The sequence below is a fragment of the Ursus americanus genome, chromosome 10 (assembly GCF_024610735.1).
Source record: "Ursus americanus isolate L20-20 chromosome 10, mUrsAme1.1.p, whole genome shotgun sequence".
Taxonomy (NCBI): domain Eukaryota; kingdom Metazoa; phylum Chordata; class Mammalia; order Carnivora; family Ursidae; genus Ursus; species Ursus americanus.
Window position 1 is genome coordinate 46,678,537 of NC_142136.1, and position 72,089 is coordinate 46,750,625.

At 33.9% G+C, this 72,089-nt stretch overlaps 1 non-coding gene across 1 annotated transcript; it reads right to left on the minus strand.

Moving 5' to 3' along the window:
• Nucleotides 1–19,954: 19,954 nt before the first annotated feature.
• LOC123801177 (U6 spliceosomal RNA) lies at nucleotides 19,955–20,061 on the minus strand. Its single transcript, XR_006782136.1, has one exon. It is a non-coding gene; the product is annotated as a U6 spliceosomal RNA (small nuclear RNA).
• Between the last annotated feature and the right edge of the window lie 52,028 nt (nucleotides 20,062–72,089).

Genomic DNA, 72,089 nt, shown 5'->3' on the forward strand with positions numbered 1-72,089 from the left:
TCACCAACAGGATGGGGGTTCTATTGGCATCTACAGGTGGAGGCTAGGGGTGCCAAATCATCTTCATTGTACAAAAAAACCACCCTCCTCCCCTCCATCAGCCAAAATCACCATGACAACAACAAAGTTTCATCTGGTTCAAAATGTCAATAGTATTAAGATCAGGAAACCCTGTCCTAGGCTAAACACTACTAAGGTCCTGCCAACCAAATTTTAAAGATATCTGAAGAAATCACACTATTTCCAAGTAAATTAACTATGCCCCACAATATCAAAGGTATTTGTAAAAAATTCAAAAATAGCCAGTATCCAACAAGGTAAAATCCATAATATATTGCATACAATTAAAGAAATTATCAGCATATAAAGCAGAAAAACCACTTGATTTTGAAAATGAAGTGAACAAATAATTCAAACCAACCCACAACTGACAAACACATTAGAATTACCAGCAAGAATTCAAGCAATCACTAAAACTGTGTTCATACATTCCAGGAATTAATAGAGACACGGAAGTTACAAAAAAAACAGCCATACTGATTTCTAGAAATTGAAACTATATGAAAAATGTACTGAATGAAAAAAATAAATTAGACCTTGCAGAAGAAAAGATCAAAGAAATTTCAATAGGAAGTATGCAAAATAGAACACAAAGAGAAAAAAAGAGGAATTAAAAAATGAATAGAACCTCAATGATGTGTAGCACATCTTCAAGTAGTCCTATTTACATTGAAGTGGTATTCCCAAAGGAGGAGAAAAAAAAAATATATATATATATGTTTGTATATATATGTATTTATGTATACACATGTATGTATTTATATTTATAGATGTTATAAATAAAATTATATAAATATATAGAATATATAAAACATAAAAAATATTTTAGTAATGGCTGAACATTTTTCAGATTCATAGAAAACTATAAACCCTGAGATCGAAGGAGGTCAAAAAATCCCAAGCCCAGAAACTATGAATAAAACTACCCCCAAGCACATCAATCAAATTGTTTAGAAACAAGTGATGAAGAGAAAATCTTTAAAGTAACCAGAAAAAAAATATATTATATATGGAGAAACAAAGATAGATAAAGATGACAGCACCTTTTTCATGGGAAACTATGCACATGAGAAAATAGCAATGTGATAACTTAGTGCTAAGAAAATGGTGAACCTAAAATTCTATATACAATGAAATATCTTTCAAAAATAAGGATCAAATACTTTTCCAGACATATGAAAGCTGATTTTATCACCAATAGTCTGTTTCCACAGCAAAATCCTATGAGTGATTTTTCAGATCTGACCATAGGCAATTATCTGGTGGGCTTATTGTAGAAAACTGTCCTATCCACATAAGATTCATATTGAATTTAAAAAGTTAACTCAAAATGAATCATAGATCTAAATGTAACACAACTATATGACTTCTAGGGAACGTACAGCATAAAATCTATGTAATCTTTAATTATATCAAAAAATTCTCAGATACAATACCAAAAGCCTAGTTTACAAAGGCAAAATACTGATGCACTGGTCATTGTCAAATTTAAAGCTGTTTCTTCTTCTTCTATTTTTTTTTTTTGAAATATTTGCGAGAGAGAGAGAGAGCGCATGCATGTGCACGAGTTGGGGGGAGGGACAGAGGGAGAGAGAAAATCGCCAGCAGATTCCCCACTAACCATGGAGCATGACATGGGCCTTGATCCCACAACCCCAAGATCATGACCTGAGCCAAAATCAAGAGCTGGTTGCCCAACTGACTGAGCCACCCAGGCACACCTAAATCTTCTGTTCTTTGAAATTATGAAGGTATTTCTTCTTACATCTTAAAAACAATAACAAAAATATTTTCTTTCTCTATATATGCACACACACTTGTATGTATCTATGTATGTATTATTATATATTGTTGTTGTTGTATATTTTCTTTTCAGAATTTACTTCAGATAACTTTGACCTTCCTGCTTTACCCAAGATTGGCTGCAATGGACATTTGCTGTTGCTGTCCTGCATTTCTGCTTGCCAACACACATTCAGGATTACATGTATTTGTCAGTTTCACAAAGCTGGAGTTTGCTGGTTATTTTTTTTTTTTCTATTTCTCATTGTTTGGGTTATTTTAAGGGGAGAAGGAGGAAATGCCCAATTTCCCAGCTATTTTGAGACAGGAGATTTCAAAAAAGACCTTAAAATTTAAGAGCAATAGGCTTAAGAGAGAGAAACTTAAGGCACAGAATAGTTAAGTTCAGGGATGCACAAGAGAGGAAAAGAGTATTGAAGGGATATAGGATAGAGAATTGAAAGACATTAATTTCAGACTTAAAAAAACTATGTTTTTTTAATAGCAAGAATATACATTTTCATATTTCAAATAACCTTATAAATATTTTGGTATTTCATGATCTTCTACACATTTATAAAATATATCCCTCCCTCTCTAAACTTTCAACCATTTACCTTGTTCAAAAGTTTTAGAAACTCATTTTTTTCTAGCTTCAGTTTTTCCCTCTTGAATACATCTTCTACACTTGCAGTCAGAAATTAAAGTGTAATTTTGACTTTTTGGTCCTCTCTAAAAACACTTCAGTAATCCCTCATTGTTTATAGAATCCTTCAAGTTATAATATGCAATTCAAAACATCCACTAAACTATCTTTCTTAAGATCTCCTTCTAATGTTGTCTCACACTTACCTATCCATACAGCACAATACTTGATGATCCTGGCGCATAACACGTTAATCTTTAATTATGCATTTCTTTCTGCCTAGAATCCCCTCAAATATTTTTGTCCCTTTACTTATCCTTCATAACTAATTTCAGGTTTCACTTTTCTTTGAAGATATTGTCTAAATGCTTTTTCTTTTTATTACTGCATACTAAGGATGTCTCAAGATTAGTAAGGTACTGATCAAAGTATCCATCAATATTTACATCTTAATAGACACTACATTTTCTGAATTGGGAAAATGTATTTATATGCTTTTGATCTAAACTGTTATAATATTATTGGCAAGAAACTTTGTTAACTGATTGGACCTGTAGAAATAAGGTATCAGGCCATACTGAATAGAAGACAAATTTAATACCAGAAAAGCACAATTTTATCATATTATGTTGTGCAAATAGAATAGATTAAGTGTGATTCAAAAGGCACATTTGGGGAAACATGTAAATGTGATGATTGTTACTGGAAATTTATATTTTTGTGACAGCAAAAGTAAGATAAGCCGAGATTAGTGCTGTCCTTCCACTAACTGAAACACTGATACTTTCAAGTTATGATACATTCAAATGGGGAAGGATGATGCTGGCATATCATTAATTTGGTTAATACCATAAAAGCAGTTTCTTTGTGCTTTTCCAAATAACAAGATAAGGAGAGGCTTGGGTTTAACTGTTATTAACTAAAAAATGTATAATCAACCTGCAATTCTAGAAAAAGATTAATATAGGAGACATTTTTATATCAGTCAGAGAGGAGTTCTATTCACAATAAAACTGTATGCTTGCAACTGTACATCTTTCTTCTGTTATACTTGGTGCTCATCATTAAATGGAAGGAAACCCAAGGATTGCTCAACTGATTGCTTTCTTTGATGAGTAGCTTTAAAAAAAGAGATGGCTAAGGAACCAAGCTTACTCTAGAGTTGACACCAAAAATGAGCCAATGAAACCATATTTAGGTTAAATAAAACAAAAGCCTCAACACAGACATATAATTTTGATAACAAAAGATAGCATTTTATTTAACTTTCTGTTTATGATCCATGAAGAGCTATAGATGTTAATAACAGAATTTTTGCATTAAAGGAATGTTTTAAGCATTAAATTATGATAGAAATATCGGCTTAATGATAACTCAGTAACCATAAATCATCACTGACAATGAGTTAGAAGATAATAAATTCCTAATAAAGTATAATGAACGAGCTTATTTTTATCTTTTTTTTTTTCTATTAAGAGATGGAATAGTTTACTAGAAGCTATATTGAGATTGGAATGATAGCTGGTTTCATAGCTGGAGTGATTCCTGGGTCTGGCATTTACTTTAATAAATGGAGGTTTTAGGGCAAGTTCATTAACTTTTCCAAAATCCCATTTTCACTATTGTGCACTATGAATAATAATGTCTACCATAATTTTCCCAAGGTTTATATATGTGTTATACATTTATATAGAATATAAAGTGTTTTATTGTTTCTGTAGTATTTACACAGTCATTGTGGTTCAATATTAAAGGCAAATACTTTAAATCCGTAATAGCTGAATTATTAGATAAACATACACATGAAAAAAAATCAAGAATGTGCAACTGAAGATTAAGTACTTAAACTTATATAAACTTATTAAAGTTAGGGTAAAAGAACACAGATAAATTATCATGGCTCATCAGCACATGTCTTGCTATATAACTCAAAATATAACTCAACTATTGACCTTTGGTCAGAAGCCTATAATTCTCACACTTCATTCTGAAGTGGAATTTATAAATGTCAATAAACAATTTTTATTATTAGTCCTATTGTTTAAATTTAGGCTAGGTCATGGTGATCACAAGTTGTTGCCATCTGGCAGCTGTGTGATGGCCTGTGTGAAGTAAGTTTTTCATCAGATTCAAGTTCTAAGTGGACAGAAGGTCACAGTGAAAAATGACCATGACGTTTGAAACTAATTGATGTCCTTTCTGGGAGGCTCAGCTGAGAAACTAAGGACTGAATGGATGCTGAGACAGAACAGTCTAGCCACCCAGAAGAAGAAACTGGCTATATATAAGGACGCTATTTAGGTACGTAACTGCAGAAAAGTAAGAAAGGCAGCTTCAGTGAGTAAGGTTTGTTTGATATACATACAAATATACCACATGCTCACTTCTACTACTGTTATAGTGGTGAGCAGTAATAATTTGAGAAATAACAATTGTATTCCATCTTTCTAAATGGGATATATTAATATAATTAAAATAAGTTAATCATAATCTGTTTTGTCAAATTGTATTTGGACTTTAGCATTACAAGTTCTTTAAATACTAAATTGTTGTAATTAAACTTTCATTTTCTTCTCAGCCTCTTAGTATCCTTGTAAATAAAGAGCTAGTTCTGTTGTCAACACTGAGTTCTTAGTTACCTTAGAAGAATATCTTCTGCAGTTCCCTACAGACACTAAATCAAATTCAGTACATAAGTCTTCTGTCATCACAATTCTGTCTATAACCATTTATTCCAAAAAATATCTTTTAGTCTGTTTTTCTATTTAGCATTAAGGGATTTTTAAGATAACACTAGAAGCTGTTTACATATAACAAATTATTATGGAACCAAATTTCATATGATGTTTCTGAATAGTAATATTTCTAGACTCCTCAGGAGAACCATTAGACTTAGAAAACTAATTATGACTACTATAACATATAACATTTCTCTAACTTAAAGAAAATTATATTTTTAAAATGATACATTTAGATTTCTTATAACTAAAACAAACAATGTAGGCATACTTACTGATTTATTTTAAATCTTCCATATATTACTCTATACATTGTTTCTTAAAGGGGGATCTCCTTACAAAAATTGCTCTTGATGAAATAATGGATTATGATACATCTTTCATATGTTAACCCAGTCTAGTCATGTGAAAAAAAAATCATACAAATCCCAATTGAGGGACATTCTAAAAATACCTATACCTGAAAAATACCTCAAAACTCTCAAGGTCATCAAAAACAAGGAATGTCAAAGAAACTGCCAAGCCAAGAGGATCCTAAGAAGGCATGAATAATAAATATACTGTGTTATCCTCAATGGGATCTTAAAAGAGATAAAGACATTAGGGAAAAACTAAGAATCTAATGCATCAAATTTAATAAAAATTATCTTTTTTTTTTTTTTTTTGCTAGTTGTGACAAATGTATCAGGCCAACGTAAGATGTTAAAAATAAGAGAAACTGGATGTGGATATACAGGGACTCTATTATCTTTACAATAACTATGTAATTCTAAAGCTGCTCTATTAAAAAATACTAAAAATAAATCTACAAAATCTTCTAAATAAAAAATTTAAAAATATCAAAATATGTGTATGATGTTATTGTTAAAGTTACCAACATATAGATGGAGAATATGATTACTAAAGAAGTAATATATTTAAAATTTTATCTAACAAAATATATTTCTAATGGATTACAGTGGTTTATGTACACATCCATTTTAGAGGAAAAAAACAAGTGAAAAGAGATATGTATCTAACCTCTGAAATACAGAACATAACTAAGAATTAATTTGATTGTTCTATTACACTAATAATTTTTCCAGGTTTCTATCATCGCATTATCCACATTTACTTTATGTTATATACATGTATATTGCTTCTAATAATATATGTTTCAACATCTGAGAAGGGTGTATTTTACAACTTTGTATTCCAGCATCTAACATAATGCATGGTTTGTTAGTCAAACAATATTTATTGAAATAATGACCAAATGAATAAATAAGGACAGATTTTATAAGCGTATAGCAATAGAAATAATATCAAAACATGATCAGATAGGACTACAGAATAATTTAAGTTGTCAGGAAGCAAACACATTTGATTGAAAATGTCAAAAATATTTTTTATTATGGCTACTGCCTTGCAAAAATCATATAAGATGGTTTTTTAAATTAATACAATAAATCAAACCAACATAATTTTTAAAAAAGGAAATTGAGATCAAGAAAAAATGTATTCATGGGGCGCCTGGGTGGCACAGCGGTTAAGCATCTGCCTTCGGCTCAGGGCGTGATCCTGGCGTTACGGGATCAAGCCCCACATCAGGATCCCCCGCTATGAGCCTGCTTCTTCCTCTCCCACTCCCCCTGCTTGTGTTCCCTCTCTCTCTGGCTGTCTCTATCTCTGTCAAATAAATAAATAAAATCTTTAAAAAAAAAGAAAAAGAAAAAATGTATTCAAAAAAAGTAACATGGGTGTGTGCATCAAATTAGCAGATAAAAATATGATATTTAAATGTTTTTATATCTTCCAAAAATCATCTGCAAATATATGTTCAAGATTTTTATTAGGTGATTCAATTCAGAGACATAGTATTTTAAAAGTTTGAAATCAATTATGTAAAGACAACATTTGCTAAGAATACATTACATACAATGCAAAAAACAGTGAAAAACATTCTTATGAGTACTGATAGAGCAAGATCTATGTCATGTATTAAATATATCTTTACATGTATCCTTGTAAATAACACAATGGCAACTTTCACAAGATAATTTTTATGCTGTTTTAACATGTAGGCATAGGACATTGCTTCAAAGTGCAATTCAGCCAAAGTAAGCAAACCAGAAGTCAATAGGAATTAGAGCAAGGATTTACTTTACATGACTTGGATGAATCTAGCAATAGAATTTACAGTATCAGGAAAAATGGTTGGATTTAATGTTTTAGGTATTCTATAAATACTAGTCATCTCAGCAGTGCTTTTGAAAGGCATTGGGAGATAGTTACTGACAATCTATATAAAATACAACTACTCTATGTTGCTATTTCATGAATAATCAGGTACTTTAACCATTAGCTGATATGAAACCACATAAGCTGATATTCTCTTATAAAAATTAAGGAGTCTAAAAGACACATTCAATTAGAAAAAGATAAATACTGTGAAGATTAAAATTTTCTCCAAAAATGTATTATGGGTTTACTTTAAAATTAAGACATGTGGAATGCTAATAACCTTGATTTCTATGTCATAGATCAAAGAGAAATGAATTTATCCTGGAAATATAATAAAACAGGTGAATAAAACAATGAACTCAGACATTAAAAATTCTCACTAAAGTGTCCACAAAACATCAGCCTATAATCAATGTAATTTCCACTATAATCTTTAAAATAAGAGAATTTGAAAATTATTCATCTAGGTAAGTAAATACGTTGTTTTTTCTATATGATATTATTAACCTTAACCTTGTTATATGTTGGACATCTGTGAAAAATTATTACATTGATTTTAGAATAGCATAGACTCTTTTGTGGATGCTGTTAAAGAAGAATGGGGTAGTCAAGCAAGACAATTTATGAAAAGAATATCATTTATATATATATATATAACTATTTCCTTATGGAAGATCATATGATCAGTTCATCCTAAAGTGGCAGCAAGTTTTCAGGAATTAAAGAATAGGAACTACAATTTATTAGTTTTAATTTCCCAGAAATTAGTCTGATTTAAAAAAAAATTACTACCAACTCTGATCCTTGCAATCAGATCCTGTCTCTTTTACTGGGACACCTACGACTCAATCTGTAACTTGGCACACTTGAATTATCGAAGGAGAATACACACACACAATCAATTAAAGAAAGCACAAATGAGGATAGTATTGTCTTCTTGTGGTATGCATTATAAAACTGTTCTTATAGCTTTGTCGTTACTATTGTGTATTTATCTGTGCTTCCTACTGGAAGGGGTTCTATAAGACATGAGACTATTTCTCATTACATTTCTTCTAGGCACTTGGCACAAAATCTGACAATTTTAAGCCCTCAATAAATGTTTCCTAAATTCAAAACAAATCCTTCTGTCCTGTGAATTTCATTTCATGAATATACTTATAATCTGTTTGCCCCTCTCTACCCCAATTACTACAGTCTCCACTGTGACTCTGCCTCTTCTGGTCTTACTTCTTTTCAATCTCTTCTCTGTTTTGCAACCAGAGTGATTTTCTAACCGGCATCTTTTATCTTCCAATCCTATAGGTAAGAATCTTCAGTGGCTCACTAACGCTCTTGGGATAAAGTTAATTTTTTTTCAATCACAATCTACAATTTTTCATCTAGCCACCTAGCTAACGTTACCAGTTTAATCTTATACCTACTATTGCACCTCTGTACTCCAGACATATCAAACCACTTTCATGTTCTTGAACATCTCATTCATTCCATTTATTTACTTCTAAAGATTGTGCTATCTTTTCTGTCTGAAACACCCTCCCCTTAAACTATACCTGGCTAACACCAGTCCATTCTTCATGTCTTCATGTCTAGATATCTGTAAGATAAAAGAGTAGGTACGAACACAATAAAACTTTATAAAAAGGAAAGCAGGGACTTCCAGTTTCCAGTTCCACCTGAGGACTGCTTGGAAGTCATCAATATCTCTCCTAATAACATGTGAAAAGCTGAAGAGACTGAAAATCCAACTCTTTTGGGATCTGTAAGAGGAGGGGAAGAGACAGGGAAAACTGCCTCCCCAAGACTGGAGAGATAGGTGAATAGAGAGAATCACAGATTCGGATGTGCTTCTTCTTCTATTTTCTCAAAGAACTGTGTAACATTTCCTAAAAGTTAGAATTCATCAATGAAGTAATAGTGTGGAGATTTCTTTAAAGTTTTCAGAAGGTGGCCAAAAGGTACAGCCTTCCAGCTGGATTTAGTTTCCAAAAGTCTTGATTTATAATTTATTTGTTAAGTTATTTTTATGATTTTGTTCCTGTGAAATACATTGAGAGTTATGTCCCAGCCTGTGACTTATCTAAGCAAATGACTTACCTAAACAAACATCCCATGGGTACCTGAAAGAATATGTAGACTTCATTTGTTGCAGATTTTATTCTATAGTTATTAGATCAATTCACATGTCACACAGGTTTTCTGTATCTGTTTTTTTCCCCTAATTGTTCTTTTTCTGAGAAAGGGATGGTAAACTTTTAGTATATTTTTGGATTTGTCTATCCCTTTAGTTCTATGAGCTTTATCATGTATACTGAAACTTTACTAATAGGCAAATACATATTTATAATTGCAATGTCTTTATGAAGAATCAATTTCACCAATTTTAATTGTCATTTCATATCTCTGGTAATACTCTATCTTGAAGTCTACTTGGCCAAACATTAATATGCTTTTTTATGTTTAATTTGGTCATGGTATATGTTTTGCCACCTTCTTACTTTCAACTAGTCTCCCTATATTTACAGTGCATTTATGATTGATAGGACACAGCTGGGCTTATAAAAAAAAAATTCCAGGATAACAATCTCTTCCTTGTAATCAGTGTTTAGTCTATTTACCTGTAATGTAATGGTCAATGAAGTTGGTTTTAAGTCTTTCATTTTACTGTTTTTCACTTGTCCTGTTCTTTCCTGACTTCTGCTGAGATGATCAAAATTTTACTACTCCATGCCATCTCTTCTATTAGCTTTATGATTATATATCTTTGTACATAAATTTCATTGCTGTAGATAGCATAATATATATCCTTAATGCAGTCTACCTTGAATTAACACTATTTCACATATAAGAAATCACATTATAATGTCATTTATTCACCTTCCCATTTCCTACTTGCTTTATTATTTCTACATTATTTTAATCCAGGAAAATTTATTCCTGTGGCAGAAGTCAGAAGGAAGGGGAATAAAAGCAGTATGGTCTCATATTAATGACATACCTTTAGGAAAGTGGCTATATCTGCTGAATAGGTGATATGATCAAAGAAAAGAACCATAGGCTTTGTATTTAGTAACAGCTTATTTATGTAGCATTGTGGTATCTTTAAAATTATTTTAAATATCAAATATGTTAAAGGAATAATGTCAGAAAAAGTGAGTTATATCTACTTTTACTGATATAGGAAAAATGCCCATGTATATTAAGTACTAGAACACTGCAACAAATATGTATTTCATGCTTGAATATGCATAGAAAGAGACTGGAAATACATACCAAACTATTAACTGCAATTATTGTTAATAGAATTTTAAGAAACTCTTATTTTTAAAATAACATATTTCTCTATTTTTTTTGGATTTCCTACCATTGAATTAATAAAAATACGATTTAAAAATTAGAGTAAAATCAAAGACAAACAAGGGTGCCTGGGTGGCGCAGTTAGTTAAGCAACCTACTCTTGGTTTCAGTTCAGGTCATGATCTCAGGATCCTAGAATCCAGCCCCACGTCGGGCTCTGTGCTCAGCACAAGTCTGCTTGTCCCTCTTGCTCTACTTCTCCCATCGCTCGCACTCTCTCTTTCACTCTGTCTCTCTCTCAAGGAAAAAATAAAAATCTTTAAAAAAAAATCAAAGATAAGCAGAAAACAATAAGAAAGTAGAGAAAAGAGAATGACAAAAATAAAACCAAATCACTATTACAAATATATTTTAGAATATTGAGTTTTTTAGTGTGTTTATAGTCTAAATATCTAGAGCCAGTAAAGATAAAGGTTTTCAAGGATAGAAGAAACATTTCATATCGTCTGTAGTGTTTGTCCAGAAGATGTCAGTAAGGAATGATTTCCAGTTCACTGACCAATTCTGATTTTGTCCAACCCATCACTTCTGTGACTAGAAGTAGAAGACATCAGAATGTTATTTTATTTGGAAATTAGATTGTGGAGAGAAAGAAAAATTAGGGAATTCTTACTTAATGGCTTCTACTTAGTAAATGAAAAGTCTAGTTTATTTACAGAGGCTGAAGTTAATTTGATAGAGGACTTAATGAAATAGATAAGGATCTGGAATAATTAATAAGGAGAAAAAGAAAAGTAAAATAGCAATCAGCAATGAGTCAATTATGAGTCTGGCATTCCACTTTTAAATGACCTAATTTTTCTGGTGCATTCTCTGGGCCCATAGAAGGCACTATTATTCCATATTCAGATTTTCGTTTCAACCTTTTCACATCCTTCTGTGTTTTCTTTCTTCTACCTGTTCTGGTCCCTACCTTCTCTTCCTGGACATTCTGTGTTAATATTTCCCAATATGAACCTCCTACTAAGAGCGTTTTAAGAAAAAAAGGTAAAATTGAAATACTACGGCCAATAAGTAATAGCAAGCTACATGTCTATTTCCCCAAGGATTATAATTCACACGTATTGTGGCCAATAGAATATATATTGCCTGCTCACTTGCTTACTCTTTTAATGTTGTTAGAGAGCAGAGGGGGTCTTGCCCTTTGAACCTGCCTCAAATTAGATAAAAGTATTGTTACTGGCTGTTACCAAGGCTTATCCCTGTCAAGGAATGTAGTAAAATTCCTTCTAACATCTCTTCTGTTAAAAACAGTTGCTCCAAGTGTATCTGAAACATACTTAAGTCTCCCAGAATAGGCTGGAGGAAGAATTGTTAAGAGGTGAAAAAAATAAAAATAAATCCCATCAGCTTAAATAATTGTTAGTATTTTATTAACAATAATATTCTAGGCAGAATAAGTATGATATATGTCCATTAATAATTCTCCATATCCTAGCATCCTGACTACTATGAGACAAAAGTCGTCCTAGCCCAACTATGTTAGTCTTCTCTGATTTTGATAAGATTCTAAAATACCATCCTCCTCTTTGTTTTACCTATGCACCTTACTAATTTCAAACCAATCCTCTCAATTAAGAACATAGAGCTGAACTAATTTTTCTAATTTTGACCTCATTGCTTCCACTGGGATGCAAATTCTATTTTTCACCTCTTGGTGGAAGTTGGCCAGTGATTTAACAGTGGGAAATTAAGCTATCGTGGACTATAGTCTTAGCCCTTGAGCTAATAAGTGGGGCAAAACCAGGTGAGGTCTCAGGGCATGTTCAATTGTTTATAAAGGAGAAAGCACACAAAAAGGGAGATCCTTCTATGATTATCTTTTCTAAATGCTTTACCACCTGACCTTGTATATTCATTTATTCATTAATGCCACTAATATTTAATGAATAACTGCCATGCAGCTTTCTAAGCAATGAATAAGACATGCAAAGTCCTGATTTCATGAGTATGAGACGGGCAATATATAAGTAAGCAAATATACAATATCAGGTAGTAAAAACTTACGGATTATAACAAACTATATATACTTTGTTATATATTGCTTTAAAATATCAGTTCAGTCTAGATTTAAAAAGTCTCATGACAATATATTAAGATTAAATCTTTAAAAACGCAAGACTTTTAGACAATTTGATCAGCCAGATCAATTGAATCTAGGAACGCCATTATATCCACTCAGAGCCAGGCTCCTTATTTTTGCATTCCTAAACTCAATCCCAAGGAAAATGATCAGTTATAGATTTGGATAATCAGTTTTAGATAGCAGCTTAGAACAAATCTTGTCATTCTATTTGATAACCCCCCCCAATTATAATGATGATAGGGATGCTTCTTGAAATTAAATTATATTACATTTAATTTGTTTTTAGCCACATTAGCTTGGTTTTCTCCTTTAACACAGGTTATATATGAATGTTCTACTGATGATCAGTCTATATTAGAATGGTCATTTCCCTTAATTTGACCCAATAAATTATCTTATGCAGCTAAAAAATAATTTAGAAATCACATCATGCTCTTATCTAATATGTTCATTGTCAACTAATAATCTCTACATATACTTAAGTAACTTTAACTTTCTAGGGTTCTTTTGTTTATTTTCCACATGAGATATTGCAGTTAGTTTTTCCAATCCCATGAAAAATACAGAATACAAAGGATTACATAAACTTTTAAAAATTTATTTCTAGTTTTAGACCCAGATTTCAAAATACTGAGATGCCTTTTATGCTTGAAACTGTTATACTGAATATTATCTATTTTTGCACTTTTGTTAAATGATCAATATCCCAATATATTGAGAAACATTAGTGATGACAAATTTCACAGACAGTATCCTGAACTCCTTCATCAGAAGTCATCCTGAATTATATCATTAATAAATTATTGATTCATATCAACCTGGAAGTTATCACTTGGTATCCTGAACACATACATAGCTGCTAATTAGTATGAGTAATGGTATTAGTCACAGTATGTGTATGGTGGGATGAACTTTACTATAACAAATCCTAGAGAGACTATCTAAAGAAGTGCCAATTAACCAAGTCCCAAAAAGCTAGGAGGAACCACTCCTGCTCTATTATAGTGGTCTGTGGATTTGTGATGGCAGCTGAGTACCAGGGACTCTGAGAGGAGCTTCGGGATAGTGTGGCAGGTATAGAATATCAGTAGTTTATATTTCCAAGCATTTGGAAGTATAGAACTTTGCTAAATAATATAGAAAATGTTGAAAATCTTTGGCCACACATTCCCTTCCCTGATAATGAGCTGAACACATGTTGACCCCTGCCCATTATCACCTATTCTCTGCCTGCTCTTTTGCATGTACCCATTCCCCGTCCCCCGCCAACCTCTCTCTATAAAACTGTTGGTGTCCATTCTATGGGCAGAGAGGTCAGTTGTTAAGGCTTGAGCCTGCCACCTCCCCCAGCTCCTGCCACCCAAAATAAATTTCTCCCTTTCTCTTTTCCAAACGCTCCTCTCTTCAGTTATTGGCTTCTCTTGCAATGAGTTTATCCAAGTTTGTTCAGCAATTCTGTTGGCAAACCGAGCCAGGAGTTTTGCTTTCAATTTGTCCAGTCCCCTCAGGATTCCTCAGGACAGAACGGTTGGCCTCCACAGTGCCAGGGCTTACCTCTTCATTTCCTGACTTAGCAGGTATGCCAGGATCATTTGGAAACTCTGTGTGTGTGTGTGTGTGTGTGTGTGTGTGTGTGTGTGTATGAGCTACCCCAATCTTTTCAGTCTGTGGTTTTAAAACATTCTAAAATGTATTATTATATCTTTCTATATAAATGCAGAGTAAACAGATATACAGTAAACAAATATAAATTTTCAATTTTGATGATTTCTCACCTTCAACCCTTTCTCCATTCTGCTTAGAATTTCTAAACATACATGTTCTCATCCACCTGCAGTTATAGACATTTATCACTGAAATTAAAACTATATTCCAAAGAAACTAAGAGTCATTCGATTTTACCTAGTATTTAATACAACAGTTACTCTATCAGAAACTGGACTACAGACTGGGAATACAATGATGAATGAAGTATGTCCATGAAGAAGTTCACAATTAAGCAGAGAAAGGTGAAGCAAATTGATATGAGACTTTAGTGGTCCAGGGAGAAAAACTCTGAAACTTATAATCTTGAGTAAATCTTTGATAGCCACATTAAAATGTTTTTCTTTCTACCTTCTTTGTATTATATCATGCAGAAAAATAGGGTCCATTTAGTATGAATTTCCACTTCCTAAACTTCATTATTTTATAAGATTGTTAGAAATTTGTATATACAATGGCATATTAAAATCATGATCCTAACAGCAAAGAATTAAATCCAACATAATGTATTGAATATTTTCAAAATTTTTTTGTAATAAAACATAGTAAACAACTAGATTCATCAAGCAATAACAAATTAATCAAATAAATTGTATTGTGATTCAATGTTAAAGTGAAAGGAAAATTTTCATAGCACGAGCATAATAAGTACAATACACCATCATGTTCTAAGTATAAAATTAGGAAATGCCAAATTCTTTTTTTTTTTTTAAAGATTTTATTTATTTATTTGACAGAGATAGAGACAACCAGCGAGAGAGGGAACACAAGCAGGGGGAGTGGGAGAGGAAGAAGCAGGCTCATAGCAGAGGAGCCTGACGTGGGGCTTGATCCCACAACGCCGGGATCACGCCCTGAGCCGAAGGCAGACGCTTAACCGCTGTGCCACCCAGGCGCCCCAGGAAATGCCAAATTCTGACTTCATTTTAGAGAAACCAACTTATAATAGAGGAAAATAAAGAATAAATTGAAACAAAAGTATATTTAAAAATTCCAACTCATTGTTTCAATTCAAATCCACTGAATATGATTATTCTTGCTACCTTTTTTTAACTTATTAATGCCAAGACATAGGTGTTGACAACAAATGTCATTATATTCACACAAGTTCAAAATCTGCATACATTTCTTGAATTCCATTTACTTTATAACTATATAGTATAAAGAGAAGAATTGATGATAGGTCTTTTTAAACTTAAATTTTTTAAAAACTTAAACCTTTTCTATTTGAAAAATCTTTGTTTTCCCTCTGCCACCCCCAAAATACAACTCTTTACATATTTTTCTGTGTAGTTATTCTTTGAAATAATTAGTTTTCTGTCTAATACGTGGCTGATAACATGTCATAATGTAGCTTGTCAAGTGCCAAATGCCTCTCCAAGTCATCCAAGCATTAGAAGGAAATTAAATCATTCATCTAGATACAATTTTGCATAAGTCAAGTTCAAGAACTCACAGAATAAATTTACAGTGTTAATGAAGACCATGTATAAAGGCAATACTAGTGGTATTTTTGTTATTCTAACATTAATAGAGATCAGCTATGTTAAGTTAGAACAAGTATTTAATAAGGGGGAGAAAGAATCTTGTATAAATACAAGATTTCAGCTTTTGTCATATACTTATATCCTTCATTATTCTGTCATTATTGTTATTATTAACCATTGCTTTTTCCTCACTTTAGTATTTTTTGGAGAAGCTTTAGTTTCACAGCAAAATTGAGAAGTACAGAGAGCATCTTTTCACATGTCTGTTAGCCAACCAAATATCTTCTTTGAAAAAATGTCTATTCATGTCTTCTGCCCATTTCTTAACTGGATTATTTGTTTTTTGGGGTGTTGAGTTGGATAAGTTCTTTATAGATTTCGGATGCTAACCCTTTATCAGATATGCCATTTGCAAATATCTTCTCCCATTCCAAAGGCTGCCTTTTAGTTTTAGTGATTGTTTCCTTTGCTGTGCAGAAGTTTTTTGTCTTGATGAAGTCGCAATAGTTCATTTTTGCTTTAGTTTCCCTTGCCTCTGGAGATGTGTCTAGTAAGAAGTTGCTACTGCCGATGTGAAATCAGGAAAATACAAATCAAAACTATAATGTGATATCACCTCACACCAGTCAGAATGGCTAAAATTAAAAACACAGGAAATAGATGTTGGCAAGGATTCAAAGAGGAGCCCTCTTATGCTGTTGGTGGGAATGCAAACTGGTGCAGCCACTCTGAAAAACAGCATGGAGTTTCCTCGAAAAGTTAAAAATAGAACTGCCCTAACACCCCACAACTATACTACTAGGTATTTACCCAAAGGATACAAAAATACTGATTTGAAGGGGTACATGCACCCAGTGTTTATAGCAGCATTATCAACAATAGCCAAACTACAGAAGAGCTCAAATATCCATCAACTGATGAATAGATAAAAAGGAGGTGGTAGTGTATACAATGTTGGAATGGAATTATATAATGGAATTATATAATGGAATATTACTCAACCATCAAAAAGAATGAAATCTTGCCATTTGCAACAACATGAATGGAGCTAGAGAGTATTATGCTAAGTGAAATAAGTCAGAGAAAGACCAATACCATATGATTTTACTCATATGTGGAACTTAAACAAAACAGATGAACATGGGGGGAACAAAGGAGAGAGGGGCAAACCATAAAACAGACTCTTAACAATAGAGAACAACGGAGGGTTGCTGGAGGGGAGGTGGTGAGGGATGGGCTAGGTGGGTGATGGGTATTAAGGAGGGCACTTGTTTTGATGAGCTCTGGGTATTATATGTGATGAATCTCTAAATTCTACTCCTGAAACTAAAATTACTCTGTATGCTAACTGAAATTTAAATTAAAACTTGAAACAAATAAACCAACAAAGAAATTACAGAGAGTTCCCATATACCACCCCCCCCATACACATAGACGAACAAACTCCCCTACTATAAATATTTGTACCACTCTGGTATTGGATGTTGCTCTGGAGGAGCCTGTATGTGGGGACAGAGGTAAATAGGAACTTGATTTTGATGCAGTTTTTTTTTTTAATACACAAACAGGCAATCTCTTATCTGCAACAACTCCTATATGGATGTAGAAAGCATTAATAGAAAGTTTAAAAATAATTTTTGTGTCACATGCAGTTTTTTAATGTCAAAGTATAAAATTAACAATGCTTACACTGCATGTAATTTTTGTTCAAAAATGTATAATAACTGCATCTTTCCAAAAAATAATTTTCATTGTTATTCTTCTCAATACTTTTGAAAATCTGAAAAACTAATAGGAAAACAATCTTCAATTATTACATTAAATATAAATATTTAAGATGACTTATTTTCTTCATAAATGAATATCCATTCATCCTTGAAGTTACCCAGGCATCTTGATCACATTGAAAAGAACTCATACCTTATATTATAATTTAAAATGTAATTAAATTGGTTTTTCCAAAAGGGGTAGATATCCTTCCTCTAATAAACATTTTAAGTTAAATTTTATGCGATAGTTTGTGACTTAGAGGTAAAATATGCTTTCCTTGACCTATAGGATTTTGACCTATAAAGCAGACATATGAAATATCCAATAAGTTTTGCTCTGTGTAGTAACATCTTTCACAACAGAACAAACAGATTCAAGTATACTTTATCTTCTTGAAGTTTCATAGTTTAGTATTTAGGTAATCCAAAGGATTTATCTACTATCTATTCTTTAATTTAGCAGCCAAAGTTATTACAATTTTCATATAATTTATACATCAAAACTCAATGCTTCAAATAGAATATTTCCCCTGAGTTTAGCACTGATAACACTTGTCTCTGTCAAAAAGCCATTCCTGCTCAATTCTTTCATTTTACTTTTGACTTGAAGGCTTATCCACATTTGGCTTGGTATAAGGTAGTTAGCAGAAACATATTTGAACATTTTATTAAGACAAACACAATATGTTGTGTAAATGTTCATGTGAAAGAAATGTCTATCCCTGTAAGTGCTCAGAAGTAATATGTGATTATCACAACCTGACTGACTTCAGCTTTGTGTCGAGAAAGCTTGTGTAGGCAGCTAATTTTTTCTGAAAAGCACTGAATTTCAATATTAATATGATGGTATAGAAATCAACATCACATAATTTTATTGGCTTTTATCATGTTCATGATTTGATGACAGTTCAAAGTCATACTTAAAGACTTTATTGTGCAAATATCTAATATACTTATTAAGATATTAAATATGACCAAAATTTCCAAATATTTTACATTTTTATTGATATTCTTTTTCTCATTCAACAAATACCCAGTGAGCACCTGCTGTGTTGCCTATGCTTTTCTAATTATTGGGGATTCAACAAAGACCAAAAGGAGGGAAAGCCCATGAATTCAGAAAGTTTGTTGTTTAGAGTAAGGCTCTGCAAAATAAGCATCCACACAAAAAAGAATATAGCATGTTAGATGGTGAAACATAAGAAAACAAGATAAATCAGGGAAGTGACAAGTAGTCATGAGCAAATGGGATGTTTTGTGGTCCCCCATACCTCCCCCACCCCCCGCCCAGTGGTTGAAGGGTCATGGTCATTTCTGTTAGGGGTGTTGAGATTAGATCACATGAGAAAGAGGTGATATTTGAGTAAAGACCTGAACAGATGGGTGAACAGGTTGTGAATATCTGGGATAAATTTCTTAGTACAAGAAACTGAAGCTTTCATTCATAAGGCCCTGAAATATGAACACGCATGCCTGCATATTTAGGAAAAATGCAAAAAAAGGCCAATTTTGTGCTGTCTGGGAGATTACTGGGAAATTACATCTAAGAAACAACTGGTTGGATAGAAGAGGACAAAATAGGTCACTGTACATAGTTTGTCTTTTACTATGAGTGAAATGGAGCACACGACATGGGTTTGACAGAGGAGTTACATGATGTGACTTAAGTTACTAAGATTGCTTTGCCGATGTGCTGAAAATTGGTATGTAGTGGGAAGGCAAAAGTAAACACAAGATGGAAGGTTAAGAAGATATTTCAAGAACTCTGGAAAGAAATGATGGTGGCTCAGACAGGCATAGTATGGGTTTGCTCAATGGCTAAGGAAAAAAAAAAAACAATTTCTGTGTGTAAGTTAAGCAATATTCTAGAAGGAAATCTATATGCATAATATTTTATACTAATATATACACATATGTAAGAACTAAAATAACACATGGTCCTATAAATAATTGCAACTTTTACTTTTTGAATAAATCTTCTGACAGAATAGTGTCTTTTTTCACTTAGGGGTGGTTGTATTGTTTTTTGTCGTTGTTTGTTTTTAAATATGGAATGCTTCACCAATTTGCATGTCATCCTTGTATAGGGGTCATGCTAATCTTCTCTGTATCATTCTAATTTTAGTTTATGTACTGCTGAAGGGAGCACAGTGGTGGTTATATTGTTAAAATTACAAACAGTCTTGTTCTGTTCTCTGGGCCATTCCTATTCCATACTTTGGGCTGTAATAATTCATACAAAATCTCATTTCTAATCAGAAGTTTAAGATGAGAGAAAATATGTGTGTGTGTAGTATTTAACCAAGACCCATATAATTCAGTTTCTGCTTATGTAATTATTAAAAGTCAAATACAAAAGAATTTTCATCAGTTTTACTCACAAGACAGCTTTGTCTCTGCCAATATCCTATCCAGACCAGTTTTTTTTAAAAAAGAAACAAACCATTCTACCTATCGCTTTACCAAAAAACACACTTTTTACACATTTTACATAGACTTTTGGAAAAGGATGTATAATTTACATTACTTTAGAAGAGGGCAACCCCCCTCCCCACCCCCCAAATCACCATGGTCTTCCTCTTAATAAAATGTTAAATGGCAAGTTGGCTGTTTGACACCACTACTCCAAACCAATTCTGGTAAAATTGTTTCTCATGATACACCCCCTATGTTGTTCCAGGTGAGACTTGGTCAAGAAAGGAAAGCAGTAAGATTTGGAAGATGCAAAGGAAGCAAAGATCATTACTCTTGGTACATTGAGGTATACAGGCATGGTGATAAATAGGGGCAACTATAATGTGTTTCCTCTTATTTTAGAGCTAAACAACAACAGCACAGAACTGCTACTTAGAGCTGTTAAGAGTGACAGTTCCCTTAGAAGCAGCTGTTTTCACAGAGAAGCAGTTTTTAAAAGTGGCTGCTTAAAGCTTTCTAAAAGGTTCTAGATCTTCACAAGCTCCACTCTCATGGTTATTTCAGCTTCCAGATATGCAAGGATTCTAAGACTTTCCTACAATTTCCAATTTGTCTCTCACTTCTGATTCTTCAGACAGCTACAGTGACCTTTACTCCAACTCTCTGGCTATCCCCCACCCGCCCCACCCCATTTCCAGAGGTACACTTTCCAACTCCTCCTACATTTCAGGAAACTCCAATTTCTACACTCAATTTCTTGCTCTGAGAATACTTCTACTGAGTGATATATGCAATGACATATCCCTTTGATGTCATCAACGGATGTGAGAAGTTTTTTTTAACCATTTCATACTCCATATGATGTAGACTATAGAAGTTTATGTAGAACTGACAATAGACATTGGAGATGTCATTTATTGACTGGCATATATAATAATACTAATTGGTAACATTTTTTGAGTTGTAACTATGGATGAGGCGAAGAGTAGAAACTCAACACAAGCCGTTATAGTGGATGCAGTCAATATTCTCACTCCAAATGAAGAAATCGAGGTATAAAGATGGTAAGGTCAAAGAGATGTTGCAAAATAGGAATTCAAATAGAATTATTCTAAAACTGAGCTATGTTATAGATATATATGGTAAGCTATTTCACAAAAACAACCACATGTAACCTAGTGAGACATAACATCTGGTAGCTTTGAATCCTTCCTTCACTATTTGTAGCTGAACAACTAGGAGCTATCATCTCCTGGCTTAATATCATCTGTTTGGGTTGGCAAAGATTTGGAATATAACAAAAAACCTGTGCTCCATAGAGGACATATTTATTTTAAAAGTCAAGACTACTCATATTTCTCAGACTCTGCCTAGAAAATGAGCTGAAATGAAAAATAGTCCTGTCATATATAGAGAATCATCAATCTTAAGGTGGGTGCACATTTCCCTTTCCCAATAGAATGAAGCTGAAAGACATAGGTGAAAAGGGAAACCAAGTAAGTTCATCCTTTTCCTGGGTTATTAACCAAAAGTCATAGATTTCCCTTGAAAATGAGCTCACCTTTCCCAGTAGATTCTCCCATTCTTGTGTCCAGATCATTGCTTAAAGTGATAAACTGTAGGATTTAGTGACTCTGAAAGAGCTATAAACTTCTGAATATGCCCAATTTGTAGAATGAAATTATCACTGCCAGTAAGAGAATCTGTCTCATTTACTAAATCATATAAATATAAAATCACTAATTATTGGCACTCAAATAAAATGGTCTGTCATATTTATTGGTTAATTACAGATTAAATGAGAAATTACCATCATCAAGCATTTCTATACTTATTAAGGAAGTGTCATTGTGCTAATTCCACAAAGTATGATATTTATAGGTCTATAGATAAATATAGCAGGATTATAACTACATAATATAACCTGTATTTATGTATAACCTATAAAAGAATACTTTTATAGTTGAAAATTGAAGATGTGATGAAGTCATTTTGATAGATTCATTTGATAATTAGCCTACAGAGATAGAAAAAGACATATGAATAATGACTTAGACAATTAATTTCCTTTCTTCTTCAGGAAATAAAATATAGTATTAATATGTATCTATTTAAGTCATTTTCCAATACAATCATCTGCTGATAAAATAAACCCAGATTAAATAGATAATATGAGCATACTTTTAAAATAAATTATGAATAATGGTACCTATGCAAAAAAATTTTTTTAAATACATTTAAGATGAAGTTACTTATTATATCCTACCATGACCATATATTTCATCCCATACATGTATTAGCCCTGTGCTATATTTTCTCTGTACTACACCTAAGTCTTTGAGTGATACCTGGGCTAACCCCTTGGTCATGCAGGCCAGTTCTAGGTCAAATTAATGGTCTGGAACTGCAACAAAGTCCTTACTTCCACTTGAAAATCATTTCGCTTTTCCTTCATCTACCTGCTCTCCCAATTTACGTATTAGTTACTCAAAACCTTTGCCATTCTCCTCACACTATCCAGCCAGCCCTCTTTATTACCATGCCATTAGACGACCATATCTCCTTGCCATCAAGTGTAAACTATTTCCAAGTGCTTATCCTTTCAACATATTTCTGTATACATTCTTACTGTCATAATCTCTTTAGTCTCAGAAGTGCTGGCTCCTCCTTCTAAGACAAGAAGCCCATCTTCCTGACTTCTAATGCCTATCTCTGGCCATCGTACCAAAAACGACTTGAATAATTATCATTTCCCTCTCTCTTCAACTTCTCTTTGTCTGGCAACTCTTTTCTATTACCTTATAAGCATATAGAAATGTCTTCCAATCCATAAAGTTTCCCCATGGTTTGGTTCTCATTTTCCCTATGCTCTTTCATTGCTGCTCTCACTATGCTTACCTATTTCAAAAAGAAATGCACCAGGAGAAAATATTTTCAAAGAAAATCATACATACACAAAATTTAAAAAAATAGTATATATGTTTATAGTAAGAATAAGGAAAAAAATTAATGTAATTGAAGAAAACAAGTACAAACTATGATTCAAAAAATCATTCCTGAGGCGCCTGGTGTCTCAGTTGATTAAGCGTCTGAATCTTGATTTTAGGTCAGGTCATGATCTCAGGGTTGTGAGATTGAGCTCCATGTCAGGCTCCATACTCGGTGGAGTGTATTTGAACTTCTCTCTCTCCTTTTCCCCCTTTCCCACCCCCCTGACACCACACTCATACATGGATGCTCTTTCTCTCTCTCAAATAAATAAATCTTAAAGAAAGAAAGGGGGTTTGGGGGGGAATGAGGGAGGGAGGGAAAGAAAGAAAGAAAGAAAGAAAGGAAAGGAAAGGAAAGGAAAGGAAAGGAAAGGGAAGGAAGGAAGGAAGGAAGGAAGGAAGGAAGAAAGAGGAAAGAAAGAAAGAAAGAAAGAAAGAAAGAAAGAAAGAAAGAAAGAAAGAAAGAAAGAAAGAAAGATCATTGCTGAAATAAGAGAGTCCTGGAAAATACATATTGAAAGATCATTCTATTATTGGAGAAAATTGACCCAGAAAGCCAACAATGAGACATGATGGTAAAATCAGTGAATTTTAAAGGGAAAGTAAATTTTCTTTGTCCTCCAGGCAAAAATATCAAGTCAAATACCTGATAGAGATAGTCAAACACTTGATAGAAGAGAAAATCAAATCATTGTCATAATTTTTGACAGCATCCTTTCATGCCAGAAGATAATAGCGTAACTTTTAAAAGACATTCAAAGAAAGGAAAGGTAAGCCAAAGATTTTATATTTATCCACAATATAAAAGCTGCAGACAAACTTTTATGAAGACACTTGAATCTTCTAAAGATTCTAGATGTCAGGGAATAATGAGCTCTTCTGAAAAGATTAAAGTGAAATTTGTTTTAAATAATCAGAAAGACTGAAGATATATCAACATAAACCTGCAAGTGAAAAGAAATATATCTTTACTTACAGAAATAGCAAAAAAATTCTTGCATGGTGTTTGAAATAGACTTGCCTCTAGGGATATTCTCAGGTATATAAATAAATGATAGACACTAAGATATTTACCATTACCGTTACCTTCTCCAAAAACAAAACAAATATCATAGTTAGGAAAAAGTATAAATCTTTTATTCAAAAAGGTACAACTTCAATTAATTGAGTCTTTATTTTAAAATCTCAGGTAGTCCATGCTCATTCTTCATTCAACTATCCACTTTAAATTTTTTATGTCCAGAAAATTTTAAACTATCACAAATTTGTAAGGCAAACTTTAATACTTTCTTCTAACAAAATATCATCAAATAAAATATAGGATTTGATATTCTCTCTCTAGCCAACAGATCTGGTGAAGGGTGACAAAATATATTGAGATGTTAAAAATTCTGCATATTTCTGTTCTCCTCCTTCATTGTTCCTGGATTGCTTCAATTTTAATCAGCAACCATAATGTTTATGTCAACAAAAGCTAGTACTTTACTTCTTAATAGTTAACCTATTAAAGGTAATTGTAGGCTACTTAATAATTATAAATTCTATCACACCAAATAAACAAAAAGTTGTTTTTTGTTTTTGTTTTTTTAAAAGATTTTATTTATTTGAGAGAGAGAGTGATAGAACATGAGCAGTGTGGAAGGGCAGAGGAGGGGTAAAAGCAGACTCCTAGGCAGGGAGCTCCACACAGGGTTTGATCCTAGGGCCCTGGGATCAGGACCTAAACCAAAGGGCAGATACTTAACTGACTAAGCCATCCAGTGCCCCCACAAAAAGGTATTTTTAACAATTATTTTCCTCCTTAGAATCTTTCTTTGAAATTTTTTATTTCAAATTGTAGTTTAGGATAATGATTCTTAACAGGTTATTATTTAAAAAATATAGTTCCATGAAATATGATCAACTGAATATTTTAGTTTTATAGACTCTACATACACACGAATGAGCACATGTAAAAACTTTTTAAATCTTAGTAATGCCTATGCCCCAGTTAATTGTATTTCGCCAGTTATCAGTTTTCTGGTTTGGGTACTCTACTATAATTAGGTAAGATACTACCTTTGGTGGAAGGTTGGTAAAGGCTATACATGGTATTATTTTTATATATATCTGTACTATTTTTGCAACTTCTTATGAGTCTATAATTATTTCAAACTTAGAAGTTAAAAAGTAAAAAAAAAAGTTTAAAACTAAAATTATTTATTATAGCTTATAAGTTACAACAGAAAACATTTTTTTAAAAAATTTAATGTTCCTTTTAAAGGCATATTGATTCACTCCTTTTTTGTGTCCATCCATTAAAAAAAAAAAATCAGATCAAGGAAAAAAAAATTCTTGGAGTGGGGCGGTATTTTCATTCAAATTCATTCATATCGAATTTATTCCCCTTTTCAGGTTAAGTACTTGGCACCAGCAAGACTAGCAGTTTGAAACTTTTTTGCAGCAGGTACAGGTGAACTTGGGGTAGCTGCTCACTTTGACCCTGGAGACTCTGCAGACCAGAGAAAAGTCCCCTTTTAACCTGCAGACCCATCCTATGATCTGCAGGCAAGACTTGAGGATCCGCAGAGGGAGGCCATCTGCAGAAGTACACAACCTCATTTCTCTCTTGCCCCTTGTGTTTGTCTTAATTTTAAAGTGTCAAAGAATGGGAGGACAGGTGATCTTATTTTGCTTGAGTGATCCTGAGTCATTACTTTCCATGTCCGGGAAGAAAACTTGGGCGCAGTGAGTAGTGTGACAGGCTCTTAGGAAACGGTTATGGGCTCAGCACCCTTGTGGCGCCATCTTGTGTGATGTCCTGTGCAAACACATGTGCTTCTTAGGTGGAGCACCTTTGGCAGAAAACTGCCACTCTCATACATGGTTAGGATTAGTCAGGCAGTGAGGTAAGAACAGTGCCTTGCATGTGGTTACATACAGGGGAAGAGGGTACTTTTCCAATATTGGCAGCTGTGTGGGACTCTAGCCAGCCCTGCTTTAGTGTGTCCACCCACACCCACCTACCCTACTCATTTTTTAAAGAATTCTCCAGTGAAAATAGAAATAAAAATTTTATCTCCAATTTTAATAATATTACACAAAACAATATCCTATAAAAAGATGAAATTGAAATTTTACCAGAATTCCATGTGTCTTGTCCCATATAATTAAGACAGTTTTGTTTGCTTATCTAAATGTAAGAAAAATGTAGTGTATATAATAAAATGAGTGAAGTAATTGAATTCTTAATACATAGGGAAATTTCAAGTATTTAACTTTTCTGTCCTATTTTTTTTATTATTTAAGTTTATACTGCATGTCAGACATAGTTTTACTATTTTTTCCCACTGATCCAATAACTAAACTAAAACAGTTTTCAAAAGAGTAGACATGCCAGTTCAGTTTAACCGTCGTACCTGTGGGCTCATGAAATGCATCCAGGTGGCAAAAAAAGGTGCTTCCAAACTGCAATTTGTTTTAAAGCTAGTCTTGATTTTACCTTCAATTTAAGAAAAACACCTTACATTTTATAACAAAGTTGTAAATAAAACTGAAATATTTTATATTTTATTTTCTTTGTGCTTAAACATATTCACCATCTTCTAAAGAGTGATCTATTGAGAGAGAAATCAATCTTATAATATTTTCTAATCTCTGATGATGCAATAGTTTTTGATTCTCTCAGTAGCAGTATTATTCATGAACTCTTTGAATAGATCGTTTCCTTAAGTAGATTTATAATTATTATTGATAAGATGTGTATAGAAACAAAAAAGTATTTTTATTATATAATTTTAATGTCCATTTCAGTCTCTCAGTTTAATTTCCACTAAGATTTCATGTGTTGTTAGTATAATACTTTGTCTTACAAAGTGATCAATGTCTTCTGTTTCTATTAACAATTAACCTTTCAATTCAACTAGTTACATAAGATTCAATGTTACGGTACTCAATTTTATGATATGATCCCTATACTTTTAATATTGACTGAATAATGCAATGTAAATCTCTGATTTATAATATAATAAAGAATGCAATGTAAATCTCTGCACAAGTAATATACACAAGTCACTGCATGTTGATGGGGAAAAGTGTAAACTTCTAATAACTTCTAATTTCTTATGAGTGATAGGAGTTAAGCATTTATACTTCAATCACATAACCTTTATGTTTTCTCATTTAGAAAAAGTAGAGCTAGTAGCACCTGTCCTGTCTAGCTCACAAAGATTATGTAAGGATCAAATGCAATAACATCAGAAACAAATTTGAAAAACCTTCTATTTTAATTAAATTCATGCGGCAGAGTCTGGTAGAGTATGTGAGAATTAAGAAAAAGCAAATCATAAAAGAACAACCAATTGCTGTGTAACTGAACATCTTCTAGATGCAAACCACTGAAGTATGCATGTTAGAAGATGCAAATATTAGATCAATTCGTTTCTGAAAAGGCTACACTGTAGAATGAATAATACAGTTAGAACTGTTTCCCTAAATGCCTTCATTACAAAGTCTTCTTTAATTATTCTCTCTCCAGTGATGTGATTGCTATTTACATGGTTTACTGACAAATGTATATTTTTATAATATTTAAATATGCAAATATAAATAGGTTAGAACTCTGCTTATATTTCCAATCCTCAGTCTCATTCCAAAGCTTTCAATTTTTAACAAGTGAATTTACAGTTATTTATCCCTTCTATTTTCACCTCCTAACTCAAACTCTATTTGAAGCATCCTTAATTTTTCTAATTTTAAAATACCAAGCATGGAACCTAAAACTGCTGCAAAAAAATAGTCTTAACATAAAAATATCAGATACTAAGTTGTCAATAAAGGTTATATTAGCTCATCAGAACTACCAATAAGCAGGCATAATTTCTACTGATAGTTTGCTCTAAATGCTTCCATGCACTTTTATATTTGTGCCTACTGCAAATATTTTTTACATTAATCAAAATCTTATTTCTAACTTGTTTTTGTGACTATATGCATTGTGCATTTTGTGACTACATACAGATGCAAAATTAAGACATGAAATTACTTTTATTCTTACCATCCTGACCTATTTTTTTTAAGACCTTATTTTTAAGTAATCTCTACACCCAACGGGAGGCTCAAACTCACAACCCTGAGATCAAGAGTAGCATGCTCTTCTGACTGAGCCAACCAGCCACCCCCGACTTAGTTTTTAATGTTTGAAAATAGAGATTAAAATTTATACCATATTTACATTAAAAATATTGTTTCCTAGCCTACTTTTAATCATAAAATTGTTATCTACTCCATGCAATATATATGATCTCCCAATAAGATCAGAATAACCACATACTAGCCTATAGTGTAAGTGTGCCATGTTTAATCCAACCAAATACCAAATTAACCAAGTAAAAAACTTATAGCTAATAAACATTTGCAAAACTTATTTCGCCTCAATAGTAATAAAATGTACGATTAGTACTTAAAATGCTAATATGCTTCGCAACCTTGATGAAAATATGCAATTTTTAATTTTTAAGTGAGTCAGTGTCTCCCTTATTTATGTCCTTTGTTTTTTTGTTGAACAGTATAATACTGTATGTTTAATTTGATTTCTCTAACTTCCTGAAAATTTAGAAGATCAGCTTCAAAACAACAATCAATGGTAATGTGTGATAAACTATACAGTGACAATGATCTGCTGTGTTTCTCAGTCTACAAAGTGCTTTAATATACACTATGCTATTTCATCACTCATGCCTTGCTGAGAATTATTGTTATCCTATAAACTGATATAATGTTTAGAAAGATTGTATGGTTTTCATTTAGTAATACATGGTACTCTGGGATCATAGTAGAAAAACCAACAACAACCTACTGTCCTCTAAAATCTATTATTTACCTCTATAGTAACACATAGTTCGCCCAAGGGGAAAACAAATATACACATTAAATAAAATGACCTTATTAAGGAAGTGTAAGGGCAGTGTGTCATATGGGGTAAAATAATAAAATAACTGTAAAACATAAAAATATTATGTATTAAAGCCATAAAAAAGTCTGTTTAATATCACCTGAGCAGGAACAACAAAAAAATTTTTGACCGATATTTTAAAGACATAAGAATTTGGAGAATTGCAGGGAGACACGGTTCTTAAGACGGGATTAACAAAAAGAATTTGGACTAATTCAAAAAGATATATGTATTTATAATAGCCAAGATATGGAAGCAGCCTTAAGCATCTACTGCTAGATGAATGGATAAAGAAGATGTGGGGTGTGGGTGTGTGTATGTACATATGTGTATGTATGTATATACACATACACATACTATAGAATATTTCTCAGCCACAAAAAGAATGAGATCTTGCCATTTGTGACAGCATGAATGGGCCTAGAAAGTATCATGCTAAATGAAAAAGTCAGATGGAGAAAGATAAATACATGATTTCGTTTATATGTAAAAAACAAAACGAAAAGCAGAATCAAACCCATAAACACAAAGAACAGTGATTGTGCCAGAGGGCAGGAAGAGGGGCAAAATGGGTGAAATGGAGTGGGAGACAGAGGCTTCCAGCTACAGAAATTAGTAAATCATGAGAATAAGAGCTACAGCATGGGGTGGAGGAAGAAGTTTGGCAAGGCTGGGTGAATCAGCACTACAATGCAATACCTAATGGGCTAAGATTGAGAAGTAGACAATACAGGGACAGATGAAGGTGAGCCTGAAGATGTTAATCCTTTGATTCAGCGCAACATTACTGTACAGAATTATGCCTTGCAATATGATATTGTATATGTTGGCCAGAAAAGATAAAGACAGCTATGAATATTTGTATTTGCAGGCCTTGACCCATATTCATATATGTATGATGGGCTTAGTTAACTTTTCTGTTATTTGCACAGAGTCGTCGTAAAGGGATTATTGTCCTCCTGTACTGAGAAATTCTGAAACGATCTGTACACGAGCAGAAGGAGCATTATCTCCCCCAGCACTGGGGACTATCATTAGTTTCAATAGCTTTAAAGGATTTTTTTTTTCTTTTTTTCACCATTTCAACAAATGTCAAGAAAAAGGTGTTTCGGCTTTTACCCATCAAGTAAGTACTCAACACATTGTCATTACAACTGGTGACACTGTGAATACCTGAAGAACAAAGCTGAATACAAATAACACCTAATGATTCACATTTATTAAAATGATTCCATCAGCCTTTTCTTTATTTTACCCAAGAACTCTTTCTACTATTCAGAAAAAAAAAATCTGACAGGGTAGATAATAGCAATCACATGTCAGTGTTCTAGAAAGCCACTTCTTTCAGCTTCTTAAGAGAAAACCTGCCATTCTAGGAAACAAAACTGCTGTTGTGGTGTGGGTTTTTTTGTTTGTTTTTGTTTTCGGGTTTTTTTTTTTTTTTTTTTTTTTATGTTGGGAGACAGTTGTGTCATGTGATTTGGACCTCAGGAGCAGTGTAGAGTTGATCTCAAGAGAAGGCACTGAGAGGTGCTGGGACCATGTGTGACTGGTTTCCTGCAGGCTTGTATGCTTTTTATCTCACTGATTTTCACAATTAGCCCCTAGGATTAGTTTGACTTGTAAAAGTCCTGAACTAAAAAGTTCCTTTTGAAATAGCAGTGTATTTTTTTTCTCTCATTTAAAGACTAGATTATTCCCAACTACCATTTTTTAATGATTAATGAGCAATAATTAATTATTAATTACTGGGAGGAAAGATTACATGAATTTGCCTTGGGCTTGACAAGCTGTCAAGGATTCCTGCCAAGGCTGCCAAGCTTAGCAAGTTCCAGAGAAGGTGTGACACTGAACACTAAAAGTTAAGGAACATTTCTCAGAACTGGAGAAAAAGTATGTGGACAACAACAACAAAAAATTTCCCCTAAGTTTGTTTTTGTCTCTTGCATGTGAAAAGGAAAAGAATGATTTGTTATTGTTTTTCCCTGTTAAAAAGAGTCCTATTAACTGCATATCATGTAAAAATTCTATGCAACTGTGCCCACAAGGAAATGATTTCTAAGAGCAATAACCAGAAAAGGGTCATTAATTATTCTTATTTTTAAATATTTTCTATTAAATGAAAATAAATGTTTCTGCAAATAAACATTTAAAGCTATGTTTAGATTTGAAAAATCTCACGCTCGCTGATAGGTGTGTCTAAGACACAGGCAGAATTGGGGCTCTAGTGCATTAGTCACACTTTAAAATTTAATCTCTATATTCAAGATATGCTCAACTGAATAGAAAATGAGATACTTTGCTATTCTGAGTAGGAGGAGCTTATAGCATGGGGACAGGACCTGTGAGCAGAAATAGCTATACTTGTGATCATTAAAGATTTTTAATGGTAACAAAATGTGTATCTTCAATTATGAAAAAATGCATTTTTGAGCTATATTTTATATAATTGTGAGGAAATTCGTGCAGATCACAGCAAAACATTCTAGTTCATCTTGTTCATAGCTCTTTAGCATAAGAGATGCTTTATTAGAAGTTGTAAATTATTACCAAACTAATTCACAAATCAGTATTTCTAGAATAACTTTATTCCTGTATACTTAAATTCACCATATAGTTAGCATACTATCTACTTTCTTATTCTTAAATAAAGACAGGAATAGATTAATACTTGAGCTTTCTCTACACAGGAAATACAACAATGTTTTAACATATTACAAGTATTAATGTTTTATAATCACAGGCCATTTGTATTATAATTAATGGGAAATAAAACAAAAAGTCCCAGAAAGATCAATCATAAACAATTACAGATTTTAACAATTATATAGATGTTATATTTAAATGGTGTCTGTGTAGCATATAATTTTTATCAAGATGGCAAAGAAAATATAAGCATAATTTCTCAAGAGAAATTCATAAAAACTAGCATAAAAAATATTAGATTAATTTCTTACCATCCCCATCAATTTCCAGAACTCCTAAACTTATGCTTATCATTATCTCCCATTAAACGTGCAAATTTAAACTATTCTACTATAACACTATAGGTTTTTTTGGCCCTTGAATATTTCCTACTGTTTCCATTATCTTTATATTTCAAAACTTGCCATGCCCTTTATTTTGCTACATCATTACCTCATATACAATGCATGTGGTTAAACCTTATAACGCATTAGTATAAAACTCATCTTCTGGGATCCTTAGTAGTGTATCCTTTGTAGACACCAAAAGGCAATATACTCCTTTAGCCAGCTAATTTGATTATATGCAGTTTAATGGGCTTGCTACATTTGATGCAGGGCTGTTAAGTACAATAGTCAAGAAAGAAATTGTGAGATATTTTATGGTACAAAAATGTGCTTTTATTATAGCATGAGGACAGGACTTGTGAGCAGAAAGAGCTATACTTGTGATTGTGAGGAGTGATTATATTGTTAAGTTTGTGGAGGTGGGGCAGGAGTAGAGTTTCTAAGGAATTCCTGTATGCTGAAAGTAGGGTCTACAGGACCTTGGAGGTCTGGCTATTGTTAAGGTTGCTTTTAGTCTCTACTGAGACATCAGCACCAAGGCAGCCATGAGTTCCTTGAGGAATGTCACACTGCATGTCTCAGGTATGTAACAGTGGGTTGTAAGGAGATTTAATTTTAGCTACATTTCTCTGGTCTTTGTTCTCATCATAGGGGCTTGCCCAACTGTGACACACTTTAACAGCAAAACTTTGAGGTCCTTTGGCTTACCTTGACCTTCTTATTCTGGAACTTCTAAAACCAAATGATAAATTTTTGTCAAGACACACAAATATGGGTTCATTTTCAGAATCTCCTATATCAACTCTGAAGACCATTCTTCTGTCTGGTCTGGTTAAGGTCCCTTTGTCTTTCAAAAATCAAGAATTGAGGAATCTATTTCTTAACGCACATTCCAGCTGGGAACTGATAAGATCTGGGTACTCTTTAAGAGTAAGAATCTGAGCAATGTCATCAGTCTTTCAGTTAGTTACTAGACACCTGGTATGAGGTCCTTGGATGTGAAAAAACAGCTTGCCTGTCTGAATGTCCGAGAGTTTGAAAATAAAGTACAGCAGGATTTCTTAATCTCACCACTATTGATTTTTTGGGCTGGATAATTCCTTGTTTTGGGGGCTGCCTTGTGCAATTTAAGATATTTAGCAGAATCCTCAGTCTCTACCCACCAGATTCCCGTAGTAACTCATCTCTCCCTTCCCCTGCTATGCTAGTTATGGCAACCTAATACAACTTCAGACCCTGCCAAATATCCCTGGGAGGAGGATTCTGGGCAAAACAACTCACAGTTGATAAACACCGAAGTAGAGTAATAGGCTTGTACTTTTATCACTGTGTTTACTGTTAGCTTGTTTGAAGAATTCTTGGGGTCTGAGCACTGCAAAATCCTGGAGTGAATGAAAGACAAAGCCCAAGAAATCTGCAACCTATTTCTGACAAATAAGAAGAATGGAGGAAATGCATACAAAAACAAGGCAACTATCCATTATTTCTGTTTGTTTTCTTACAGCTGTTGTACACATATTTTTAAGATTTCATTTATTTGAGAGAGGAGGGAGGGAGTGCACATGGGGTGGTCGGGGGGAAGGGGCAGAGGAAGACAGAATCTCAAGCAGACCCTGCACTGAGCGTGGAGCCTGAAGCCAGGCTCAATCCCATGACCCACAAGATCATGACCTAAGCTGAAACCAAGAGTCAGACACTGACTGTGCCACCCAGGAGCCCCAATACAAATTTATGTAATAACCTCAAGCAAGGTGATTTATTGAATAAGACTAGATTGAAAAATTTGTTTAAAAGGAGCTAAATATCTTTTTCTTGAATATATCAGAGTATAAAATACAATAGTATATACATTTAATTTTATATGAGGCATGGAGGTTATTTCCCAGGGAAATACCCAATTGTTTTTAAATTCCTGTAGTTTTCTACATGAGCTTCATGGGTCAGAAAAATTATCAGTGTTTCCACAAAACATTTAAAGTTATGAGAACAGACACACATGTTTACAAGTAAATTGACTTACAAAAATGTCTATATCAAGCTGATTGTTTCTGGTTAACTTAGCTACTTCAAGAGCTCTCTGTGTAAAATGTTTTATAGCTATCCCCATAACAAACTTACATACAGGAATTGTGTTGCCCTAAAAAATATAAACAAATATAATTTCCTAGATCCTTTAATCACTTTAAGATCTTGAGTTTTACTATCTGGGGTTAACAAATGGTCTTTGGTCTGGTGAAAAATATTTAAAGAAACTTAAAATCATAGAAAAAGAAAAAAAATAGGTCACTGAGCAGTGCCTTTACTTACTTCTATAGATTGTACATATATTGAAATGAATGCCTTTCCTCATACTATAAATATAAGGTTAATTATATTTTGAAATTAAGCTTGGGAGATTTAAATAACATTGCCCTCTCTATATATGTATATGTATGCATATATATGTGTATATGTAAATATGCATGTAAATATGCACTATATGTATTCACTTATATATGTATGTTCAAAATATTAATGTAAAAGCTTACTGAAGTTAACAGTTTTTAAATTTTATCTGTAATAGAAAGAAGATGGGTAGCTCAAACTTGGCTTTAGTATATTTAATCTGTTGTTAGTAAGTGGTAGTAAAAAGTTATTACCTCACTGAAATAATACCTCACACCGTTTAGGATAGCTATGCCCTGTTAGAAGGGAAAGGTGCAATGGAAAACAATATAATAGTGGTGCCTCAAAAATGTAAAAAGAGAATTACCATATGATCCAGCAATTTCACTTCTGGGTATATAACAAAAAGAACTGAAAGCAAGATCTTGAAGAAATAATTGCACACTTGGGATCATAACAACATTATTCCCAATAACAAAAAGTTGAAAGCAACCCAAGTATCTATCAACAGATGAATAAACGCAATGTGATATATTCATATAGAATGTTATTCAGCCTTAAAAGAAGGAAACTGACACACACTAGTAATATAGATGACGTAGCAGACATTAGGCAAAGTGATATAAGCCATTTACAAAAAGACAAATACTATATGATTCCACTTATATGTGGTACATACAACAGGTGAATTAGAGACATAAGGTAGAATGTTGGTTACCAAGGGTTGCCATAGCTGAGAATGTGTAGCCATTATTTAATGGGTACAGAGTTTCAGATTTGCAAGATGAAGTACTGGAGACCTGTTTCACACTTATATGAACAGACAACATTATTGAACTATGTACTTAAAAACAGAATGGTAAATTTTATGTTATGTTAATTTAACCACAATCTTTAAAAAGCTTTTATCTTCTGTGTAATCCGCCCAAAGATTAGAGGTTTCTTTTCTCATTAAACCTTATTTCAAAAGCCATTGACTTTAAGTTGATATTTATCATGCTTTTAAATTACTTTTGAAAAATCTGAAGAGAAGTTCCGCACATCTGCAAAAGCTGATGTTACTTTTAATGAGGCTACTAAGCCAAACCATTCATTTGTGCTCCATCCCAACCTTTTTGTTGCTTTTACCTTAACCTACATTCAGAAAAATAAAACTGCTGATGTATTGACACCAAAAGTAATTATTGTTCTCCCAAACGGTTAAAACATGAATGGCTTATTCCTTCAACTTATAAACCCTATCTTGGCACTCAAAAGTAAGTGGGAAATTAGAAAGATTTGGGTATATTTCCTAATTCTTAATCAACCACACTATTTAATCCAAAATGGGATAAAATGTATCAATGAAAAAGAGAAACTCATCTTATGAGTCTATTTACAAAAAAATAAATAAATAAATAAAAATAAAAATAAGCCCTGGAGGTTTGGTAAGGACCTCACTATATCTATTTACCAAATATGTTTTAAAAAATAGTTATTAATGATGTCAACATGGGCATCTACTCTTCTCTAAACTGATATTAAGGGTTGATCTGGAAAAAGAAGTCATTCCATTTTTTGTTTTTGTTCTCCCCCCGCACACACCCTGCCACCCCACAAACAGGTAGTTTCTGCTCTCCTCTTATCTATTGTCACTTTACCTTCTCTTATGGGATTTCTTCAGGGAAAATATCAAAAGCCAGTATCTCAGAGAAAAGGACTGCAGAAAGTACCCTTGATTATTAATATTGCAAAGAATACCTATTCTTGGTGTAAGCTAATGTTGCCACCATGAACAATAACCATAATACTGAAGCAAGAAACTGAGTCAAGACCTCCAGAACTTTTTTCCAAAAACAGAGGACTTTGTGAAAACAGAATGAAAACACAAGATCCAGTGGATTTGGATTAACCACAGGAATGAATTAAACTAATCAGGGAGAATTATTCGTGATCATTTATTTTGAAATGTGATTTTTTTAAAAATATTTTTCCTATACAGTATAATTTCCATTTTATTTTTTTCCAGAGACTAGTTTTTCTTTGATTTTAAGTAATCTGCTCCTTACAAGGGCTTTAATAGAGGTTGTGGGGCAGCATCTGAAAGTCTAAAACAGGAGGAGGGTGTTGGTTCCAATGACAGTGTGGTCAATAACACAACTCATGAAGTAAAGTGGTTTCACACACAGCTTGGGAAGAGTGGAAGCATCAGTGACACTCATTTTGGAATGTCCCTGAAAGCTCTGGCCTCTACTATGTGTCAAATGATGAAATTTTTAATGGCTTTTCCTTGGGCAGGCAGAGGCCCTTTCTGCCATGACCATTATACTTTCCTTTGTCATCTTGGAAGCAATGACCCAAGAAAAGGTGAGATATTATTTTTTAATACTCTATTTTCTCATGGGCATTTGGGAAAGAATATTTATTTTTTATCTGTCTCCTACCTCAATATAGCAGATAGTGTCTGAAAACTGAAATGAAACCCTCTCTGGATGGCATCCAGTTTTAACAAATCCCTTAGGATTCATAAAATACGCTCGCGGGAAGCCTGCAATGTTGATTTGTAATGTAGATTAAAAAACAAGAAAACTTTTAGGGAATGTAAAGAAATGACTCTGTAGAATATAGCATTAATTGACTGGCTTTAACTGCCAACTTCTCAGAACAATAACCAATATTATACACAAAGCTTTTAATCAGACCCTTTATTTTCATAATATGGTTATTTACCGATGTTCAAAAAATATATCTTCATTTCCTCTATCATGCTCTATTATTGTAGGGCATCATCCTTAGATCTGGTAAAAAATATTAACCACTGCTTTGTAAAGCCCAGGATTGAAGTTAACTTTGTATCCTCAATATCCTATGACTTTATACTTACTAACAATACAAGGTATGTTAATTGACATAACTTGTTACATCTATGTAAATGAACTAATCAAACATAACAAAACAGACACAATAGACTGTCATAAATTCACAGACTACCTTAAGTAGCCATTGCTGAATTCGTGTAATACTCTCAGGTGCACAAATATTGTTTGTAATTTTGATTTTACGTGTATGCTATTCATCGAATCCATGTCTAATTTCCATTACCTATAAAAATGTAGTGATAAAAAAGGTAAATAAGCCAGAAATCCTTTAAATGATCTTTGCACAAAAGCATGACAAACCTACTCTATTTGTGATCAAGAATAATGTTTAGATATTATTTAAGATCCCAGGTTTCACTGTTGAAGAGAAAACAAATCTTTGAGGGAAAAGGCAAACATGTGGATGTGTGACCTTTTTGTCTTGCTGTAGCATTTTCTATCAAGCACAGCAAAGGGTCAACTGATTCTCAAGAAATTTAACTTTTTTTTTTCAATATTTATTTATTATAGGGCATGTGTTTTAAACTACTGAGAGATCAAGATTAACTTAAGAAGGCTTAAAAATATATTTACTCTTTTCCTAATATAAAAGATAACCAAGATATTATTGTCCAAACATATTATCCAGGTTTATAAGCTAAATTAGCTTTTAGAGACTGTTATCTATCCAATCATTGCCATTTCTACATGTTTTGAGAGGAAGACCAGCTTTGCACCATACTACCTTTTCCAGGGAGTTGTATAATAAATTGATAGAAAGACAGAGATAGTATATTCCTCTGGAGTAGGGGGGAGTAGGAGCCTAATTTAGATAAGCACCAATTACAAACACAGGTGGCCAGATACACTGACCACTTCCCGCTAACATTCTGCAGTACTTTTCTACTAACTCACCACAGCACTTAAAAATCCCCTCCCCCACCATTTTTTTCTTTCACTGCAGTTGAGTTCCATCTTTCCCCCCATTGCAATGGACTTGCTGTTTTTCCTGACTCCTTGTCCAGAGGTTGCATAGAGGTTCTTTGGCTCCTCTGGGATTACAGAGAAGAAACCCCTTAGTTCCTACATGGAGATTGTGTGTGTAAAGGATAGTGTTTTCTATCCCTTTTGCAATAGTTTTTAAGCTATTAAACCTGTCTAGTGCCAATTTTTCTTTGCCATATCCAACTTTCAACATGCTGCCTTGAGTTGGTATTGGAGCTCAAGGAACGGTACCAAAAAATGCTATACTCTGATTGATTTTTCTGTAATTAACTATCCTCTTGGACTTTAACCAAGGAGTGTTGTGTGTTCTACAAACTGTGGCAAAGCCAAGTTGTTAGCTTGCATGTAGAATACAATTCTTAGACTCTTCACAGTTCTTGAAACTAGCAATCATATTTCAGCATTTCTGTCTACAGTCACTATATGAGTCTTAGTTCTTCCTATACAATTTTAATAAGCTCTTCCATCCTGCTGGTTCTCTCATTAATGAGTTAAATGTGACACTGACACATGCTCATTATCTATTTGTAGGACAGTGAGGATTCTAACAATTTGAAAACTGTGCTCTTCTTATAGTATTAATATGTGAATGTCCACCTATCATTTTCAATGACCTAGTTCACATAATGGGACATTTTTCCAAAGTGTTAGCTGTTTAGATGCCATACCATATGGTGAAAATTCAGCTCCATAGTTGTTTCAGTGTATTCATTTGTAGGAGGCAAATTGGTTTAAAATATTTCACCATGCCTCATCTGTCTGCAAGTAGTCATCTCCTACAGCTTTCACTAAGCATTAGAAGTCATGAAATTATTCCTTTAACCTAAGTGATCTAGTTGATTTTCAGATCGTGATACATTTTACTAAATGTCTTTTATTGTTTATGTTCCATGATGAGGCAATGACTAGTTACTGTGGGCCTACTATGTACTGGGCTACTTATTGAGGATATAGTAATGAAGAAAAGGCAAGATTAATGGAATTTAAAAATGTGTAAATGTTTTCATTTGGTAAGAAGTCAATAAATATATTTGAAAATATAATTGACAAAATAATCCTAAACTTTTCCTTAATGCCCTTGAGTTCATCTGGTAGGGATTCTAGGTAGTCAACATTGCTATAGAAAGGAATATAGTCAGGGAAGAAACATGAATCCTTGTTTTGTTCAAAAGGCATAGAAAAATAAATGATACCAATTCTTCACCATCTCTTCCAGAATATAGAAATAAAGGAAAAAAATTCCTAAATCATTCTATGAGCCCAGCATTACGCTAATATCAAAACCAGATAAAAACAAGAAAATCTACAAACCAGTATCTCTCATAACAGATGCAAAAAACAAAACAAAACCTATCTCAACAAAATACTAGGAAACTGAATTTAACAATGTGTAAACTGAATTACATACCATGACAAAGTGGAATTTATTCCAAGTATGCAAGTCTGGTTACACACTGAAAAAATGATCAGTGTAATCCACCACATCAACAGGATCAAGAAGAAAAATCATATGGTCACACTGATTCAGAAAAAGCATTTGGCAAACTGCATCATCCATTCATGGTAAAAATGTTCAGTAAACTAGGAATAGAGAACTTCAACTTGATAAAGAACACCTACAAAAATCCAACAGCTAACACAGTTAATTGTAAGAAACAACACTTTCCCCCTAAGATCATGAAGGAGCAAGGCAAGGAAGTTCTCTGTTGGAACTCCAAACACACAAAGAGCTCTTTAACTCAACAATTAGAAATATATTATATATATATATATATTTTATATATATATATATATTTTATATATATATTTTATATATATATTTTATATATATATTTTATATATATATTTTATATATATATTTTATATATATATTTTATATATATATTTTTTATATATATATTTTATATATATATATTTTATATACATATATATATATATTAAAAATGGGCTGAATATATGAACGGATACCTACCAAAGAAGATGTATAGATGAAAAGTAAGCATGTGGAAAGATACTCAACATTATTTATGATTGGGGAATTGCAAATTAAAACAGCAATAAAATACCCCTACACACCTATTACATTAACTAGATTAAAAAAAAGAAAGAAAAAATAAAAAAAAAGCTAGCAGTACCAATTATTGGTGAGGATGTGGAGTGATAGGAATTCTCATTCATTATTGGGGGGAATGTAAAATGATTCCAATTTAGAAGGCAGTTGGGGAATTTCTTACAAAGTTAAACTTGAATTACCATACAATTCAGCATTCACACTCCTAGGTATTAACACAACTGACTTGAAAATTTATGTTCGCACAAAATTTGCACAGGAATGTTTTTAGCAACTTAACTCAATTTCCAAAATGTAAATCAAACAATATATCTACAATACCTGAATAAATTGGCCTATACCTTATGCTATCATTATTTCCTGATAAAATGAATGTGCAATCAATTCACGAAAAGATATGGAAGAATCTTAGAAGCATATTGCCAAGTGAAAGCAGCTAGCCTCAAAAGTCTTCATACTGTATGATTCCATTATATGATATTCTGGAAAAAGCAAAAGTACAGAAACAGTAAAAAGACCAGAGGTTTCCAGGAGTATGGAAGGAAGGGAGAGGAATGAATAAGTGAAGCACAGGAGACACTGAGGGTGGTGAAAATATTCTCCACAGGATACATGGTAATATTTTTTCAAAATTAATAGAACTTCACAGCAAAAAGAATACCTTTATGGCAGTTTACAAAAAAAAAAAAAAAGGAAGGAAGGAAGGAAGGAAGGAAGGAAGGAAGGAAGGAAGGAAGAAAGAAAGAAAGAAAGAAAGAAAGAAAGAAAGAAAGAAAGAAAGAAAAAGAAAAATGGAAGGAAGAGAATCTCAGGAAGGAATGCACTGTAACAAGAGAATCAACTGTATTGCAAATGCATGAAACAACCACAGTAAGGGCAGTGCAGGGGGGAAGGTGCTCCTCTAGGTAATTTTGGAAATAAGCGGAGCCTATAAGACTGGAGGCAAAAGAAAATGCATATTAGCCTTGTAAAATAATTGATAAAATTGCTTCCTTTGGTGGTACAGGTCAACAATTCTGATACTGCTATACATACATATGGGAATTGAACATTTAAATGCATGTCAGGTAGTAGGAGTACCTTTCCTCAGTTTTGGAGTGGAAACCCACAGATCCTCAAGAGGAGGAGGCTGAAATAAAACATTTTTTAAATGAATTAGGAGTGAAAACATCAGTAAAATAAAATTTTACTTAATTGAGTTACAGATAGTTATATATAGAAATGTTTACACATGTTGCTTATATACTGGTTAGTATACACATATATATTTGTCAGATGACATGGTCTAAAGTGAACCATCAATATCAGCAAGCAGATCTAGAATCCAGATGTTGGTTTCTAATACCATTCTCCAATAAAAGGAACCAGGGTTTCTAAGAGAAATCACTGATTCTAAGACTGAGGCAGAAAATATACAAGATGAGTCTGGAGCATTTTACAGTGTCACAACTTTTTTTTTTTTTAAGTACTAAAAATAAAAATACAAACAAAAAATTACATTGATGGGAGTATGTCAAAAGGATACATTAGCCAAAGGAAAGTTCCAATGGCCAAATATTAGAACTATTTGAGAAATAAAATAAAAATTGCATTATAACCCAAAGCATAAACTAAATATCCGAGTATCCATACAAATAGATGACTCAAAAAGTTAATTGTGGAAGAAGAGACAAATACCTCGTGCAAAATAATTCCAAATACTTCATGGAGATATTGTACCCTTAAAAAGGTGGAGCAAATTCCCCACCTTCTAAGACCGGCTTGTGCACAGTAGCTTCTTTCCCAAGAGGACAGTATGAAGAGAGGGAACAGAAGAGAAAATTCCACTGAAAAACAATACCTCAGACAAGTGATCAAGGATTACATCAACAATGATAAGTCGTACTGACAGTATGCATCCTAGACATGTTACGATGAGAATGTACTTTCCACGAGGGTCTTCCTCTCCCAAAAGACATTAACCCATTTTAATAACAAGAAAAACATCAGACAAATTTTGATAGAGGGACATTGTACAAAATATATGGATACTACTCCTCAAAGCTGTCAAGGTCGTCAAAAACAAGGCAAGTCTGAAAAACTCTCAGAGCACTGTGGAGCCTAAGTATACATGCAAACTGAATGCAACATGGTGACCTGGGTGAATTCTGGAACAGGAAGAAAAAACCCATTGTGGAAAAACTGAGCAATTAAGAATAGAGCATGGGCTTTAATTTATGTAATAATATATAATTATGGGTTCATTGTGAAAAATGTACCATACTAATATAGGATGTTGATATGTGAGGGAACAAGGCATAGTGTGTGTGTGTGTGTGTGTGTGTGTGTGTGAATTCTGTTATTTTTCCTAAAAAATATATAACTTTTCCTAAAAAATAAAGTTTATTAAATTTCTAAGGCATATGCATCAGAAGGTAGCATGTTTCAAAGAACTATAAGAAAATTTTAATGGAAAAAATACAGATATATAAGGTTTCTTTTAAGATTAGAAAAAGTTTCTCCCTTACCTGGGTGGGGCCAAAGGAGTAGAACTGTGTGCATACATGCCAGGGGTGGGGGGTATATTTATATATTCACCAAAAGCCAGGTATTAGAATGACTAATAATGATTTATAATGAAACAAACTTAAAATTACCCAAGTGTCCATCAGTATAAGAATGAGTGGCATATTCACATAATAGGATACTATAGGGCAATGGGAATGAGAGAATTAGCACAAAGATGAATGAATTTCATGAATAGTGAGTGAAAGCAGCCAGACATAAAAGCATATGCATTGTATGATTCCATCTGTATAAAGTATTTTTAAAAAATACATGGAGCTCATCTATTCTAATTTCCCTTTGTGGGGAGAAATGGAGTTCTGGTTAAGAAACGCACTGAGTGAATACTAATGACTTGAGGATTTTTTCTGTGTGTATATATATATGTATTAAACCTCAGCAAGAAGTTAATTAATTTGAAAGATATTGATACTTTCTTTAACAGAACTGTCGAGGGCTATCCCAGAAATCCAGAGCATAAGTGAGCGATGACAAAAGGGGATCAAAGAAGAACCCGTGCAAAGAAATGTTGGTGGCAACAGCAAAAGGAAGAGAGGGTAATTTTGACAGTCTTAGATATTCTGAAACAGAAATTGCCAAAAAATACCCTCAAAATAAGAGTACCATTCTGAGTGAAATCCTCTGCAAACAAATATTTGATAATAGTTGGATCCAACCTTTGGTAGAGTACAAAAATATACTCAGGGACTCACAAAACAATGCTGGAAGATCATAGTGAATTATGATAATTTAAGACCTCAAAGCCACAGATACATCCCATAAACATCCCTTCTAGAATGACAGATGCAAATCCAGAAGATAAAAGAGTATGATCTCTACAGCTCAGGTTAGAAAAAAAGAAAAAAGGACAAGGAAAAGAAACAAAATTTACTATTGAGACCACTGAGGAAATCTGAATGTGGATTATATAGTAGATTGCAATATTATATCAATGTTAAATTGTCTGACAGTGATAAATATATGGTAGCTGTTATTATGTAAATAGAATTCCATTTTCCATAGGAGATGCAGTCCAATATCAAGAGTTGTATCTACTACAAATTCTCAAAAACTATATGTGTGTATGGAGAGGTACTGAGACAAAACTCTTGATGAATCTAGATGAAGCATATGTGTTTTATTATTCTATACAATCTTTGCAACAATTTTGTAGGCTTAAAATATTCAAAATAAAAAGTGAGAGGAAAATTAAAAAAACTGCTAGTACTCCCTTTCACGATTCAGACCTCAGATTTTTATTAGAGAAAAAAAATTGTTTTAAGGAAAATTGCCATAAACCCGGTTTTTTCTACTAAAAAAATACATGAAATTCAAATCATATGTCAGCTTTACTTCAGTAAAATTAGATAATGTATTTAATTAGCTAAAGCACAGATATGAAAAATAATTTTTGACAGTTAAATTCTCATATTTTTGGAGAACAGTATTAATAAATAATGTTGGAGGGCTTCTGAAATTAACTGTTGGATATTTTTAAGTGCTCTTTTAGACAGGAAAAAGTTACATTTTGTTGTAAATATTTTATAAACAAAAATAAGTTAAAGTTCAATATCATTTTCATATAATGCAGTAAGTTTAAGTTATGACAAAGAATTTAATAAAAACATGAAAGCAAGTCTGACCCTATTCAAGTTAATACAACCAAAAACTATAACCTATTTTAAAGTTTACATAACTTTTTCATATACATTATCAAAGTGTATTTTAATAGTATTTCTTTAGGGATGTAAAGCATGTAAAATTCTCATTTTAAATGTGAAAAAAGTAGGGTTCAAAAGGTTAAGCAGTTTTTCTAATGCCATAGAGCTAGTAATAGAACCTAGGATGTATGCACATCTTTTGAAACAGTATCATTCTGTAAACAATCTCCCCTGAGTCACAAATACATACTTAATTACCAATATTTCCTATTTAGCAGGTAAACCAACTGGAAAACATTTTCCATGTGTTTCACATTTCTGCAAATCCTGTGAGCAGACACACTGTTAGATTTTGTTTCTAGATCATCTTTTTAAGGATGTTTGTAGAGCAAAAAGCTCTGAAAGAGAAAGATAACATCTTCATCTGGAGCAGAGCACCGGTTTGTTTGCCGTAAGGTGCAATAAAGACAGCAGCTCCCTCTGGGACAAAGGTTGAGCGTGTTTGTTTGAAGTGCTTTATAAGATCGGGGTTTATTAAGCTCAGGGTTTTTAAGCTGTGTAACAAAAGCACTACATGCCTAGCATCTACCTGGACCTACATCTGCATGATCCCCATAGGATTTGAAAGACATGAGTGATGGGAATATGAAATTCCGACACCAGCTGGGCTGTAAGTAACAAAGTCTTTTGTTTCTGATCCAGTTCCGTGTCTCCTGCCAGCATGCATGAAACTATGGAAGACACTATCAGTTCTTGACAGATCTAAAGCAGTCATTATATGCAGGGGAAGAGTTAGGACATTGTGCTTAAGAATCTATTTCAAAGATTTGGTACTACTTTCACTAATTTTTAACCTCATCTTCCTCTCTTCCACCCTACTTTTCTTTGTTTCTTATTTGCTGAAGGTATCTAAGCATTGTCAGTTGAAGTTTACCATCTTAGCTTCTGGCAAAAAGGACGAGAAACTTTTATCAAATGACAGTGTTAAAACAGAAAATAAAATATGATCCTAAGTTGTTTTTTTTGTTTTGTTTTGTTTTGCTTTTTTTTTTTTTTTTGGTTTTTATTTTTGGTAAGAGAGATAAGCATGCACAGCTTGGTTGTATCTTTACTTGTAATTTCTCAAGGACAGAGCTACCAGTAATAAAGTAGGGAAAGCCTCTGTTTTGAATTCTAACATCAATTCTCAGTCTGGTATTATCTGAATAAAGTTACTTCAAGAATTTTCAATCAAATTTTTCAAAATGTTGTTTGAATTACATGTCAGATTTGTGTTCAACTTACTGACACAGTAATGATTTTAATGAACTAATTAGTCTGTAGCCATTTAAAATTTTATATAATTGTGATAATAATTTTAACTAGACTTTTACCTTTATTTTCGTTTTTCTCTACAGAAAATGAGCCTGAGCACCAATGTGAATTAGGAACTTTCATGAATAGCCTATATTAATACATTATAATTTGTAATCCATTGCTTCATTTAATTTTATGGGCATTGAAGCTGACAGAGAAATTAGCCTTTCTTTAAAAATACAAAAAATGCTGACAAAAATCCATCAGAGTGCTACAGATATCAACTTAATTGTTAATACTTAGGAAAGTTCTTGTTAATGTAAAGGCATAAAGACAAAAACCATAGAAATAGGACATGTCATTCCTAGAATTTTTGATATTATATTAAAACAATTTCATTATGTGTTATTTAAAGTTTATAAAAATTTTTTATTGAACATTTTCAAATTTTCAGATTTATGGTGCCATTTTAAATTATCAATTAGTTTAAAAATTCATAGAAAACTTAGGAATCCCCTAAAAAAGTATTATAAAAAGCAAGAAATTTTGTGTTATTAAATCTAGGTGTAGCTTTCATATACATTATGTATTATATGCCACTCACATGTTGAAAGATTCTGATTTTGTAACCAAAGTAAAGCTTCAAATGATCCTTAGACACATTAAGTGAAAATCAATGTTTCTAGGAGGCAGGGACCAGATTTGCATTTACCTTTCTACCTCCTGGAGAGCTGTAGACAATCAACAATATTTGTTTATTAAAAATTTTTAGAGGGGCGCCTGGGTGGCATGCGGTTAAGCGTCTGCCTTAGGCTCAGGGCGTGATCCTGGCGTTATGGGATCGAGCCCCACATCAGGCTCTTCTGCTATGAGCCTGCTTCTTCCTCTCCCACTCCCCCTGCTTGTGTTCCCTCTCTCGCTGGCTGTCTCTCTCTCTGTCAAATAAATAAATAAAATCTTAAAAATAAATTTTTTTTTAGAAAGGAACCAGTGGCAGGAGCAAAATACATGAAAAAAATTGAGTTAAAATATACAGCAAATGACAAAACGTCAAAAATTAAAAAAAAAAAAATCCAACCTTCTGATTTTTAATTCAAGGCAAAAATATAATCATAATAAAAATATAAGTGAGGCACTTTGGTTTATTATGGAAAGAACACAGGACTGTCAGGCGTGACAAATTATTCTGGTCCTTTCCCCCTGTCCCACATCTAATCCACCAGCAAAGCCTGTCTTATTTTTCACATGTGCACAGTTTTTCATCATCACCACAGTCCTGTATCAACCACTAACTTTTCTTAATTAGAGCAATTCCAGAGACTCCTAAATCCCATCCATGGTTCATGCTTCGAACGTGGTAGAGCACACAGCAGGTATAGTAATTTATACAGTGTAAATCAATCAGACTCTCTTCTCCCTGTTTAAAACTCTTCAATGACTTCACATTTCAAATAAATTCAAATATCTTACTGTAGTCTTCAAAGCCCAAGTCATCTGGGCCCTTGACAATCTGTCCATTTTTATATTGGTCATGCTTCACTTTTTGCATTACTCCCTACAAACAGTGGATTCCCTTCCCTCTTTTTAACTTAACTTGTTCCCCCTCTTCTTCCAACTAGGCAGTTATTCTTCAAATAGATAGTCTTGACCTGACAACCATACATAAGATCCTTTCTCCCACACTCTCTCAGAAGCCTTCCATTTTTAAAATAGAGATTATTTAAGATACATAATTGCAGCTATTTAATATAAAATAGTCAATGAAAATAATAGAAAACAATATAATCAACACAATGCTTGCTACCACAAAGCTTTGCCAAAGTCACAAATTTTGCCATAATCGCTTTAGCTATTTTCCTTTCTAAAATGTTTTATTACAATCTACTATACACGGAAATTTCAACATAACCATATCATTTTTATTGTTGTTGTCAGACTATAGACACAATATAGCACGTAAACTCTCTGTATCACTTTCCTGCTTGCTGCTGTGCACTTTACCGTATTTTTAGTAGCTTAAAACAACAAAGAGTTGTTCTTTTACAGTTCTTAAGTTCAGACATCGAGAATCAAGGCAATGTCAAAATTACATTCCTTCTGAAGTCTTCAGGGGAGAATCCAGTTCCTGTCATTTCTGACTTCTAGTGGTTATCTGCATTGTAGGCCCTTCCTTACATCTCTCCTACTCCTTGCTTCCATCATCACATCTCTTACTACTCACTCGAAACTCCTGTCTCCCTATTAGTAAGATCCACCTGGAAAATCCAGGAAATCCCCATCTCAATATCTTTCTATTAGTTTTATCTGCAAATTTCCTCTTGACATATAACATTCAGAAGTTCCAGTGATTAAAACAGGATCATCTTTGGTAGGGCATTATTCAGCCTATTACATTTTGCAAGCATTTAAACAATCTATTATTCACAATAGCCCAAAGATTGGAAACAACCTAAATGGATCAATGCATGAACGAATCGATAAGGATGATGTGGTGTATATATATTATATACAATGGAGTATTATTCAGCCATGAGAAAGAAGACAATCCTGCCATTTGTGACAACAGGAATGGACCTTAAGGACCATATACTAAGTGAAATAAGCCAGACAGTAAGACTAATACTGCATGGAATCACTTATATGTAGAATCTTAGGGGAAAAAGAGTCAAACTCATAGAGACAGAGTAGAAAACTGGTTTTCAGAGTCTGGGGAGTAAGGGAAATAGGGAGAGGTTCATAAAAGGGGAAAAATATTCAGCTATAAGTTCTGAGGATCTAATGTAACACAGTTTAATATGGAACACATTATCAATACATGATAATACTATATTATATAATAATTAACAAAACAATTTCTAATATCACTCCATGAACTACTATAACAGTTGGAAATATTTTTGACTACTTGTAATAGTTTAATATTGCCTTTTAATTTCCAGATATCCCTCAGTAGCCTTTTTTTCATAATTTTCTTGTGGCCTATACTTACATATTTACTTTTTTTTTTTTTTAAGAAAGATAAAGTTTGGGTTTTTTTTTTTTTTTTTTTTTTTTTTTGTCAAGTTCTAAAATAAATGCTCTTAGGCAAAGGGTTAGTCTTTGGGAAGGGTGTGTGTGTGTGTGTGTGTGTGTGTGTGTGTGTGTGTATACCAAACAAGTGTGGTATATATTTTGATTTACCCTAATATTCTTAAAGTCTGGTTAGGAAAATATTAAATTTATCATCTAATTCTAGGAATATTTTTAACTTAAACCAAAATATTTTATTTTCTTCTCTGATACTGTAAATGAATCATTAACTTCCAATCTATTTTCTACATGCTTAAGATAATAGTCACTTTAATATAAAGTGTACTTTATACTTTTGTACTGCTTTCTTTGCAGGGTCTTTCAAATATACCTCATTAGCTGACAGCTAAGGTATAAAATTCATGTCATCTTCTCAAGTGATCAGAAATAATATGAGAGGATGAATTTGTTTTTGGACATATGTTCCATTTCATTGACTATCAATTGTTTTTGGTACATTTCTTGTCATTCTGACATCAGCCATTGTCATTTGATATATTTTAGAATGTGCCTTTGGAGTGCTGTTTGTCTGTTCTAGTAGGAATGAGTCTATGTCTGCACACTAGAAGATCTCCCAGGTCCTAAATTCTTCATTGTCCAGGGTGCTGTTCTCAACACAGAATAATCATCTAAGAAAAGATATGTCCAATAAATTTATCCAGAGGCATTTAAGGAAAGATCTTCATGAATTTTAGGGTATTTTAAGACAAAATGAAAGGAAAATATTCATAGGATTAATAAACTAGTGGCATATGCAATATACTTAGATCTATGTCATTCTGTATACATACTCATTATAGAGAAAATAAATGCTTTTATATGGAATACTTGATATGCATGTTAGCTTAGGAACTAAGGCATAGGAGAACAGAGTACATGTATAAAGGTGTATTTAAAAAACATTTATGTTTTCCCAAGTTTTTTAAATAAGATAAATCATCATATGCTGTGTTGACCTGTTTTAATAGAGACATTACTTGTGCACAACAGTCTAGCGCTTACAGTCAATAGTGGCACTTGATGCTAATACAATCTACAGATTTTAAAATTCATATTCTGCGAATTACTATCTGTATGACCCTCAGTGAATTATGGGTCTCACTTTCTTGATCTGTAAAATGTAGATGGGGGTAATTGCTTCATGGAATTCTTGTGAAAATGTAATGACTTAATATATAAAAATTGCTTAGAATAGTGTTTGGCACATATAGTAAATACTTAATACATGTGTGTTATTGTTGAAACATACTGATTAAGCAGAAGCGAGGAAATGAATAGTTTACAACAGCTGATTAAGGTAGTTGACATGAATAAAACACAAATAAGAATCATGAGTGGTTTGTTAAAACAGCATAGGAAAGAGTTTGCTGTAGAGTATGACAACTTTGCATATCACGGGAATAGGTTGTGCTAGTTGAGAGAAAGGAAAATGACATGATTTCTCATCTCTATGAAAGAGTTGGCTCATAGGATTACATGGGTGATGACATCATTGACTATCATCTTAACTTACTCATATGGCTTTAATATGAGTTCTTGGTGTATTTTTTTTTTTTTAAGGAATTCTACTTGGTGTATTTTTTAAAGAAATCCTGAGATTTGGGCCAACCACAGCTGAGATCACAACATATCCAAAGCAAAGTCAATTCTCTCTCTTTTAACACAGAGTGTGTATGTATGTGTGTGTGTGTGTATATATATATATAGATATATATATGTATATATATCTATATATATATGTATGTATATATTTTTAAGCTTGAGTTTGTGCAAAGTAAATAAACTACTTTTTGTGATTAAGGGACTAGGAAGTTAAGTGACTATTGCTAAAGTGCTCACAAAAACCATTACATCTTTTGCCTCATAAATGATTAGCTGAATTGGTTGTACTCACATACCAATCTGGATAAAACGTCTGACTCGACCAAACTTTAGGTAAACTTCTCTTCTTCCCCAGGCCCCAGAATTTTGGCCCATCCTTAAACACTGGAAGCTATAACAGCTTCTACTTTTAAAGACTGTCCTGAAAATCAGCTGGGACATTTCCTGCTCAACTGTCCAATAAGGATACAGCCTTGTTCTTAAAAAAAAAAAAAAGAAAGAAAGAAAGAAAGAAAAAAAGAAAAAAAAAGCCCTTTTCTACTTAACCTTTGAGATGTTTGCAGATCTTATGGTTGGAACATTTACTCTATTATAATGTACAATTATAATAGTCTCTTCACCTTCCCTTCTGGCAATGGTCTTTTTGGCTAAAATCTTTCCTTACTTAGTCTGGATTTGTTTTATTTGATGTGCTACAAATGAAATTTGTTACCACCTCTCGTATTTGTCATTTTATAAATGCATTACATCCTTAAAGTACCAATTACCTGATCTGATATGATGTTTGTTACCATCATGCTTATTATGTTCTGGTTTACTGGATACAATTTCAGAAGTAATGTTTTAGGTTTTGATACGTTAAAAATATTTTTTCAATATATTTTCCATTCTTTGCACTATCATTGGCAGATGGTAAAATAGAACACCTGCATTTCAGACACATGGATATGAGTCCCTACTTATTAAAACAGTTGTATTTCGTTAATATATAACATGACACTGATTAAAATTAACTAAAGAAATATTTACATATGGGGATCAATACGTATTTTGAAGTGCCAAACTAAGGCCACACACACACACACACACACACACACAGAGCGTTTTCAAATCCCTGAATGTTTTAGATTAAGTCCTATAGCAAGCCAACTCAAACACAGAATTTAATGCAAAACCTGCAGCCATTGATTACTAAAGTCTTCTTCCAACAAGGCTCCCAGTATCTGAGACAACCATCCGTCATTAAATGATGAATTAAATGAATATATGACAAGCATCACTAGCCTTGCATTCTTTACATACTTCTGGGGAATTCTCATTTCTGCATCTCCTTCCTCTTAAGGAAGTGGTATTGTTTTGGCTTCCTACGTTGGCATTCATGGGCAGGGCAGTTTTGGAGGTTTTTATTTTGTTTTCCTCACTATGATATCCCTTACCACATAGACCAAGGACCCAGTATGGGTGTTGTATCAACTACCAAGTGTGTCTATCCCAATTATATATTCAAGGACCAAAGAGTGACAAGATATGTCCCTCCCTGAACATATTAACTGTGAATCGGACGTTGGACAGGACTTCATTTATTATCTGGTCCCCACATACCATCATTCTAACCTGGTGTCATGATAATGTTAGATTTCTGAGTATTGTTGTCACCATGTAACCTTTTTCAAATGGTCCTTGACATGATTAGGTATTCCCCTTTCCCCAGTGTACAGTTTGAGAAAACGGCTATAGGTCCCTCTGGGGAAGGTCCAGCTGAAACATCATATGTACAATTATATTGGTGTTGCAGGGTTTTTCTTCTTGGGGATATGGCCTTTGGTTCAATTGGTGCATTCTGGGTCTAAAACTGGAAACTGGACAAGGAATTGTGAATTTTTTAGTAGAGTGCCCTCTTCTGTTCATCCAACCTCAATTTCTTCTGATTATATACATTTGTTGGGTAATGCCTGACGATTAGCTTTTTTATATTAAGTGTCTAACACTAAGCTTTTGACTGAAGAAGCCTCCACTTCAAAGACATCCATTTCAAACAAATGCATTGTCAGCTATAGGACTAGACAAACAGCCAGGCTGCCCCACCCATGGAGTTCTGTTTCTGTTTTTAAGAAAGCTCTGGAAGATCTAAATAACTGTTGGACCATTTTCTTTTCCCTTCCAGTGCTTTAATTCCTGTTTTTATGTTTTAAATTCACCAATAAAGAGTAAAACTGTGAAACCCTAGGCAGCTCCCCCAACCCCAATAAAGGCAGAATCCCAGCTCTCTTTACTTGCAGCCTCACTGTGTGGCCCTGGGCTGGCCATGTGCCTTCTAAGACTTCTAAGGAGTAAATTTTATTTTTTCTAAGTTCCCCGATGGCTGTTGCTGAGGCACATATTGTAATCATAATAAGGACCACAAGCACCAGCCAAGCTGTAACATTGCCTCCAATCAGGAGAATGACTGGGGGGTAGCTACCAGAAGTAATGTGCGCCCAGATGAGTTCCTAAGGCATTTCTGGCCTGTAGTATCACTATCAGTAGGTTGAGACTGGCACACAACCACATGGAGTAGTATCTTTGTTATACTTGATATAACAAAGTGGTGTATTAAGCACCACTACCTACCTGACTGCTCTTTTTGAGGGTTTTAACATCTCTATTTCTGCCAGTAGAGTTCTGTCATACCCTCTTCTCAACATTAGCCTTTGCCAACAGAGGGGAGCCACCAGTGAGTTCCTTTGTGATACTGGCATTTTTTTACCAGTACATTCCTAATGGCCTGTACACCTTCCAGACCTGTCTGTAGAAAACAAACATCTGATGGATTTTCTGGTGTTATGCAGAATATCTGCTCCAACATGCATATGTCCTTGAGTCTTTTGTTCCCTTTATCCACAAAATACCATAGTAATTCAGACAGATTTCATTCAACTTGGTCCATTGCTTTTTACATGTGTCTAGAAGTCATCTAATGCTTACTATCATCTGGGAGTCCTTGCCACATTCCTAAATTCAGTATCTTAGGAAAGTGATCCTATGTCAATAACTTTTTTCCTTATCTATTTTTATGCCTGCATCCATTGATCAAGTACCCTCAGAGCCTGGTTCCACATGGATACTGAATTCATGAGATGTAAGTCAACCCTGGAAGGACACACCTTAGATCAGATAACTCTTCCAACCAAGGCAAATTCTGAAAGGGCTAACTGCTAAAGGCTATTTGCTGACAGCAGTCCCAGACACTAAGGCAATAAATCTGTATCAAAATGTTCAACACAAAAAAGATATGCACTATTTACTCTACCAAAACTAAATAACATTTTAGAGACTTTATTTCCTTCGCAAGAAATTAACTAACCAAAAGTATTTGTTATGGTAAACGTTAACTTTCATTTGTGCTCCCATCTACTGTTTTAGATGATGTTTACCTTCTTAATATGAAACATTCCAATTTATTTTCACTTCAATGAAATTATCTGGTGCTTTTCTTTTATAAAGAATTATTTGAAAGTATTTAAACTGGTTTCCCTTGCTTGCTTAATAAAAACTAAAAGAATTGGCCAAATACCTTAATAGACACCTTACTGAAGATATACAGTTGACAAATAAGAGTATGAAAAGATATTCCACATATCATATGTCATCAAGAAAATGGAAAGTAGAATAGCAATGAGATACCATTACACAACTATTAGAACAGTCAAAATCTAGACTACTGACAACACCACATGCTAACAAGGCTGTGGAGCAACAAGAACTCTCCATTATTATTGGGAATACAAAATGCCATGGCTACTTTGGAAGACAGATTGGCAGTGTCCTACAAAATGATACTCTTACCATATGATATGGCTATGCAAGGCAGTTGTGCTCGTTGGTATTTACCCTTGGTATTTACCCAAAGCAGTTATAAAGTTATGACCCTATAAAAATCTGAATGTGGATGTTTATAGCATCTTTATTACTAATGACTAAAACTTGGAGGCAACCAAGATGCTCTTCATTAGGTGAATGAATAAACTGATTTACCCAAACAATAACTATTATTCAGCACTAAAAAGAGATAAGCTCAAAAACCATGAGAAGACGTGAGAAAACTTAAATGCATATCACCAAGTGAAAGAAGCCAATCTGAAAAGCCTATATACTGTAAGATTCCAACTAAATGGCATTCAGGCAAAGTCAAAACTATGGGGAGAATAAAAAGATCAGCGGTTCCTAAGGGTTGCAGAGGAGGAGAGCAAAATAGGTGGAGCGCCAAGAATTTTTAGGGCACTGAAATACTCTGTATGATTTAATTAATTATATTGTATTGTTTTAAATCCTATATATCTTATTAAGAAACATGTATTTCTATGTTTATTGCCTGCTGAAACATGTCATATGTTATAGGTTCCAGAATTTTCTGTCTTGATGGCTGTTTCATATTATAGTCCATGTGGATTATCTGTGTTCTTTAAGGCTTTGTAAAGCTTTTCCATTCTTTCCATTAGTATGCATCTTAGGTAATAACCTGCACTATGTTCAATCTTCCCTATTACTCCTGTCATTTTATCACCGCCTAATAAATTCCCCAGTCAAAATCTTCACCAATTGATTGTGACTTTTTTTTTTTTACAGTAAATGACCAAAAAGGTGCACCATCAACAGATAGTGTTGCCATGATTTTTTAATTCTAATCCCACTGTAGTTTCTATGAATGCTAAAGACAGATTAAAAATATTTAGATCCTTTAGATCTGAGCTATACATTAGATGTAAGCTAGTCCAGTGGTAACATTTTACAGTAGACATTTTTTTTATATATAAATGGAAAGGAATGCAGACATAAGATGCCGATGCTCTTTGCCCTGTCTGCCATAAGTGAAACTGAAACTTGTTAAACTAGCATAGGCTTTGGAATTTTTGTTACATCAATTTCATATGCACCATTTCATGGACAAGTACATTGTGACCTGGATTATAACAAGGAGTTCATTTGACACTTGGCCCCCATTTATTCTCATCCTGATAAGAGAGCCACAATCATAGTTTTGCATCCCAGATTATCAATGTCAAATTGAACTGTGTTCACAATTCTCAAATATGGTTGAATATTTTCCTTTCCTTTGGGCACAGTTAATTGACTAGATGTCCATGTGTCCCTTTGGGGGAATGACTGGGAAATCATTACCATGTATACTTTCTAATGTGCCCTGGTTATTTATTCTCTTAGGGACTCATCCTCTTCTTCAATCAACAGTTTCCAGGACTGAAAAGTCCAAGCGTAAATTGGAAACTGGAAAGGAAATTTGACTCCAGTCTTCCTGATCATCCACCAGGAATCCTTTTGGCTCTAAAATTAAACAATTTTCTTATTGAGAGCCTATGTGTATTGCCCCTGGGAAGCTAGGTTTTAGTAATCATCTCTAGAGCTCTCCATGGATTAGGATTCCTGAATCTCAAACTTTACAAGTGTTTACACCATAATTTTGAAAGTTAAAGATGTCTGCCATCTAATGTTTCCAAACCACACCATGCTCTCTGTCATCAGCGAGCCCTGTTTTATAATGTCATCTCCTACCTTTAGCCCAGACCAACGTAACAGTGACAATTGAGCTTAATGATGCTAATGAACTTCTTACCAATACGTTCCTTACTATTTTGCTAAAGAGTGAACTTTAAACTCCCCAAGAAAATATGGTAAACTTGTAAATTTTCTGGCCTTGTGCACACTTACCTCTCTGATCCTTTTTATCCCTCCCTTCACTTTTTCCAAGATTCCAAGAGTCCAATTGCCAACCTAGTGACCTATTTTCACTATTTCTCAGAATATTTACCAGAGTATTAAATTCTAGGCTATTATAGAACACAAAATATATTTCCAATTGAGTAATGTAAAAAATATGTATTTGTCCTATGTTTTTTTTCCCCTCTATCTCATTCTGAAACAGTTTTGTTTGATTTTTTGTTGTTTGGTTTTTTTAATGTAGGGAAAAAAATTACTTTTTCCTTAACAAAAACATATCGTCATACCCCATACATTTTCTTACCAAAAACACACTGTACTTTCCTTGCAAAGATGTTTCCCTTATTATTTCTAATAGGTTTAATTACATACATTAATTAGAATTCCTAATCCTTAGAATTCTTAATTCCTACTGAAAACTAAGTAGTAAGCGCTTGTGAACTATATTACACTAGCATTCTGTGGTTTGGAAAATTTATAAATGCATTTCACAATTTCTAGAACTGTATTCTTGCTCATAATAAATTTTTCAATGTGGCAAAACATGTTTACTAATACACCAAAGTATCTTCAGTCCTTGTTATAAAAGGAAACCAAAAGTGAATAAACTTATTGTGGTATCTAAATGGGGTATCTCTGGATCAGATAGGGGCCCCCAAAGGTGGGGGATGATTAGGTGAAAGCTGGTGGCAGGAGGTGAAAGCATTCACCTGAGGCTGAAAAAATGAGATAGAAGTTTACTGAATATACTGCAAGGGAACACCGGGCAAGACAGCAGAGGAGAGGCTGTCTGCCCTAAGGCAGTGGGTGGGGCTTTTTTTTAAAGTGGGGGGGGGGGAGATGAGGAGCCATGGCAACATATAGAATCGTCCCTTTTTCAGTTTCTGTGCCTGGTTGAAAGTAGCCCATTGGTCAGTTAGGGCCTAAGGATATTTTGAGGTAGGTCGCCTGATGGGCCAGTCTGTATTCATCCAGGGGGTCCCGTGGTGCGTTCTGCATTCCATAGCTCAAGCCTATTTGCCTAAAAGCGGTCTCTACACCTATGTTTAGTAATTAATGCTTCAGTATTTTATTTAATTTGGGAATGATCTAGTCAATGAATATCCATCAATTAATTTATATCTGTATGACTTTAAGAAATTATTTCCAAAATATTTTGGAAACTGCTTTTAAGTAGATATACCATAAAGTGTAATTATTGTTTTAAAGTTCACATATCTTTTATCTTTTATCTTATATTTACATCTATTTAATTTACTTGTTCTTAAAAATTATGTTTAAATTACTCATGAAAGTTTCATGAGACATTTGACAGTTAATCATCATCTTAAGTAATCTTTCTTGCTGACAAACTCTGTAACAGAGACACTATGAGCTTATTTGACATTTAGTAAACCTAAGCAGAATAAAAGCTGTATGTCTGCATTATATTTAATATTGACAACTCTAAAGATAAGACTTAATTAAAATAAACAAATAAGCTTTTCCCTGCGTCATCCCCAAATATATCTTAGATCCATGTAAACTTGAGAAACAATTGGATAAGTTTCTATGTTTCTGAAAGTATACTTGACTTACATAAATGCTTTATTTTCTTTAAGTCAATTAACAGATCTCTTTACAGTATCTATCAAATTAATTTTGGCAATACCATCCAGAGGTGTAAAAAAAAAAATCACATGTTTATAACACACATATTAGATGTAAATAAACATACAGACTAACAGAAACAGATTTTACAGCTTTCGGTTTAAAATTTTAGTCATGAGACAGGTAAAATAACGCAAAACTCACAAGTTTATAAAAGAACAGTTGGATCCAAATTGTGCTTCTGGTAGATGGAATAAGTTTACCTGTTTAAATGGCTTAAACTTTTTACTAATATTTGTGAAGATGACTTTCAAGGTTTCTCATTTGCAAAGTTTTAAAATAGATTTTCCCTTTCCGCACCCCCCCTTCTGATGAATTATCCCCCTGAAGTTTCCATTTCAAAGAGAGAGCCCTCAGATCTCAGAGAAGTCAATTAGAACATTTACATCTCAAAGGCATAGAGAAAGAATGTAAGTTTCACCTTTTGTTTCCTGAGTCCAGAGTTTTTACGAAACCTACATGCCCTTTGACATGAATAGGGGAGGTTTGGGGATTGGTAAAAAGGGTAGATGGACTTTCTCCGTTCTCTGTAAATTTGTGAGATAAATTCAAGTTGTCCTCAATTTGTGGGACCGTTTTTAATTCCTCAAAGAGCTGGGTGGCAACCTGAATGATATCAAGGTACCGACCCAACCATCCAACTACATTATTTTCTATTCTTTGTATCAGCAAGAAGATTTTAACCAAGATAGAAATCAAAAGATCTTCATGTTCTAGGTTTAGAGCTATTTGTCTTTGGAAAGTTTTTCTTCCGCTCTGGGTACATAGTTTCATTTTAGGTTGGGTGGGGGGGAGGTCTTTAAAAAGTTCCTCTGAGACTGAATATCACTTTCCAATTTGACCAACTATTGACCGTAGAGCTATTTAAAAAACAAACAAAAAAACACAACTTTCAAATGTTTTGTTACATTGGAAAAATCTCTTCAGCTTGGATAAATATTTCTGACAGTACTGAATGACCTCATGGAATCAAGAGGCATCTCCAAACAGGGAGCAGAAGATACTACACTCTTAAGATCCAGAGGCACTCCCAAAGATAGCCAAAAGAAATATTTAGACAATTCCCTTGAGAGCTGACAATAGTAGGTAGAATCCCAGCCACAAATAGAATGCAACTCACATTTCTGTTCAGCTATATTTTTGGGCCCAGAACCCAACGGCTGAGCTGCCTGCATACACAGGAACCAACAGCAAACTGCATGGCCCAAGCAGGCAGAAAGCCAAGCCAAGCCAAATTCTCAGGACACAAAATGAAACAAACAAGATGGAAATAGCTGTCTCTGGGAGAGAAAGGATCAACAACCAATGAATACCTCAAATCCAAATTCAGTTTAGATTTGGAAAGGAAGGGACAACATGAAATGTCACCTTCCTTTCTCAACTGGGCACCACAGAGATCCCTGAGGGCTGATCCTGGTAAAAATCCTCACCCTTTGCTGGCTTCTGCCAGTGTTCCAGGATCACATCTGCACCTTTCAGGGCATGTGGGTTTAAAGTAAAGAGTGTAACCCCAGTATCTACCAGAATGTGGCAAAGTTTTCCATTAATTTTAACGCCTTTAAAGTATTCAACTTAATTGGTACCCACCAATTCTGCAGCTTTGGCATAGGAGATTCCCGTTAGCAATAGATTTATTATTCCTTTTATAAGATATCTTTATAATGACAGACGCCCTGATGGTTTTTAATACTCCAACTTATACATATTTAGATTTGGGTTTTGATGGTCTAAATAGTCTAGGTTTGTCTTATTTTCCCAAGTTCCCTAATGGTTTATTCTGTAGACTAAATTTGAGGGCTTTCTGAGCCCCCCAACAGCTGTTATCCATTACAGACTTCCAATTTAACTACCCCAGAAACTTGTAGGAACCCAGACCTTTCTGTAAAGTTTAATAAACCCCAGAACCTTTCCTGGACACCAGAATCTTTCTCAAAACTTTAATAAACCCTGGAACCTTTCAAGGACCCAGAGCCTTTTTAAACAAATACATATTTTAAAATTAAGTTTGGATCAGAGCTCTACATGCAAGGAAATGAAACCCAAATCCGAGAGTGACTTACCCACAGTCCTTGGTACTGACGACTGGAACACTGAACTCAAAGAGTTCAGCAGGTGCCTTACCTGTGTGTCTTGTTGTACCATAGAACGTTGGCAGTTAGCTTTGGATCACATTCCTTGTCACCAAAACTGTTAAGGAATGATAAAAGAAAACAACTAGGTGACATAAATGCTTCATAAAGCAGACAGTCTCCTTTCAGAGAACCACAAAATGGAGCTACTGGTTTGAAAACTAGTCCCTACACACAGAGGACAAGCAGAGACACAGAAAGAGGCAAACCACTCCACATGGGTAGGTGGCAGGTTAATAAGCAAGGGAACTGATGCATGAGGCTTGTCTTCATTGGCTGCAAGATGAATATATTTCCATACCTACCCACCAGAATCTTAAAAGCTATATAGGGGTCTTAATAGGGTTCAAACACATATTCAGTCCAGGTAATCTCAACAACAACCTTCTCTCTCAAGGCTATGTCCTTGAAACAGCTCCTAGTGTGGGAAAGGTGGGCAGAATGTACATTCCAAAAGCAGGGAAGGAGGTTCTGTTTGTTCAGGTCCAACTCATGGGTCAACTGGTTGTCACATCCTCTCAATGAGCTCCTCCAACAGGGGCAAAAGGCAGGACATTGTGTGTTTAAATAAAGGATAAAGAACAAGTTAGAAACAAATAGAAAAAATCTGATTGGCTGGTGCCACATCATCAACCTCATCTGAGGTGAGAAAGCCCAGAGGTAGCTTGGCAATTAGGGATTGGCTGACTAGATATTCAGTGCTTTAGTCTAGTAGAATGTTTGTAGGGACACAAAAGTTATCAAAGTTTCAGTTGTTGTCATGACACCAGGAAATGAGTGGCTCCATCATGGAGCTAGAAATTTTTTTGAAACTTGCAAGTACAATTTTTCTCAGAACTCACAAAATCCAGAGAGATTTTATCTTTGTGCACATTCCCTTCTACTCCTATTCCATTTCAGCTTACCTCCAGTAAAGTTTTAATAATTTCAACATAATTGCATTCTAGGAGTTATCAGTGTTCTATCTACATTAGTGGTGATATTCGCTTTGCCACCTGCCCTATGGGTTATTCAGTTTCCATTTAAGAGTCTACATCCTCTGGGGCACCCGGGTGGCTCAGTCGGTTAAATGTCTGTCTTCAGCTCAGGTCATGTGGGATCTAGCCCCACATCAGGCTCTCTGTTCAGCAGAAAGCCTGCTTCTCCCTCTGCCTGCTGCTCCACCTGCTTGTTCTCACTCTGTCAAATAAACAAAATCTTAAAAAAAAAAAAAAAAAAAAAAAAAAGTCTACATCCTTGGACTAATCCTGATCAAAAAAAAAAAAAAAAAAAAAAAAAACAACTCATACACTGTATCTCCTAGAAAGCACATGTTGAAATTCTAAAATTTGCAAGAAGAAATTTTATTGAGAACACCTTAACAAAGGAAGATTGAACAGAGGGAGAATCTAAACTCCAATGAAGTTGCAACAGAGGAGTCAGCTGATCCTATAAGGAGTTCTGGAGCTGTCATGGCTTTTCATAATTTTTCCATATCAAGCAAAGGATGCAGGCCTCTGTGGTCCTGCATTCATTTGATGGAATCTGACCAAATGAAGGACATACTTTTGGATGAGGCAGGGTTTTGTTTTGTTTTTTCCTCCTGCCGAAGATAATTCCTAGAGACTCATCTGTGAACCACCAGAAACCAACACTTCCAGCCGCTACAAGAATCTGTTTCTCATTCCTGAAAGCATGTACTATAGCATCCACTCCTGTGTTGACCAAACTGAACTTGATCTCATAGGAGTTTCTGAAATTTACAGAAATGAATTTCATAAATATCTACCTGGGAAACAAGAGGAGAAAGAATTCATTCCTGGAACTTGATCCCCATCTTTCAAGGATAGGTCTATGTGCATTTACCCCCGCAATTATAAGTTCATGCTCATTTATAGCATTCTCAGTTTCCTTCAGGTATGTCATAATGTTATTAAAGAAAGCTCAGATGAAAGCTTTATGGTGTTATAATTTTTTGGTACAGACCAAAGGTGAGGCATTATAAATTAAACAGATATAAGTTTTGGGAAAAGACCCACGCAGAATCGGGTACTAGTACACTAGTTGAAGTTGTAGAACTGAGATGATTCACAGTTATCGCAAAGTTTTATCTGATACACAAGTTAAATTAAAAAAGGAGTGACTAATAATTTATTCCATTTGATTAATACAATTGGTTGACAGTATCAGTAAAGGTATATTCCTGAAGACTTTGTTAATGTTGGAAGTAGTGCAAAAAATAATATCACCACCCTCAGGGCAACCAGCCTACAAAGCAGGCATCAGTGATCTTCACCTTCGGTTACACCCTTGTATAGTATCATCTCACGCTGAGTAGGATAGATATAACCCATAGGAATTGCAGAAAAGATGGTGTGTGACTTCCAACGCTAGATCATAAAAGGCATTGCACCATGAATCATTTGCTTTGGGAGAAGCCAGCTACCACGCAAAATGACACTCAAGCAACAATACAAAGTCCACATGGCAAGGAGAGACCTCTTGCCGACAGACACGTGACTATGCCAAATTGGAAGTGCATTCTCTTCCTTAGTTACGTCTCCAGATGACTTCAGCCAATCTAATTGGAGACAGTGAATCGAACCATCAAACCGCTTAGCTAGGATGCTCTGAAGGTTTTCAACCACAGAAACTCTGAGATAATAAATGTTAAGTGTTTTAAGTGTTATTTTTGGAGTATTTGTTACATAGCAGTATGTAATACAGCTATTAAATAACAAATATTCTGCCTTATTCGCAAAATGCACCAACATTTATGTAATGGTGAATCTTGGCTGATGCCAAGTTCAGGCTTTCAACTCCTAGCCTACCTGACTCTCTGGGATGTCTTGAAACACTGAAACTGGTGTCCTGACTTTCCTAACTTAAGGAGAATGTAAGCACCATTTGGGGTAAAGCTTAAATCCTGACAAACTGAGTGTAGAGTGTGGGGCAAAGGCACTCAAAGAGGGGAAAAAATACCATGAATGATTGAGGAGTTCTAACCCATTATAACCCACATCTAAGTTCCAGTAAGGGGTAGTGGCTCCCCGATGCCAGGAGGAGTTCCTTTGATCTTCCATGGCAAAACTACACATGTTTTCCTATTGTGATGGTGTCTCCTTCTGAAAATGCTAAACATTATTTAAGAAGAGGTCTTCTCCTTTGGAAGGGATCATTGACCATGGGAATCAATCACTGCGAACAATCTGAAATCTCCTTATGGCTTCAAGAGAGGCTGCACAGTAACAGAACATTTTATTGGCATCTTGTGAGGAGTCCAGGAAATGTGATGGCAACAGAATCACAGCATCTGAATTACTTTGGTAGGTAGGACAGCAAAAAACTACCAAATGTGTAATTAAATAGTAATGTCCCAGAATACAAAGTGCATAAGAATGGTCTATTTGTTTTAAAGTCTCTTATAGGTCTACATCACCCAAAATACAGTGGATGTCTCATAAGTATTTATTGAAGAGAGGGAGGAATGAATGAATGAATGAATGAGTGTTTCTAAGGTCAGTGGAGGCTAAGGATGGATAGTCTCACCACAGAAGTGGGATTCAATAGAATCTTCATAGATATCAAAAGCTTTTAACAGGGTAACTTTGAATTAGTTGAGGAAGAGTGGGATTATAAAGTCAGAGATAGCTTAACTCAAATGTCAGATACTACAACTACTCCTACTGGAAACCTTTACAGAGGTAGGAAAAATATGAATAAGAGTGCCCCAACTAATTTGTTACATGGGGGATATTAATTTAAATAACCTATATACAAACCACACAAGTTTTTTCTCCTGGAAAACTCAGACAAATGAGGTCAAGACAATATTATAGTTAAACATAATAATTCATATTCATATGAGATTATAAACCTAAGAGAAGGCAATTTTATTTTGTACTACAAATGGCTACTTAAAAGGTATTTATTGTAAGCACCTGATGACAAATATTTTAATGCTTTTCCATGGACATATATATAATACTTAACTGATAGAAAACATTGCTAGAAGGAATTTTAGTAGAAGTGTTAGAATTAGGAGTAATATGAGTGAATGTAATATTACATTTATATAACACTATTTCTTAGTGTTCTGTGTAAACATACATTATTCTAAATTTTAAATATGCTTATATAAGAAAACATGTTTAATATGTTAAGTAAGATTCACATGTATTTTCACACCTCATTATGAGCTCTGGTATACAATTTAGAGGCTAGTACTATTATTCTAATTTTGCAGAACACAAAATTGAAAAAAAATTATTTTCTCAGACATAAAATTGTAAGAAAGATAGGATGCAAACCCCAAATCTTATTTTGGCAATATGTATTCTCTCCACAACCAATTTTAGCATATTGTAAAGTATAACAGAACTTGGCAAACGTGTGTTTTGGTTAGGTTAGAGTTTCCGTATATGAGAGATTAACTTTGGCTTTGGAATTTATTGCACCCAGATGATATTTTACCTTTAACATAATAAGGGCTTTTATAAAACAATGGCTCAAACTGACAGTTTTTATTGACAGTTATGTCCAGGTATTCTTATTGAGAACAAAGAAAATTAAGAAAAATGCTTTTTTGGGGTGCCTGGGTGGCTCAGTCAGCTAAGCATCTAACTCTTGGTTTCGACTCAGGTCATGATTTCAGGTGCCTGAAATCTAGCCCTGCATCTGGCTTCACACTCAGCATAGACTCTGCTTGTTCCTCTCCTTACCCCTCTATTTATTTAATTGAGGGGGGTGGGAGAGGAACAATCTAAAAAAACAGGAAAAAAATGTTTTTCTAAAGTTCTTATATAAAAGACTTAATAAATAAGTATATATATATATATTAGTGCTGTGATAAGGTTACTCAGGGAACAATGGCAGCATAGCAAAGGATACTAGCTGTACCCAGTTGTTTAAGCAAAGCTTCTACTGGGAGAGCACATCAAGAGGAGATTGAGAAGTTCAGATCATGAAAGGCTAAGAAGAATTCTGCAACAAGTGATGATAAACAGACAAATGAAAAAGGAGACTATAAACAGTTTGCTATTATGAAAGCATGAAATTCAAGGAAGAGAATATCAACAAATGACTGAATAAATATAGTAATTCAGGCCCCTGAAGGCATAATAATTACTTATAATGCAATTTAATTTTTCCCTAGGTGATGGGTAGAAAATGAAGGAGTACTGAAAGCCTTCCAAAGCAATGGCTACTATTCCTGATTACAAAATCTTCCCAAGAGATGGCTGAGGCATCTACAATGCTTCAGCTCTGCATGTACAGAAGAAGTGGATAGAGAAACTATTGTTTTAAGTGTCAAGTGAGGAGGAATGGGTGGCTGCTCATTGCCTCCTCACATGTGATCTCAAAGTGGGCATTTCTTCTCTCGCACTTGGAATAATCTCTAATGGTTTGGCAAAGCCCCATACGCAAAGACAAATATGCCAAGCAAGCCCATGAAATTTGAGATTCAATCTTTTTCCACTGTTGTATCTCAAGTCACAAACACATCCTGTTACACATTAGAATCTCAATAAAACATTGGTGAATATTGAATGAATAAGATTAAAGTCAGCTAGTGAGCAATCACGAGGAATTTGCCTAATTTGATTATTTTTCAACTAAATCAGACTTAGAGTAAAAAGAAAATCAGCTTGTACATGCAAGTTAAACTATAAAGGATAGCTTATCGAGCATTACCGTTTTCTTTCATGTTCAGAAGAAGTTAATATCAGCAGTGGCATTTAGAAAATGTCTCACGTGCTTAAATATTGGGAGCTTATACAGCTCTAAATAATGAAAAAAATAGGAGCCGTATTTCTTTTAGTTTAAAATGGATCCAGATAAAGTTAAGGGAAGAGTGAAATTTCCTAATAAAATCCCCAATTGTTGTGAAAACAAAGTCATTCCCCCCCACCCCGCCACAGAATCAAAAGCTTCACATAAATAGAATGATAGTTTATCAGATAGGATAGGGTATGTTATAGTAACTCATGTACAAAAGTCCAAAAGCTTAGTTGTATTTAAAAAAAAAAGTTTACTTTTTAGTAATTTAAAGTCTGTTGTGGAATTGGAAAATGTTCAGGGCAACAGCTTTCTCAGTAGTGAGCCAGAGAGCCAGGTTGATGAAGGCTCCACCATACTACATGGAACTAAATTGATAATAATATATGACCTTCCCATTTAAAGTAGCAGGGGAAGGGTGGTAGAAAGAAAAAAAAAAAAAAATCAAATGTCAGCAATTAAATACTTCCTCTCAGAAGTGACGCACCTTATTACTACTTATTTTTCATTGTTCATAGTCATATGATGATATATAACTAAGTGGCCAAGTAAGTGACTAGAAGGGGAAAGAAGAATAAGTATTGATGATCAGTTTTAATGTCTGCAGTTGACAGGTAGATAAATGGATATTGGAAAAAAAAAAAAAAATCAACCTGAAGGCATCTCAAATTGAAGTGAGAAATTCTATCACTTAACTATGAATTCTTTAATCTCTTTGTACAATAAAGAAAAATTGGGAGGACTGACAAAAATCAAGACATAAAATCTATCTAATTATAGTCAATATTCTCCCCGTGATGAGGAGAAAGAAAGGTTCCCTGGTTCTAAGACTTATCACAGCTTTATTTCAAATTAGTTATCCACCCTTGACAAAATTATCCATAGACAAAATTCTTTTGTCACAGCCAAGATTGATACAATGTATACCTTAGTGAAAAGTAACGGTTCATGATTTCCTTCAAGTTCTCAAGTACGCAAAGTCTTGTATATTCATTAAAAATGATTAAGATAAAGGGAATTAAGAGTACACTTATTTTGATGAGCACTGAGAAATGTGAATTGGTGACTCATACTGCACACCTGTAACTAAACACTATGTTAATTACACATCCATTTTTAAGAAGGACATATATTTAGTTACAACAGGTTTAACAACTCGAGAATGAAGAATTCCTTTGATTAGATAGAAACCAATCCTTTTTTAATTAATCACAATGTTTGACTCTGTTAGTATTTATATCACATGGCTGTTCTGAAGATGGTCAGCTTTATATTTCTTATTTTTGTGCGCATGAGTTGCTTTTAGCCATTCTTCAGAGACTGCCCTAATTAACCATACAATCCTTAATGAAATGCTTTAGAGAACATAGAGAATCTGACAATTTTCCAAAATCGGTATTATGAGAAAGGAGTTGAACAAATGTTTTGAAAATTTAGTAGTTTCCAAGTACTTAAAATTCGTTTTTATATTTGCATTTGGTGACAACTAGGAATTAAATACCAATGAAAAGGTCTTATTTAACATTCCTCTAAGGGGTCAACAAGGATCATCAGCTATTTTCTTATAGGTATAATAAAAAAAAGTAAAATGAGTGCCTTTAGAGATCCAGAAGAAATTATTAAAAAAAAAAAAAAAGACATTCATTGAAGGAAAAGTGGCAGAAGAAATCCTCAAGGCTAATTTGTTCTGAGTAGTATGTGAGTCATTTAAGCAACCAGGAAATTCAATGGCTGAATGCTTCACTAGCTCTGCCACCCAGTGGGCAGGGCATAGCACATAACTCAGACAATCACCTACTGGCTGTTACTGTTATACCTGCACATGTGTCTATCCCTTCCCACTGTTAAGTGATTAACCCCATGTACTAGGTTTATTCAGTAGGACTCAAGTGGTTAAACTAATTAAATCGGTGATGCCCTACACTAACCTCTACGTAAATTCCAGCTGCGTTACTCCTTAAGAGGGTCAAGATTCTAATTTGACTTCAGGGGCAAAAGAATGACTGCTGAACTTCATAAGGAGAGAACAAATGTTACCTAGAGATCAAAGCTTCCTCTAAAGCTATTTTTACTCATTATTTCAGAATACTGTTTATTAAAGTGACGGTAATACTGTAACATGAAGTGAGTTATTGACTCAGGTCCTTACGATAACTCACATGGAGCTTATCTACCCACGGGGGTGACTACTGACTTAGCAATTTTATGATGAATAACCTAGGCCTCGATGTATTTATTCAATAATTCATGTAATTCATTTAATTATTCACTCATTCATTCATCCATTTAACTCATTACATTACCCGCAGGTATTATTCACATTTAGAAAGAAGGTAAGTAGAACATAAACAATTGGAACAAATGGAAAAATACTTTATCATTAGAGAAAACCCAAGTTGCCATGATAAAATTTTAAAAGAACATATACTAGAATAAAATGGAAATTAAAAAAAAAAACATGACAATGGTAAAAGATTAAATAACTATTTAAAAGGTGAAAGAAAACTTCAACAAATGGCTAGTGATTCGGTTCAGCACGCATCAATGGGATAACCAATTGTGCCAAACATTTTATAGATATAGCTACTTCTACTTCTGAGCAAGCAATTTTTTTGGGGGCAGCAATGTAACCAGTGAAAGAAAGAAACAAACAAAAATGGAGTAGTTCCACTAATTCAAATAAGCACACACATTAACTACAGTATTTACTCTTGAGAATTTTAAGTGTCGATGAGGATTGAACTGTATCTTAAAATGAGTATCCAAATTCATTGGTTCAGAAACCTATCAAAAGAATAATGCACCTACCCTTTCAACACTGCATTAAGTGAGAGGACATGAGGCAAGGGCATTCTTAAACAACAAATTCTGAAGACAGACCAAAGTGTTATGCATATGAAGCAGGGTGTGAGGTCAACACGCAGAAAATATCACAACATAAGTTAATGCTAACAAATGACACCCTGAAAACACCTTTTGAAAGTAGCCCTGACAACTAGAGCATCTGCAGGCATTACCTCCCACATGAAACGTCACTTGGTGCTACAGAAGGGGCCTATGATGAAGGAACACATTTGACAGGTATTACAAGATAAATGTGGATTATAAAAAAAGAAAGCTGTGTTTGTGTTAGTATATGCCTGGATTTCTAGATTTTTTTTTTTATTTAAAAAGCAGTAATAAAATTTACTTCTTAGATGATGTTTTTTTTGTTGTTCTATAATTTTCTAACTATCAAAATATATTATTGAGAAACTTACAGGTCTGAACACTAAGAAAAAGCTTTGTCTTCATTTAGAATTGTGTTAGGAATTTAATGTTTAAGTTTGTGGTCTGAGTTTTCCCATTTTCTTTGATGTCCTCTGTTTTCCTCTCCTTTTCTAGCCATTACACGCCCCTCATGGTTCCCCCTCATGTTACTAAGTACTTTTATTTTATCATTTAATTAGATTTATGCTCAATGCCTTTCTCTGTACTGAGAGCTTTTACCTAACTTAATAATTTGGCATTTTATATCATATTCAATAGAAGTTACTCCGGTATCATACAAAAGGGATAAAACATTAAAATTATCCCACTTCGCTTATGAATCAAGTGACAAGCTTATCTACTTGATATGATTTTTAATGTTTAATAACAATAACCTAGATACTATTCCCATTTTACAGAGAAGTTAACCTAACTCAGAGAGGTAGATTGCTTGTTTAAATTTCAGTAGCAAAGCTTGAAAGTTTCAACTGATAAACGGTGGAATCCAGGTTTTTTCTAGGAGGTCTTCAGTCTAGACCTTCTTTCAGTTGAACTGATATTTTCCCCAGAGCACTTCCCAGTTTAGGTTAGCTACTTTTTCTAAACTCACAAATGTCTTTGCTAACACATTCCAGTATGATAGCACTGTTCCCACAGGGGAAAAATTAGAAAAATGAAGCAAACTTTTAAAAGCCTTGATCATGATTTTGAACTACAAAAAAGTCCTATTACTTAAGTCCTATTAATAAAAGTTTCCTAAGCAAAAGCAAGTGTCAACACTCAAAGTATTTTGGCAGTACTGTTATTTTCAATTATAGATCATAGCACACAGAATCATCTCAGAAAAGTAAGTTGGTAAGAAAAACAAATTTTAAAAAAATTGTTAAGGTCTTTCTACTTTCAATTTTACTGTAAAAGGTCAGAAACCACAGATTTAAAGCTCCCCGGGAAGAATTTCCTATCAAGTTTACTGTCACATTATCATTCTCATAACCTGAGGAAAATAATTCTGTCTACATACTGTCACTGCTAGTAATAAGTATCTGTGTAACAAATGAATAATTACTGTCCAAAAACACACGGCAAACTATGGGCACACAGGAAGGATTTGCACTTGGGGTAAACGAAGAGAAGGCAAAACCTTCACAATCATGCTGATCCAAAGGGCCTGAGACAAACAGGAAAATCTCCTTTGTGCATACCAGCCAGGGAATGAAGAACGAAGCTCAGGTAAGTGGGATTAAAGTGAAGGGAGTATGGGAGGCTGAGCCCAGAAAAAGCAGCATCTGAAACATAGCCACAGGATCCCTTTTGAGCTTACAATCTCAATTGTAGACAAGGATAAAACTCTAATGTATAACAAGCCAACTTGGACAGATGTTCAGAAGACAGCACTGATTAAAGGGTACTTGTTTAGCTGAAAAGTTAATTCACTTTGATAGATGAGTACTTCACTGCAAATGAAAATTTCATTTTACTTTATATTAACACCTTCCATAGATAATTTGAAACTAACTAAACTTGATGTTATTTTTTTCTGGAATCTTTTCAACAATTCAGAAAGCAATTTTAATTTTAAATGCTTTTTTCCTTGAAGAGGAAAGAGGAAATTAATAAATATACGTTTTCTGTGTGTTTTAGAACAATTAAGCAATGCTATCTACCTCTCTAAATCTTTTGTTCTAGTTCTTCAGGAAATACATACAATACAAACACAATCATAGACAAACACATAATCTAATGTATGTTGGAATGCCCTGAATAATACGATGCCCAGGATATCCAGCATTCCTTTGCCTTTTGTTAAATACATGAATTCTGACGTGAAAATATGAAGTGGGTCAGGCTATAGTTTCACCATAAATTAGAATTTGAAATACATTAGCGTAATTATCAACCTTAAAGAGCTATTTCACATTTTCTAGCATTGCAAAGAATAGTTATGGGTATGAACAGATAGAAGCACCAATGAATAAGCAGCTTTTAAGGAGTCAGATAAAATGTGAAATAAACATGTAATAAAAATATGTAAATATATAATTTGGGACACAGAGTTGTGTTAATACTAAACTCAAGGTCAATATTAAGAAAATTAATTTTGGTGAAAATATAAATATGCAATTGTAGTCTTAGATAAAGCTGTATTTTTAGTTGTCACCTAACATTTCCCCCAATAAAGTAATAACAGGCCGGCCAACAACACATTTATCAGTGATGATACTCCTCAGTCATGCAAACCTCAAAACCAACAGGAATTCAGGAAGAAGCTAAATAGTTTTGCCGTTTACTTACAGCGTATCACAAATCATAAACACCCCTTCCGTTTTCCTCTCTCTCTCCTTCTTCTTATCACACGGAGAAGTGGTGGAGCATTACCCATCATGCACTGAATTCAGGTGTGCTGGATGCTGTGCTCCACCAATCAGCTCTCCCTTCCGCCTGAAGGATTGATCTCAGCTGCTGGAAGTTGTTCCAGGCCATGGCCCTCACCTGTCAGCCATCTCCAGTTCTTGCCCCTGTGGAAGACAGCTGTTGTTGCTTATACCCTTCAGCTACTTTTCCTCCTCCCATCCCCAGTGCCATAAACAGTGCCCGACCTGGAGTGTCCACTCAATAATTGTTCGTCAAATAAACAGCTACATGTTCATTTTTCTTCTACACAACTGAAATATTCTTTACATATATTTCTTCCAGTTATATCATTCTGAAACATGAAAACATGATTGTAGTTGATGAATTGACAGAATTGCCTCCACAGTGTTTCCAACTGAAAGGAAAACTATCAACCTACTTTTTGTTGTGTGCCTTACATCACTATATTATGTCCCACATATAGCAAAC